Source organism: Haemorhous mexicanus, chromosome Z (assembly GCF_027477595.1).
Source record: "Haemorhous mexicanus isolate bHaeMex1 chromosome Z, bHaeMex1.pri, whole genome shotgun sequence".
Lineage (NCBI taxonomy): Eukaryota > Metazoa > Chordata > Aves > Passeriformes > Fringillidae > Haemorhous > Haemorhous mexicanus.
The window spans coordinates 47465486-47537574 of record NC_082381.1 but is presented as its reverse complement, the minus strand read 5'-3'; the positions used below and the strand labels follow the sequence as shown (position 1 = coordinate 47537574).

The following is a 72089-nucleotide window of genomic DNA, read 5'->3' as shown; positions in this document are numbered from 1 at the left end:
TTATTTAATAAATTCATCATTTACCTAGACAAAGGGATCAAGTACACCCTCAGAAAACTTTTGGATGACACCAAGCTCAGTGGTGCTGTCGACACGCCTGAAGGTCCGAATGCCATCCAGAGGGATGAATCTCATTTAGCCATGGGAACCTTAGGAGATTTAGCAAGGCCAAGTGCAAGGTGCTGCTCTTGGGTCAAGGCAACCCTGGGTATCAGTCCAGGCTGGGGGATGAACAGATGGAGAGCAGCCCTGCCCAGAAGGACTTGGGGCTGCTGGTGGGTGGGAGGCTGGACATGACCCAGCCATGGGCACTCCCAGCCCAGAAAGCCAAACGTGTCCTGGCTGCATCCAGAGCAGCGTGGGCAGCAGGGCCAGGGAGGGGATTCTGCCCCTCTGCTCTGATGAGACTCCACCTGGAGTCCTGCAGACAGCTCTGGCTCTATGTAAATCTTGATTACAACAATGTCTATAGAGAAATGACAAAGAAAGAAAACAGCCTTATGAAAAGGGCAAATCTGAGGAAAGTTTCTTACCTGTCTACGTGAGTCTTAGGGATGTCCTGATTCAGACATTGCATCTTGAAATAGAAAGATTTTTGTATTTAAAATGCTTCAGAGAGTTCTCTTTGGTAAGCATAACCATTTTCCATAACCATTTTCCTTAATCTAGCACCAACTTTTTGAAGTCTACAGCAATAAGTATCAGAGCCTCCTGCACCTCCAAAGCTTGTGAAGAACACTGTGTGAAGAACAATGCTTTTTTTGAGCACATCCTCTCAACTTCAACTGCTGCCGTTATTCACTCTATGCAACTCAATCTTTTATAGATCTCTATGAAAGCTTTCCTGTCAGACTGTTTTCTAGGTTGAAGAGGCTTAGTGATTTTCCCTCTATCTTAGTTACTGTTTTCAAGATAGAACCACTCCCTGTAGTAGCTCTCATTGCGTAAATAGCTGCATTTAAAGTACAAAATCAATAGAGAAGTAAGGACCCAGCACAAAACAGTTTAATGGCAATACAGAAGGTTTTTCTACAATCATATAACACAAGACTATTCATAGCCAAAGTTTTTTTCCCCTTAAGTGATACAGAAATGCATAAACAAAATCATAAGGTCTGTACTTGCCCGTCAACCTGACCTACCTAACCATGAGAGAGAAAATAATGTCATAATAAATTTGCCTCAGAATCTACTTTTCATGTTTCTTTCTACTTTATATTTTGATTTCCTAGCCAGAAAGCCACCTGAACCCCTGCTGTGGAATATAACAAATAGGATTTCTGTTCTAATTTTTGCATGATTCCATCACACCTTGGCAGCTGATTTAGGATGTAATCACACCCACACAAATAGACACATATGCACACTCACCCAAACATACATGCATGCATTGTGGAAGTGCACAGACATTCTAGACAACTTGTACAAAACAACTATTTCTTGTCTGTGAGTCTCTGGTTGGTATATAATTTTCTCAAAAAAAGCCCTTTTGATGTAGAACATGAATTTCCTTTCTGGTATGAACTAACCAAAATTTCAAAAACCATGCTCCGATCTTGTAAATTAAAATCAGAAATGTTATTAAAAAGTAATCATACATAAACATCCATGTGCAAATTTACCCTACATAGTTTTAGTGATATAAATATATGCAGAACCAAGAGTGTAATAATTTTACAGAAAAGCCAAGTAAAAATGATAATTAATCCAAAACAAAAATATAAGACACAGCTTCCTATACCAACAACACAAAATTATATTATAGATACAATGTGGAACATAAATTTTATAACACAATATATAGAAATCATGAAATAAAAATTTTTCTAAAATGGGTGCATAAGGGTCAAGAAAAGCCTTCTTTCCTTTTTCAATGGAAAAAAAGTGTGTCAGTTTTAGTAAAATTGAAACAAAATTATTCCATTTGAAATTTATTTTGAATGTTCAATGTATAGATCAATGTTCAGTATGAAATTGTAGTTCTCCACTGTGGTGTACTATTTAAAGAGACTATCATCCAGGCTTTTGGAAAACCTCATTTTCTCCTCCATGTTAACATTCAGATCAGACTAAATTCTATATCATCTATATAAATAATGGTTGTGAGAGACTTTGCATTTTTAGATGTGTAGCTGAAGAAGAGAAGCCAAAAAACCAAGCAGGAACAAAATTCTAAAGGACTCTGCTGATAACATGAACTGCAGGCTAATGTGAGCGATCTAATTTTTACATATTGTTTATCAGCCTGTCTTACCAAACATGACTTCTGCTGCTGTGTATTCCAGAAGATGGCTAGACTTGTTAGCAGAATAGCGGTGGTCTGGGACAATTTACAGAACCCAAGATAATCTCACTGCACAGTTGTGAGGAGCGAATTTAGTTTTGATTTGTCTCAACACAGGTTGTCAGAGCCGCGTGGAGGAGAGGGGCACATGTGCCATGTGCAGGAAGCAACTAGAAGAAGCCTGGTCTCTGGGAGGCTTTGCCTGGCAGCCGTTTCATGTCCCACATGGCACAGGCAGACAGCAGGAGATCACCAAGAAGGCAAGCACCCTCTTGAAAGACTCTGCAATCAGATGGAAAATTTCCAAGTTTCCACTGCAGTCCATTGGTGGAGACTTGGACTGGGCCAAAGGTCTCCCATCAGCAGGTGGACCTTGGGAGGGGCGAGGGGCCATTAAAGGAGCTTGCACCACAAGCTCTGGGGCATTTTGAGACTGCTTTTTGGCTTTGTGCTTCTTGCTTTTGAGGCTTGGTGATTGGGGCGTTCTGAGAGTTGTCTTTTAGAGACTTGTCTTTTGGCCTGGCCCCAGCCTGGCTTTGGCTCTCCTGCCCTTGCTGGCTCTTCTCGTCACCACCATTCCTTTCCCATTTCCTTCCTTCTTTTCTATTTGGTTTTTTTTTTTTTTGTTTTGTTTTGTTTTTTGTTTTTTGTTTTTTTTTTTTTTTTTTAGCCCACTTTGTTTTGGGCAACTCCTTTCTATTTTTCATTACCCAGAAACGGTTCTCAGATACAATGTTTGTCTTGTTTGACTTAATTTTGTTCCAGAAATTTTAAAAGAACTCTCAGTTCCCCACAGTGGAATGTGACAACGGTGCACCAGGAAGCAGGATTTCAGGAGCATATGAGATGATCCCCGGGCACACTTGCACTTAATCAGGTCAAGCTGAACTTTTTCAGTTTGTATATTATCAGCAGCAGCGTCAAAATCAAGAGGTATGAGAAGAGTATGTCAGAAGTCTTGTAGTTGAGGAAAAAAGGGAGAAATATGAACTTTCAAAGAGCTATTAAGTCCTACAGCACCAGGAAAAATTTGGAGACGGCGAGGGACTTGAAATTTCCTCTATTGAGGCTTGCATACAGTGAAATCGCAGACTACTTACCTCTCATTTAATATTGTATTTATCTAACTCTGAGAGAGGAACTGAGCTCCAACACCACTAAACAGAACATGTTTCAATAGCCCTGTGAGCCTAGCATGTGAGCTATCTCCCAGTGCACCACCTGGCACGGCAGAATGGAGGTAAGGCACTACATAATCTGCTACCTAACACTCATGCCACAACAATGCATTCAAACAGCACATTGCTGAGATCTCTGACAATCCCCCTGAAACACCCGAGGAAAATGCTGTTCCTGCAAGACATCAAATGCAGTAACAGATTCTATAGCCACTCTGGCAATCAAAGGATTTCACATGACTTAAATGATATCAAATAGACATTGGAAACACAGTGAAAAGTCTCTGTGATGCTGCTATGAAAAGTGCAGACACATGGAGCAGGGAAAGGACAGGAGTTCTTGCAATGGACTCCTGTGCCTTTGAAGGTGAATGGGAAGTTCCCTATTGATATCCAGTCTGATATCCTACTCCTGCTAAAGCTTACTAAGGGCTCATCATGCTGAGTTTTGCTCAGCATTGAGACATAATTTCCTAGGAAGCATTTTTTATTTTAAAAGGATTACTTCTGCTTTTCTGGGCATTACAACCTAAATTATCATGCTCTGAATAGAGGTTTTGTTAGCTCTAAATTAATTTACCTTTTGACCAGCCTAGAATGGTAAGCCATGGATTAAATAAATGGACTGTATTTTCAGTGGTCATGCTTTATAGCAATATTGATACATTCTGACTGAATACAGCCATTACAAAATGCTGTAACTGGATAAAAATGCTGCAAGTAATACATTGAGGTTTTTCCACAGAAAGCTCAGTATGATGTCCCCTGCTTGAATAGTAGGTAGCTCACCCCCTACAAGGAATTATACAAAGGGAACAAAAAAATAATTTCAGGCAGATGCTTCTCCACTGAAAGTGAGGAAAGATGAAGACTCCATGACGCCCATTAAGTGGTACTTCATTCATGACAGTATTCTAAAATGCAGGTATGCATGCAACAGTTACAGACACCTGATTATAAAAGTACTTTTTAACCAAGAAGGAAAAAGAAATAATCCTTAGAATTGAGAATTTTTAGTCCTCATTTCAAGCTTTTTCTGGATAGCAGCCATCAACATATCTCCCTGAAGAAATGTTGATAAAAGTCTAATGGACACAGCAGAATACACTTTATGCTCACAGAGGAGATAAACAATTTATGGAATTCAATATGAAGAAGTGGACTAATACAAGAGTTAAATAGCAAAAATTTTATGTCTGTAAAAGCTGTCTTCTAGGTGCCAGGTGGATATTGCATTAATTTCTACAGAGTGTGAAATGCTAGTTAAGATATTGCATCAGAAGCAGTAGTTACCAAGATAAAGAAAATTACCTCGGTCGGTGCTGTGACATGTAACAATAGAAGGATGCACTGAAAAAAAAAAAAACTGGCAGAAGTGAGTATTATAAGAGGATTTGTAAACCAGGAGGTGAAACTGCAACTGAGGTTACACTTGGGAAATGAGAATCTTTACCCAATTCCATTCTATGGATAATATATGCAGGTATTTCTTATTAATTCACTAAGACATTACACTCTCTAACACCGCCTTTGACCTTACACTTTACCTGGAACTTTGATGATCATTTCAAATTATTTTGGCTATCATATTGTGTATGACAATATTCTGAATAAGAATCTTTCCCTGCAAACCAGAAACAGCAATACTCAGTATGGTAGTTTAACCCCACCTGGCAACTATGTCTATGCTCACCTGCTCAGTCACTCCCCCAAAAGAGATGGGGGAAGAGAATCAAAAGGGTAAAAGTGAGAAAACCAGTGAGTTATGATAAAAACAGGTTAATAATGAACATAAAATAATAACGGAAATAATATGATTACTTAAGTTAATACTAATAATATTTTAGTGAAAAGGGAAATAACAAAGAGAGAGAAAGAAAAGCCAAACAAGACAAGTGATACAGATGAAAATAATTATTCAGTACCAACCAACCAAAAGTTGGCCAGCCCCTGAGCAGCAGCCCTCATGGCAACCTCCTCCCTAGCCTGCTGAGCATGGCAATACATGGTGTGGGAAATCCATTTGTTCAATTGATACCAGCTGTCCTGGCTGAGTGATCTTCCTAGTCATCTTCATAAATAAAAATCAAGAGAAAAATAAGTGGAGAGAGAATAAGAGCTTGTCAAGTTAATTCTTGCAGAGTCTTCTGAATCTCTGTTTTTCGTTGACACACCTCCCAGCTCAGACATCCAAGAAAGCAGATGCAGTGTCAAAATAAACTCTGTACACCCATCAGACTTTTCATACAACTACACTGACATTCTTTCTGATTTCAAAAATTGTAGCCCAATTCTTGGGCCACAGAATACTAAGTATTTTATTTTTAGACAACACAAGTCAGCTCAGGCATTGAAGAAATTATGATGTTCCTTTGTTTAAAGCAGTAGTTGCAATCTTTTCTTCACAACTGCTGATATTAAGAAAAATTTGTCATACAATATTTAATACCAATGCTTACTTTATGGATAAATTGATGCCTTAACTTTAAATAAATATTTAAATGTTTGTAGACACTCACAGGAATGTACATAGTTGACAAAACATGCAAACTCATTTAATTATTTTTGAATGGTCCCACACTTCACTAAAAGATATTAATTCAACTCAAGCAAGCTACAGTTTTGTCATCTCAATCAAGTCCCTAGCTAAATACAATTAATTTATTCCCCTTTTTTGGTCTCTTTCATCAACCATTTATATAAAATATGTAAGTAAGTTAGGACATGATTTTAGAAGCCTGTGAATAAGAGAAACCCATGTGTCAAAATGTATGTCAAATAATGTTAGTAGGGTATTCTTCCAACAGTGTGATCTACCTTCCTAAATGCTGTAACTGAGATAGCTGCAGAGGTAAACCTGTAATTAGGCTTCCATTCATCCAGTTGCAATGAAGAAGAAATCACTGCTCACATAATTTCAGCTTTTTAGAAGTTAGACATTGAGCCCAAGTTGTTTCCAGTTTTTAAAGAGAGAAAATTAAGTACACAGAAGATGAGTTTTTCCAGTTAAGTAACTGGTCATCTTTTAGCACAGCATTTCTTCTTTGTTGGATTCTAGATGACTTGTCTTTCCTGGACATGCATACCATTTAGATAATAAAAGATGCCTGGAATTAGATGGGATGACTCTCACCCTTTCTGTGTGCTGTGGATTCATGGTGTCTTCATGCAGAAGAGGAACTGTGTAAATTTGCATCACAATTAGTTACAAATTATTCTGCTCAAGCAGGCTACCTCCAAACATGACACACTCGTTCTGTCTCTCAGAATTTTGTCCCAATAGGTTCATATTTTCACCCAGGTGTGATGATGTTCACAGGGGTCTTAGGACGAGGGAAGAGACAAGAATCTTGACTCCATGTTTCAGAAGGCTTGATTTATTATTTTATGATATATACTATATTAAAAACTATACTAAAAGAATAGAAGAAAGGATTTCGTCAGAAGGCTTCTAAGAATAGAAAAGGAATTAATAACAAAGGCTGGTCTCTGACCAAGACAGTCTGGACAGCTAGACTGTGATTGGCCATTAATTAGAAACAAACAAATGAGACCAATCACAGATCCACCTGTTGCATTCCACAGCAGCAGATAAGAATTGTTTACATTTTGCTCCTGAGGCCTCCCAGCTTCTCAGGAGGAAAAAATCCTAAGGAAAAGATTTTTCATAAAACGTGTTGGTGACACCCAGGCATGAGATTCCAAAAGATGGAGCAGTGCATTATTCCAGTACTATTGCTGGAAGATATGATGATAATAGAAGAAATCTGCAAAAAGTGGTGTTATCAATGTACATGTATAGAGTTCACTGGAACAATTTCCAGTTTATTTTATGCAATTTGTAGCTTCTAGATACCAAATTATCACCTTGAGAGTATTTTTAAGGTTACATCTCTTTAACAAAAAAGGCCAAAAACTTCCTCCATATGCAATCAGGAAGCAACTCAGGATTGTGAACATTTGCCTATGGCTGGGGCTAGGAGTGCTATAAGCTACCTACTGAAAACAAAAAAAGAAATCTATTATGGATCTCTAGTAATCTCAAATTCATTGTAGAACTAAAACTTAATACTAGAAAATGAAACCTGAGGGAAAGAGAGAGAGGTCTTCCATGTCAGGCATCTGTTCCAGAGGAGGACTGGATGAGGTATATGCCAGAGAATTGTTCTATAAACTTTAAGAGACAGTGATTCCATAACCTGCCCATAATATTTACTGCAGTTACTCACTGACCTCCTTATTAAAATGTTTTTCCTTATTTCTATCCTGCACATTTTTTTGGCTCTAGCTTAAGCAAATTATTTCTCATCCTAGCTTGTTTCAGACAGACTGAATACATTATTTCTTTTTCTTTTCCTTTTCCATACTCCCACTGTTACATAAAAGTCATTGTCTTTAGTTCAGTCTTTTGCTCATGCTAATAACCCCACAGGTCATGGCTCCTGGATCTCACAAATTCTGTGGACTGGACTATCTCTAAATCACTTTGCTCTAGATAGTGTCTTTAAACATTTCTGGAAATGTGCTCACAAATGAAAACTGCACGCCAGCCACAGTTGTAGTAATGCTGTTTAGAGTAGAAGTATTCCAGATGCCTTGATGATTGCTCTCCTAAATTCCAGTACAATGTGCTTAGCAGTGTCATGATAGTTTTAACTCACGCTGAGGCTGTTACCAAATATAACACCTTGATCACTTTCAGAGAAACACTTACCTTTAGCTGACTCTTCCTCATTTGTTCCATTGATACTCATTCCTATATGTAGTTTCTTGTATTTCTTTATGTCAAAATTTGAATTAGTTTTCCTAAACACTCCTCCAATCTGTTATCTGTTTTGAAATCTAGCACTGTTTTCCAGCCTTTCCAGCCTTCCAGTTTCACTTCACCCACATTTTTTTCATAAACACACTTCATATTCAGGCATAACTGGATAAAAACTTTGTGCAGAAAAAATGACAATGCCAAGAGCTCTATTCTCATGTGAGCAAAACCTGAAGCTCTGTGTAACTATGTACTCAACCACACCTCTCTGAGTATATGAGATCAGGACTGTTCAAGTTGTCACTGCTGTTAGGGAGGCTCGAACCAACCTATGTCTTTTTGTGTTCTTTTTTGTCCCAACTACTTCTTTATTTCAGCTGCCACATTTTAAAAATAAAAACAGCAGCAGACAGATATTTATTGTGATGTATTGTGCTGCTGTGTCATACAGCTGTCTGCCTCACTCACAATTTCAAGGTGATCCTCGTGTCACACTGGAATGCACAGTGAGAAGGCAGACTGTTGTTATTGTCTCTTTCTGTGACTGGGTAACCTCATGATGAGGTCAAGATGACATTAGGGGAGTCCTCCTCACCACACCAGCTGACCTTTCTTCATCAATATTTGCTTTTTCTAAATTAACGAATATTTGCATAATGAAATATTATATGCAGACATCTCATATTGACTTATGTGTGCATTCCAAAAGTAGTTTTAGACCCCAAGGTCTATTTCATCCACTTTTTTGGCATTCAACGTCCAAGCACCTATTAAGTGATCAAGCACTGCCACGCATTAAGAAAACAAATCAAAAGGAGAGAAAATGTGGGCAGACATAGCAGTAACTGCTAGTACTAGACTGACAGTACGATATAAAGATGCTTAACTGATTCACAGAACAGGCATAATTTCAGTTTATATTCAGCATATTCAGCATATTATATTTGAATATTCAGCATATTCAAAAAATGTGCCTCTGGTAAAACTCAGCTCAACTGCTGTTAATGTCCAGTATATGCAGATCCCTCTAGCCATCATTCTCTATTTTCTTCAAAACTAACAAATGGGGCCTCAGTTAAATACCTTTTGTGAAGGTAATGATTTCTGCAGACACTGTACTTTTTTCAAGTAGACAAAGACTTCTATCTAAACCACCAGTCATCAGCCATTCTTTTCATGTTACTCATATTTCTCTGGTGTATAAATTGCCTCTCTTCAGTTCACACAGGAACTGTGTCTTCCCTCTCCTGGGAAGACACAGTTCAGCTGATCACATGGTTCACAAATTTTCTTGTAGGCCCTTAAATTTACAAGGAGAGCTTTCAAGAACATTTGTGAAACATAAACATATGAAAAAAAGAAATTCATAACAAAGACTTAGGCTTGCAATCTGACAACTTACTTAGTTTGTCCTCCTTCTCACATTCAAGTCCTGAAATTTTCTCTGGATATTTTTACCCATTGGGAGGAAAGAATATGAACGAAGCACAGAAAGAAGCGAATGCTGTAGATGGAGTTGTAGCACTGTATAGCACTGAGGTTCATGACCTTTCCAGAAAGCCCTGATGTCAGTTGTTTATAACTTCATCAGACCATGACCTTTAACAATGATTTTTTGCATGCTTCGTTTTCTGCATAAAATTGTATCTTTCATAATTTCACTTAAACTCTATCAGAAGCAGATTCCCCCCCCCCCCACCCCAGAATGCTAGAATAAAGGGGTGGGTTTTGCTATTCAGCTATTCAGTGATGAATTATAGTATTTTGTACAGTGAAATAAGGATCCAATAAACGTTATGGGATATTTTGTGAGAAATGTAATGGTTTTCTCATATTAGTCTGGCTAAGTTATGCATTACAGTTACAAAGCTAGGATCCCAAAAGATAAGATTCGAGACTAAAGTCACATAAAGTAACCCACTATAAATCCACTAGGTGCATGCTGTATAGTACACGACCCCTAGCTGTATAAATACATTTTTTTTGCAAGACCCCTGCTTCATTCACTTGATGAGGGCATTTGCAGTTCTTCCATAAGCCAATATTTTGGATTTTTAATAATGCTCATCTACAACCAAAATGTGCAGTGCAGTAGGCAATAATCCAGGCTGACAGGACATCAGCTGTCCTCCTAACCCCCTTGTGCAGGCAGTCGCTGACAACCCCCCAGCACAGGGAGGGAGGAGGAGAGGCAGATGGGAGGAAGGGCCTTCCTCTCTGAAAGAGCAGCAAACTAACGCACAGAAAGACACGCAGCTGTAGTGAAGAGCTACCACAGAGAAGGCTCAGTGCAGAATTACTGTCCTTTAAAAGTCTATGTGTATATAATATTTAGCACTTCTTTCACAGGCAAAATCCTCATTCATCAAATAATGCCCAGTCCAGCTAAAAAAAACACATGAATTTCACCAGTAAAATTCAAGTCTATCCAACCTGATTTACCACCAGAGCAAGTCTACCCTATCTATGCTATGAGTCAGGATTCCTGGAAAAGACAACTTATGGGCCATGCAATTTCAGAAGACAGATGCAGGCAAGCAGAATGACTTAAAACACTGCATAGGATCTTCAATTCTCATTTCTTAACTTCAAATAATTTAATTTTGCCACTTCAATGGTCTTTTATTGTATTATTTCTATATGCATGTCAATGCATGCTGTTCCTTAGGCAAAATATCATGCCTTTTTTATTTTTACTTTTTATTTTCATATTGTTCCTCTCTACACACATTAATATTATTATTTGTCATGTTTGTTTTTACATCCACAGGGCTGGAGATTTGCCTTACAAATCCCTGAATTGTCATGTACTTCCATGATGTCATACCAAAAATAATAAATGGAAAAAAGAAATCAGAAACTTACTTTGTGGAGTCCCACTATGAAGTATTGCTGAACTTCTGCATTAGATGTTGTTGGGAAGAAGGGGCTGAAAGCAAAAGAATGGTGAGGAGGATGGTAAATTATCTATAATAACTTTTCAGCTGGGAATGCCTAAGCCTGGAAAATAATAGTGTGGGAAATGCCATATTTTATGCCTACTACTGTTTGTATTTTGTCTGTTTTGAGAAGTAGAATTTCTGTGTAGAGATAACCCTGGTGTTTGGAGAGATTTGGAGGCACCCTCATTGACATCCTTGAGCTGCCTGTCTTGGGAAAGAGAAGATCAAAGCCCAGAGATCATAAAAAAGTACAAGGTAAATAAAAAAGTACAATTCACAGCAGGGTGGTAAACTACAGGTGCATGAGTCCTTTATAAATGGGCACAAACAATGTCATTAGGGTGGGCAGAGCCTGATGGTGCCTCTGGTCCTGCTTGAGTGTCTCCCAGCATGTCCTGGTGCTGCTGCAGGATCCTCCCACTAGCAATGTAATGAAATAAACTTACTCTTTGCATTTCAGCCATGGTTTTGTGCTGCCTGCCTGTGTTGACTCCCACGGATATTTACTGACTTGGTACAATTAAAAATAAATGCTGGGACATAATATTTTCCTGTAATTTATTGTACTCAATACAAAATTATATTGCCTTAGTTGGTCTAATGCAGCACACAGTGCTACTAAGGGGATAGAAATTCAAAGGTAGTAATGCTTGCAGCCTGTATTTATATATGGCCAAATTGTTCAAAACTTGCTGCCCTTTCGCTGACATTTTCTTTACTGAAAAAAAATTGTTCCTCTTACAAGAGCACAAACATGACAAAAGAAGAATATATGTTGTGGAGAGACAGGAAGAGAGAAAGAGAGAGAGAGAAGCGTGCTGGGCACTCCAAACCTACACATGTGCATGAACAGATGTAGGGAATCACAGAGAGTAAATGCTCTCTCCCTGTGGTCATGGATCTACCACTGCCTTATAGCAATATAAATACACACAGCTGAGATCCTAGTAAGCTCAAAACAATGCTCATCACAGATTTCTAAGCATTGAAACACAAATAAGACAAGACATATTAACAGAAACGTAGAAAAAGAAAATTCTAACAATATAAATGTTGTAAAATAAGGCAATAGCAGCTTTAAAAAATATGAACACAAAGTTGTTCATAGTTGAACAACCTCAAAGTTGACAAAAATCTCTCATAAAAAATGCTTATTCTATGTAATCTAAGTCACCTCAGTAGTTCACTGTTTCTCTTAACACATTTAATGAAGAAACCGGGAGGTACCTGCAGGATGCCCTGAATTCCCTGAAATACCCAACTAATGGAATCCATAACCTGTGTGGCTCCTGAGAAACAAAAGCCAACTAGGACCACCTGTCTCAGTTTCTATTGATCCATTTTTCAAGCTATAAAAAGCGTATGAATAAGTTGGGAAAGCAATTACACTTTGGCTGTAACTACTGCAGCCCACAAGGAAAAGCAAAAAATTAATTAAGATACAGTGATATTTTAGAAAAATAAATGGCGGGGGGGGGGGGGGGGTGGGGAGAGAGAGAAGGGAATAACCAGAATGTTCTTCTAGATGGATTTTGGAAGGCCTAAAAGTGAGGTCTGAAAAAGTGTACAGTTCCCAGCAAGAATACAGTACATCTCCCAAATGCAATGGAAATGCCTCTTCAAGGTAGAGTTCAAGGGAAGTTGTTACAGTATAAATATTTCTCTAGTCTTGCAATCATAATCTCCTTCACCCATTAGCATATTTTTGTAAACTTTTTCTTGTATCACCAGTGAGATTGATAAAAAGTGCAACTACTGTGGAGCTGCCTTTAAATTAAATTGCCTTTAAGACTGCAAGGTCTTAATAATAACTAAATACAATCTAGGGAAATGGTATCCATCTGCAGTGTCTTTCTAAAATCTTGGTGAAATTCATTTATTTCTGTTTTCTGTGGTGCGTATCTTCCATCCTTGCAAACACATAATGTAGGGGTCAGACACACAGTTTAGTTTAGCACTCTGGGTTCTACACTGTTGTATGACTTGCAAGAGATGAATCACGCTAGGTAAGGACTAGGACTCTCCAGGTATTTCAGTGAGACTCCAACACTCCAGACCAGATCTGAGTGTTATTTGGGCGTCTGGAGCCATCTGGAGTCTTTTGAACACATCTGCCTCCAAACTTTCCCCATAGAGTACCTGTTTTCAAACACCAAGTCTGATTTTCCCCATTGTATCATGGCAATATGTACAGCATTCACATGTAGACCTTCATGATTTGCACTTGAAAAATGTTGTATACAGAAAAGAGATTTTTTTGCTCAATAAAAAACCCCTGACAAAACCACCCCATCTTGCTCCACAGATGCAGAGAGGCAAAGGAAACCTATGGTTTTAAATAGCTCCAAATATCAAACTGTTTTATTTTAAATATTTATGCCTGCTGCATCATGCATTTAGAAATACATTTTAAAAAAAAAGAAAATAAAGGAAAAAAAAAAGCTTTTGATAAAATAGGCATGTTATAAATAAGGCATGCTATATGCTTCACATATAGTGTGCCTTATTTCTTTACCCCTCACTTGTTGTTAGAGGTGCTGTGATGTGATTCTTGGAAAGATATTATTCATATGTGATTAATGTTGAAAGGCATAGTTTAGTGCCTCTACTTCTACCCCAATGAGGGGTACCTGCAGTACAGTGTCTGACTAAACACCCTAAGTGCTGGTTTTTTAACAATATTTTTTTCTCTTTATCACAAGCACATCTACATTAGAAAAATAATCTAGAAAAATGTTCCTTTTCCATATAAGGTTTGTTTATTCTGTTTCTCTGTGCAGCTTCTTAAGACTTTTGGTTAACTATAAAATATCTGTAAAGAACATATAACATAGACATAAAGGAAACTTTGACAGCATTAATTAAGAAGTCTACCAGACATAGAGAAGTCACTGTTGTATAACATCAATGTAAATAAGATTAAAATCAAGGTAACTTCTGCTTTCTGTTTCAAAACTATGAGATCTCAAATGGTTTCAGTTCACAGGGAGCTACAAATGCTTTTGTGTGTGCACTTGGGTGAACTTTGACGGAAATTTTGGTTGAGATTATTTTTCCCATGTTCTTATTTGGGGTAGATAAAAGAGATCTTTCAGCTTCCCATATTCATGATTTGTTCTAAGAATTTTTTAAGCCTCAGTTTTATTTAAAATGGATATTGCTCCTATCTTGTCCCCTAGAGCTCAGAAGCTTTTGTATGGCCACGTGATGCTTCCATTTTGCACAGACCACCTTACACCTTTTCTGTGGGGTAACAAAAAGAAAAAAGTTATTTACCCTGATTTAATTCCTTCTGATGTATCTGCATAATTCTACAAGCAAGTGTGTTTTTAAAGTAATGTTTAAGGTCAAACTGATTCAGTCCAAGATTGAACAATAAAGACTGTTTAAAGACATTTTAAAATGTGTGTGTGTGTGTGTATTTGTACACCTAAAGGGAAAAACAAGTTATTAGACCTGATCAAGTGCTATTTCTTTCTTATCATCTGGACTAAAGAAAAACTAGAAAACCAGCCTAAAATTTCAGGATTATTAATCCCTGATTGTGAAACCCTTCTGCTTTTTGGCAAAAAAATCTGTCTTCTTGATGACATGCATTATTGTACAGTTAGAAGTATAGTTGCTTTCTGGTAAAATTCTTTTGTATGCACAAAATTAGGTAACAAGTACCAGTATAAATGGCATATTCATTTAAATAGCAAAACTTCTGCTCCTCCTGTACATTGGAAGCAATGTCAGCATTCTTGCAATCCAAGGATTCCCAAATCAATTTGATCATGGATAAGATAGTGGTATTCAAAGCTTTTGGAAGAGTTACTTCTAGATTTTTTTTTTTTTTAACTCACTTTAGTGTAGTTTTTATTCAGACACAGGCTGTGGGAAAGTTACATCACTGCTAAATCAAGTCTCAGAAAACAAAATACAATGGAGGATTGAAAAGTGCCATTTGTGCAACTTCAAGACATTCCTTAGACTACATCATGTCGGATATATTGCTTCAGCATGAAGACCTCAGATACCTTGCAGCAGCAAACAAGTTGAAATTAAATTATTCATGACACTCTGATATCAACAAAATATTTATTACTGTAAAGGCAGGATTTTAGGTCATGTTAACAAATAGTTAATATTTTGGATTATCATTTTATCATATTTTATAGCCTGAATCATTTGACAGTGAATGCTGGATTGGAGGTGCCCATGCTGTTCAGCTGGAAGATATTTATGATTGGGATGCAAGGTCAGCTCAGATCTGGCAGGACTCATTAGTTCAGGGGCAGTGATGTGGAAATGCTTCATAGCTCTTCCAGAGTTGGCACAATCCAGAAAGAGTACATCTGCCTTTTGTGCATCAATCAGATACTGAGACAATTATAAACTGGCTTCACAAAAAGACATATTGTGTGTCTCCACAAAGAGGAGTATTTCTTGCTATTTGGTATTCTCTTTCTGCTTCTTCAGAAAGCAGTGTGGGTCCATCTAGTTCTGAGCACTATGGGTGACAGCTAATTCATTTTCTAGAAGTGTTTAATGGACTAAAGCCTAAATGCACAGATGCAGCCTGTGCCAGCACTGCATTTAAGCAAATACAAGACCCTTGACCACAGCGCAAAGATTGAGTGACTGACTCTGCAGGAAACAGCTGACAAGTGTAACACAGAGAATAAAACTACAGCTGCATCCATGCTGATTCTTGCAGTGTCTCTCTTCCTCATGTCTCCTCACTGTTCCTTGAGATTAGAGAGGGGATCATTGACAAAGGCATGACAGGAGAATTTTGGAGAAATAGTATAGAAAAGTCCCATAAGTGGATTTATACGGAATTGGCTTCTATTTGTAAGTATGCATCTATATAAAAAAACTATTGAAGTAATTGGTACTATTTACAGGTTATACTTAGTCCAACCATGTTTTCAGTTGAGACGAAAAAATCAGGAGTTTTGTGTGCCTCTTGTAGGCTTACAATGGGAATATTTTTTACTATTTTCATTTCTGCATATCTTAAGGACCTGAAAATTTCACCTACTTGTCTCTATTTACTTATGTCCTAGATTCAGTACAAATGTGGCTGCTTTTATTATCCATATGAATCTATAACAGCCTTAGAAAGAAATTGTAGGTGCTGAAATGCCAATGCATATGACCAGGAGGTGTGACAGCTAATAATACTGCACGTCTCGCCCAGTGCAGTCCCCCCTCACAGCATGTTTCCATCCAGTACTGCTCTGCTTTTGCATTTCTAAGATGGCAGCAGAGGAATGCCCACCTAGCTCTTAGTCATCACAGCACACAAGAGGAGGAAAGGAGGATTACCCCGTGTATTAACTGATGCTGCAGCCAGGGGGAATCACAAATGGAACAGCACGAGGAAAATGTGCTCTCCATGCTCTATGTACACAACCAACGAAAAAGAAAAGGCTTCTGTTGATGGTGTAACTACACGTCAATGCAATCATCAGCTGTGACACAAGGACTTCCAACACTCTTCTTTTTGCCACCTGTGACAGTCCAAGGTGGTTGTCAGACGCTATGGACATACCCAGCACTTTACAGACTGACGTGCCCTGGAAATGGTGCTGAAACAGAATCCCCCCATAGTTACTCAGTCTTCTGACAGTTAAAAGGTGATTATGTATCCTCCCTATTTTTTTTTTCACCTTAATTCAAAGGTTTGGTTTTCATTCACAGTAGAGATTGCTAATGCTAATAAATTCTTAGGATTTTGGCTCAAATCTTCTTAAAAATCAGTTTATCATGTCCTTGTTGCCCATAGGTATTTTCTGTGCTTCAATTAGTCAATTCTTTTACAGAAAGATTTACTTAAAAAAAAAAAAACAACTGTTTTTTTGTCCAACTATAATTTTCTATTGTATATGCTTTTCCTTCTTTCAGCCAGTGTTTTCATGCAATGCACCATTCTTTAATATTCACTTGAAAAGACACATCATTTCTATAAAAACAAAAGCTAGAACCAGTAACTACTCATGGGCAAGCAACAGAGGAAGTAATAAAGACGAGACTGGCCTAAACCCTCATTTCCATGTAAGTATGTCTTGTAAAGCCATCTAGGCTCAAAAAACATCTTTTATCAACTAATCTACAATCTTAGCTGGCATTGCCCCACATAAAATTTAAATTTAGACATCATACCTCCTCTTTAATGTGTAAAAAGTACATCCTACAACTACTCTTATTCACTGGTAAGCAAAACTATCAACACTTTAAAGAGTGACACATTTCTTGTTTTGAGGTAAAAATAGAGGGAAAAATTGATAAATGTGGCCATTGCATGCAAAAAAAAAAATATAGTATTAAAATAGTCATATAGATATAAAATAACACAGATATAATTACAATTACTATGAACTGACAAATTACTATGAACTGATAGCCCTGAATTTTCTTATTACTCTTGATTTCATATAGCAAAGAGTATTGCTACTGACATTTCTGGTCAAAGCAGTAAATTAGTATGTAACCAAAACAGTAATAATTTATAGATTCTTACAATGAGCAGGCAATTCACTTAATTTGTTGGACATCTACTCCAGTTTACTTCTGCTTAAATATACTGAGTTTCCTCTAGGGATTGCCTATAGTGTTTTCCACTTAAATTGACCTGTAAAGAAGCGAAAACTTTATGGAACACATATATTTAAAATCTATGTATTTAAATCTATGAAATATTTCAGGCCTGGTTCTTACATAAAATAGGGATCTTTGCAACTCCTTGGATAACAGAAGGAGGCCAAAATATTTGAGAGTATGGTGAAGCTTCTGATCAAGTTCAGTTTTTCTGACTCTAATACAGGACATCTGTAGTAAAAGGTGGCTCTGCCTGTGGCAGAGGGTTGAAATGATCTTTAAGGTCATTTCCAACCCAAACCATTCTGTGATTCTATGACATTTGCTTTTGTGTCACAACACTGCTTTCAGGCTATTGACTCTTGATTTTCTCTAAATGTTGTTCACTGCTATTGTGCTAACATGCAATCACTGCTTCCATCAAAATTAAAATGAAGTAGATAATAAATAACTCCCAAATAGCACATTTTTTTGCTCAATGACTCAATTCGATGATCTGTGCAAAATTTTATATGCCTTAAGCAAAATGTGTCACTTCTGCATTCTTTTTGTAGAGATGTGCAGTGCCATCTTACTAAGTTCTTCTATCATAGAGACCCTTTACATTTAGCTGTAGGTATGGTCACCCGTTGAGAATCTGAACCTCCAAAAAAACTGCCTTGTCAGTGGCATTGTATCTCTTGTTGCTAGGCATTTTAGGGAATTTCACACTTAATCAGAAAACAAAACATCAGTTTAACTTCAGCGCTCCCGACCATAGAAATGGAGATGGCACGGCAGAAAACGCCCACCTTCAGCCTGCAATTACCTAAAGGATAAGTCACAGTACTACCCCTCGTCCTCGAGCAGAATTCTAGCAGGGCAAACAGTGTCTGCAAAGGTTGCCTACACTAGCAGGACAGAAACAACAGCTTCGCTGAAGAAAGTCATATTTCAACATACCTACCTGTATTTTCTCCAAACCACTCAGTCCCTGTAACAATGAAGACAGAAGGTAGGAAACAGAAGTAGTAGGAAGGCAACAGAATAGACACTATTCAAAATGCAAATTTTGGAGAGGGTCAATTTTAACCTTATAAATTTTATAAATTTAAATTTTATCTGACAAATTTTTCTGATCCTAGAGTCAAGAGTCAGTATTGTAAAGAAATAAGGTTTGAGAATATTCTAATAAATCATTTAAGCAAACAATCATGACTACTGAAAGCAGAGGTCTTTCAAAATATATTGCCATAGTGAAAGCATTGAAACTCTCTCAGATACTCCCAAAAAGTATGGAGTATTACAAAGTTAAATGTTACATTTATTATACTGCATGACTATTTGGACACAAAAAATTATTAATTTTTTACTGTATATATTCATGTTGGGTAGGAAAATCCACAAATTTACTGAATCCTTCCAGAAAATCCAGATTTACACTTATTAAACATTTCCAGAATAAAAGGAGGAAATATTTTACTTTATTCGTTGCTGGCCTTAAGTGGATCTGGCCACACATCACAGGAAAGCTTCAGAATTATAATATATATGTTAGGATATGCTAATACACAACATTACATGTAACAAATTAAATAAGATACCCCACTGTTGTGAGCACCTTACCAAAAATCAGTATGACAGAACACAGATATTTATAAAGTAGCTGGTATGAACTGAAAGAAAAAGTAAACTGCAGGCAGCCTGAAAATTCTTTGCTTCACTTACTGGATTTCCCCTCCACCGGTCAGCTATAAGCTGACCTGAGCCAGCAGCCAAGCACCCACACAGCCAAATGCTCAGTTCCCCCTGCCCAGCGGGACTGACGACAGAGAAGGGAGATCAAAAAAAGCCATGTGTCAAAATAAACATAATTTAATAGGTGAAGGGAAAAACAACAAGATCACAACCACACCAAATGATGCAGAGCTGGTCACCCACCACCTCCCACGAGCACAGTGACAAGCAGCAAATATCAGATTAGTGGCTGCCTTGGAAGAAGCCCACATCCTTCCACCCTCCTTCATCTATACCCAGTTTTGAGTGCTAATTGTGGTAAGAGCTATCCCTTTGTTCACTTGCAGGCAATTGTCCCAAGCCCTGTCCCTTCCCAACTTCTTGTACACCTCTAGCTTACACACTGGGGACAGGGGTAAAATGAAAAGTGGAGAAAGCCTTGACATGGTGCAAGTAGAGTACAGGAACAGACAAACTACTAGTGTGGTATCAATACTCTTTTAGCCAGAATCAAAGATACAGCACCATATTGTAATGAAAGCTAATTCCTTCCCAGCAAGGTTTTTTGCTTATACAATTGCTTATGCAGTAGTGGTGATTTTTTTCACCAATTTAAGGTAAGACTTCCCCTTAAAAAACAGTTCACAGTCCAATAATGACTTTCCAAAAGCTTTTCCTGCAGATCTGCTCAGGCTTGGATGTTGACAGGAAAAGAACAATACTGTGAAAACAGGTCTAAGAATTAGGTTTTCTAAGTTATTCTCTTTTTTCTAACATGCAGACAGTGCCAATAAGAAATGCCCTGCCATTACAGCAATTGCTAAAAGTCTCACTGAAACAAACCAAAGCCAGAGAGCTTTTTAAATGGTATGAAATATGAGAGATTTGTACTTTGGCAGCTCTGTTGAATATCAGGTGTACAGTCCATTTTGCAATAAGGAAAGAGAGATGGTGTTTTGACTGAAAATAATGCCTGTATCCCACAACAGTGCTAACACCAATTTATTATGGGGAAGAAGGAAGTGGATTTTTCCTGTTGCAAGGACTGCACATCACGGGACACCACACTGTGTCATGCAGCACAGTCACCGCTGAAGGAGTCCTACCCACTCTGGCTGCACCCAAGGCCCTTCGTGCCACCCAGTCCTGTATGACCGGCATCAGGAGTGCTTTGTCCCCGGGCAGTCATGGGGGCCAAGGATAGCAGCACTTTTTGGCTGGGTGGTCTCATCTTCCACAGGAATTAATTCCGTCACTCAGGGGGCTAAGGACGCCTTGGGACTTTCCTTCAAGATAAGTGCCTGGGACACTGGAGTGTCCTTCACACCTGGAGTTGCTACAAATGTTTGATCAAAATATGGTAGAAATTTTTGTGTGAGATACAGCAGGAAGGGTGATACTGTGCTATGGCAGGCCCCTTTGCTGCTCTAAAAGGAAACCCTCTAGGGGGTTCTTTTCTCAGCGAAGTACACACAAAGCACCAAAGAACTTCAATATTCCAGAATTCACCAATTTGCAATTAGCATGTGCACCAATATGCACACACTCGTTTTCTTCCTTTCCAGAAGCCGCAATTGACACACTTCGATCCTCTGTCCCCAGCGTGGTGCTGAGCAACGACACGTCCATCTTCCACAGCCGGATACCCGCGAGGCGACACCAGCGCTGCAAGGAGCGCAGGCCGGGGTCGCAAGGAGAGCCGGCACCGCGGGGTCCCGGGGACAGCCCCGTCAGGCGGCACCGAGGGACCCACGTCACGGGTCCCCGGCAGCCCGTGCCGCGGGGTCCGGAGGAGACGGACGGTCCCTCGCCCGTGGGAGAAGCGACGCCGGCGGCTCGGGGGTCTGCAGCGGTGCCCGGCCCTCTCTCCAGGACCTCCGCCCGAAAGAAGGGTCCTTGGGGACGGCGGCCGCGCCCGCTGGAGAGGAGGGAGTGCTTGCCCACACCGCGCTGAGGAAGTGGCCGCGGCTGCGAGCGAAAACGAGGAAGCGGCGGATCCGGCGGCTATGAGAGAGGGTCCTGCCCCGCTCCGGCCTTAGCCCGCACGGTTCGGCCCACCAGAGCCGACCGCCCGAGGGCTGCCTGCCGGAAGGAGGCGGCGGCGCGGAGCCGAGGGACCCCGAGGCAGCGGTGAGCAGCGGCCCCCGGCCGCCAGCACAGGGAACCGGAGCGCGACCGGCCCGGCGCCACCGCCCCTTCCCTGCCGGGGCCGCGGCAGGGAATGGGAACGGGGCCGGGGCCTGGGATGCGGCCGGGGCCGCGGACGCGGACGGAGCCACAGGAGCGGGCGGCGCTGCTGCCCCCGGTGCGGGGTTGGGGGTGTCGCGGACACCGGCAGAAAGGAGAGCCAGAGCCCTCAGCAGCGGGTGGGAGGGAGACTGAGGCACCTGGGACACAGGAGAGTCCTAAGGAGCGGCGGCTGAGAGGAGCGCTCCTGTCAGGGTGGGAGCGGGCGGCTGGAAACGCACCACCAGCCTAAAATCTTGCTGTACGGCGGTGCTTCCAAAATAAATACCACTAGCCCCGCGTCTCAGGAATTTAAATCTAAAACTTAGGTGCAAAAGAAAATTGATTTTGCTTTGCTGCGAGACGTTACTGTGGTGGCAGGTTTTAAACAGAGCCAAGTGTGCACAAAATAGGGCTGCTGTTTGAATGGTGCATAGCCTGTGAAGGATTTATGACTGAAAAAAAAAAATCTTTAAAAAAGCGGGTTCTCTTACCAAACTTCCCTGTTTTGTTTCCAAGAAAACAACTGCGGTTATTGTATCACAAGTAGTCGATTCTACAAGCCTGGTGCCAGAGAAATTTCTCTTAGTTTTGTGTTCTGCCAGCATTATTCAGTTATCTATGTTAGGACTGCATTTGCATACACTTAATGTTGTAGTTGTCTAGATTAGTTTGAAGTGATGATATGTGATGTTTTCTTGGACAAAGTAAAACAAGACTTTTGTTAGATGAAGAAATCCTTTAGAAGACTGGCAAGTAGAGTGCTAGTCTCACCAAGTTACATGATATATTGTAGAACATTAATTTAAGGTAAATTTAAAACGAAATTATTATTCTTCAGGGCATTAACAGTTTATAGGATTTTTTAATGTTCTTTTCCATTAGGTTTCTTTCCTGCTCTTTTTATCCACAGAAGCTTAGATCTCCTGAGTCCTTGGGTTCAATCCATTGAGTAATCCATGGACACAGCCATGGAGTACATTCAGCATGTAAAGCTTTATATTTTTACAGGCTTGGAGGCCATACAGTGTAGCAGTGTAGATTGAGGCAGTCCGGTTAGAGGAACTGTGACTTCTTTTTTTTTTTTTTCCTTCATCCCTCTGTTGAGCATTGAGAGATAAATAAGGAAGTTTGAATGTTCTTTATGTTGTGACAATTATCTTGTGAGAGAGAATGATTATAGTCTTAGATGTGTATATTTTAACTAAAGAGTTTGAAATCAGATGTGATTCTTTTAAAAGTGGCTGAGATAGATAAAAGTATATAATTATTTTGGTTTTCACAATCACTTAAAATCACTACAAAATACCATGATAAATACTGTTGACATGTTCAGGTTTTTTTTCAGTTTAAAAATATTAGCACTCTGTTAAAGTAAGGGTGAGCTGTGCAGCTTTCCCTTTTGCACATTGTTGCAATTTCATAGAAGAGCAGAATTAGATCCAAAGCCACAGGAAGACAAAAAACATATTTATTTTTAGAATTAGCTAGTGGTTTATGTTGAGCACAAAATAACAGTTTAGAAGACTGATGGTGAAATTATAAGCTTGTCTTAAGCACCTTTGAAGATACCAAAAAAAAAAAGAAAAAGAAAAAAATGTACAGTAATTTCCTTAGTCTCCCATCTTTTCTTCTGTATCTGTGAGGCCAGAAGTATTTCAAGTGAGAGAAATCACTTCCGAAATATATGTTATGTTCAGAAGTCATGGTCTCTCAAGGATAATTTTCTCCTTTTTTGCAAATTCCACTTCTTTTTTTCTTCCTAATCCTTTCTCAAGATGCAATATTTAGCAGAAAACAATTAGTCCAATGCCATTGCTGATTTTAATACTATATGTGTAAGAAATCTGTTTGCATCTGAATATACTGAAAATATTAGGCAGTGTTAACCTTTTTCCAGCTTGAAAGCCTTTTGGGTCAGTACCCCAAGGTCTGTTGTGTACACATTACACAGACTGTGCCAGAATCTGCCTTCAGTTACATGTGTTTAGCTCCAGAATAGCACAGCTGAAAAGGGGAACTTGTCAGGGTTTAAATCATAATTACAAGGAATACAAGAGTTATCTATGAATGTGAATAATAGTCACAGAAAAATCATTCCAAATGAGTATTCTTTGTTATACTGTGCTTGAAATAATCTTGTAGCTGCTTCTAAAAACTACCTCTTTTTTTGCTTGAATATAAACATGTGCTTTAGTGAGTTGCTCCACTGGGGCAAGAGTGCTTGTACCATTCAAGATATTTGTTACGAGGCTGAAGATGGACTTGTAGGTGTTTGTGGGTTTCAGTAGTAAGGTTCAGTCATGAGAATGAAAACTTCTCATCTTGCAAGGCTTTACAGTTTCATCTTCTTAATTTCTAATTTAAGAAAAAGTAAAATACCAACTCATTGTAGGGAAACAATTTTGTAGTGCAGTTTGACAGTAGTTTTCCTTGCATTTGACAAAAGAAGAGAATCTTGGTGGAGGAGGAGAGGGCGGCTCACTAGATGTCTCATCTGGCATTTCTAGAAATGCTTTTACAAAAAAGTGTTCTTAATATCTGTACTACTTTTACACAAAAACATTATTAATTTCTGCAGTTGGATTTTAGTCTTTCAACCACTCTCATGAGAAAAACAAACCTTGGGCTTTGCAGTATTCTTCCCTAATCTTTTGTATGGTGTAGGATAGTACAAGACACAATTATTAATATTTATTTGAGGCATGGTAAAATCATTTGATCACAGAGCTCTTGCTTAGTATTTGCATTGTATTTTAAGGTTCCAGCAGCAAGGGTACATAGCTGATACTGTTTATCTTTTAATTTAATGACACAGGGTAATGTGAAGGCATACTGTTAAGCAGAAGTTAAGCATAAGAAAACATTTCCTGCTGACTTTTTCATTGCATGTTGAGGTCATTGGAAAACATCAGCATTGCAAATGCAAGAAGTATGAAGGAGCCTGTATGCCCCTGAACAAAAAAGAAAAAATGCCAGGATTTGCTGTTGCAAATGATAATTAGTATATAAATATTGTGTTTGACACAGAAATATTGCCTGCATCAAAGAAACGAAGCCCAATTTTGTAGTTTGTGTATGCATTCCAAATTTGAAATTAGATTATAACTTCCTGCGCATTTGCATACAATGATTAATGATACTTCCTAGGAGTGGCTCTTCTAAAACTGAAAGAAAAGGTAAAAATACTTTTGAGACTCACAGGGCTCCTAATGTTATAAAGTGACTTTAGTTTGGAAGCAGTGTTATTTAGTATCTTCAGTGATGACAGACAAAGGGATCAAGTGCATGCTCAATCAAGTTTTAGATAACACCTAGCTGAGAGGTGCAGTTGAAAGATGGGATACTATTCAGAGGAACAGGATAAGCTCAAGAAATGAGGCCATGGGAACCTGAGAAGATTTAACAAGACCAGGTTCAAGGTGCTGCACCTGGGTTGAGGCAAACCGCAGTACCAGCCCAGGCTGGGGATGAACAGGTGGAGAGCAGCCCTGCCCAGAAGGACTTGGGGCTGCTGGTGGGTGAGAGGCTGGACATGACCCAGCCATGGGCACTCCCAGCCCAGAAAGCCAAACGTGTCCTGGGCTGCATCAAGAGCAGCGTGGGCAGCAGGGCCAGGGAGGGGATTCTGCCCCTCTGCTCTGCTCTGGTCAGAGCCCACCTGGAACCCTGAATCCAGCTCTGGGGTCCCAGCACGGGGAGGACATGGAACTGCTAGAGCGAGTCCAGAGGAGGCCACCAAGGTGATTGGAGGGATGGAGCACCTTCCCTATGAGGAAAGCTGAGAGAGTTGGAAATGCTTAGCCTGGAAAAGAGAAACATTCCAGTTTACCTGATTGCAGCCTTGCAGTACCTGAAGGAAACCCACAAGATAGAGAGACATTTTGTAAGAGCGTGTAGTGACAGGACAAGGTAGAATGGCTTAAAACTGAGTTGGGTTAGATTACATATGATGAAGAAATTCTTTACTCTGAGGGTGGTGAGGCACTGGAACAGTTTGCCCAGGGAAGTTGTGGGTGTACCATCCCTGTAAGTGTTCAAGGCCAGGCTGGGGCTGCCCCCCCAGGATGGGGCTCTGAGAAAACCTGGTACAGGGATAGGGGGATTGAATAGAGATGATCTTAAGGTCCCTCAAACCCAAGCTACCCTGTGATTCTATGATATGCAAAATGCTGCAAGCCTTCCCTTTGTACCAGGTACCAGAGCAAATAATTTAAAATTTGCACGTATTAGAACCTAAATAACCAGCATACAGGAGTATGATTACAGATAGTTTGTCCAGTTTCGCTATCACTCAGTGTGTAGTACACTGATGTTAAGAGTGTGTTGGTTGACCAGCTAGGACTACTCAATCATTTCTCCAGTTTTGCCCTTATTTGCCTTGAGATGGCATTCCTCCAAACACGTATGGATTTCCAGATGCTTGAGTGGAAAAAATGTCCAATAAAAATTCCAACTTTGCCTTCTTTAAAAATGAAAAGAGGCAGCAGAAGGAATTTTTCAGTACTGACACTGAGCAGAAGTAAGATATAAGGTGCTAAAAGCTTTGGTAAAGAAGCAGGACCTTGGCATGGTAGTATGTAAATCCAGCCATGTAAATCCCTGAGACAGTATCTAGGCTAGGGGTGGAGTTAAAATTGATAGGAAACACAATCGTGATTGGAAGCAACTAGAGAAAACACATTCAGGAAGTGTTAGAGTAGGATATATACCAAGGAATAGTCAATGGCTCAAATATTTTAATGTCATAAGTCCTTATTTTAAACAGCAGATTCAGTAAAATGAGTGAGGTGTCACCATTTCATGCATCAGCTTTCTTTCACAGCCCATTCCTACCCTCTGGGAGAGACATTCTCGTATTTCCTCCCCTGTTTCTATAAAATAACTGAGTAAATGAGTAGGGGGAAAAAGAGGAAGAAGCCATAAAACTTCTAAGATCATAGAAGAAATATAATCCAGAGCATATAGAGACAGTATGTGTCTTAGCTAAAGCCTGTGTGACTGAGAATGTGTGGTATGCTAGATCTAAATGCTAAAATGTGTGTTGCTGCTGACCACTGAGTGTGTAGTTCTGCTTTTCAAGGTTCTAGTATAAATTTCAAAATCGGCTCAATTTAAAACAATGTCTAAGTGTGTTTTACAAAATTGATTTCTTGAGTTTTTGATAGGGTTACCTGAAAAGTTGATTTTCTTCATCTAGATTCAAAACCTGAGGTTAGAAATATGCTATAAAGACAATCCTTCCCCCCCTAAAATTCTTGTAAAGTGCTAAAATTTTTGTAAAGTGCATTAAAGAAAAGCTTCAACTGAAAAAAAATCTTTCATTTATTTTGTTTGGAGAGAACACAGAAAAGGAAGCGGGTATGTGTGTAATAAGCGGTTGCTTATGGGTAAGTTCCTACTCTGGGAAAGAGACCAAATTTGATAACTTGAATTAAAATGAACAATCTATGCAAAAAAACACAAACCCTAAAATTTTGTCAAGTTGGTAATCTTTGATATCATAGAATCACAGAAGGGTTTGGATTAGAAGGTACCGTAAAAATAATTTATCTCCAACTGCACTACTATGGGCAGGGACATTTTTTGTTAAACCCAGTTGCTCAGAATCTGAAATATGTGGAATGTTGAGTGAAGGAAGCTGCACTAGTATTGTCAACTTTGGCATAAAGTTATAAATGTCACTGCTGCATTTTTTAGAATTCATGTGAATTCCACTGTTTTGCTCAAGATTTAGTAAAGCAAGCAGGATGCTTAAGAAAAGATTATTTTTCCAAGTCGGGTAACTGGATTAGCTATCTTTTGAATCAGTGAGCATCTTACTGTTGTGAAGTGAAAATGATCACTTCCTTAAGATAAGTATCAAGTTGGAGAGCACTGCTCTGAACAGTTCTGACACCCCAGAACTGAGGAGGTCATTAAAGGAGACTTTGAGTAACTTTTCTGTCCTCACTTATCAGGTGCAGTTGGCAAGAAATCTCCCTGCCCCAGGTGTGGGGAATAACTATGTGACAGTCATCATCCAATAAATGCCTCAAAGATCTGCTCTGCAGTACTGGTACTTCTGTACACAAAAGTGCAGGGGAAACCCCCCCAGTATGGGCTGAGTAAACTCAAATCTACTGGAATGGGCTTTTTGAAAAGGACGCAGAGCTGTGTTCACTTGGAAGCAGCAGTGTGTTGAGGCCATGATGTTGCTAGTGTGAAATCCAGTTGCCTCCAACTCTCAAGAGACAAATTTCATCAAATGGAGGTGGCTTTTTGTTGTCCTGACACAGCAACTATCCATAGTGACAATTACCAGTGGACCATTTAGAGATGTAGCTGTTGATGCTGTGTGGAGAACAACACACCATGAAAAAAGAGGCCTGACTACAAGCTGTTTTTTCCAGCCTGGCAGTTTGTCATGCAAGAGATAGGGAAATACTGCCTATTGGCCCAGAACACACTGAGGCCAGGTGCATCCTCTTTCTGCCCAGAGTGATAAATTGGCCTTGTCAAGAGTATTTAGTTGGTCCAGGGGTTGTTAATGGGCTTACTTTGCAAGATGGGAAGAGAGGGTTCATATCTCTCTTTCTCTCTCTGTGTAGTGTTTCTGGAATGCTCTGTATTTTATGTGAGAGGAGAGGTTAGGTTTCAGTTTGTTTGGTGGCTAAAATAAGTTTCTACCTGTTAAGACACTGTTCTGTCTTTGTACAAATCAGAAGTGAGTTTTATCTGTGCTGCTTGTTCTGACGATAAAGGTTGATATGGGGAGAGATACATAATCTTTCTTGGATGGCTGATGCACTGATGGTTATGAGGAGCCTCTTTCACAAAGCCATCTGCCGTTTACGATGTCTGTGTCCTCCTCATAAAACATAGTCAGGAAGAGCTGGCACAATTGTTGGCTGATAGTATTTTTTAAGAGAAGTATTCCTTTCCTAGCAAAAATGCTGTTAAATTAAAAATGCCTTACTGGGGAGTGTTGAGGCACTTTAACAGGTTGCTCAGAGAACTTGTAAATGCCCCATCCCTGGCAGTGTTCAAGGCCATACTGGGTAGGGTTCTGAGCCACTTGGTCTCGTGAAAGGTGCTTCTGCCCATAACAGGGCGTTTGCAAGTAAGTGATCTTTAAGGTGCCTTCTAACCTCAACAATGCTGTGCTTCTATATTTCTAATTATTAGATAGGTTTTAGGAAAGAGATCCTTAATGTTGTCAGCCTGGCTGTGTGAGCTAGTGTCACATCTTCCTTTCAAAAAAACAGAAATGCTTGGCCTTTTTTCCCATACCTCTGTGGCTGTCTATTCTTTGTGAGTGTAATTTCCACTAAGAGATGGTGCTTACAGTGTGTCTATAGCAGAACATTTACTTGGTCTGTGCTCCTAGCAGAAGATTTTCAAAAAATAAGGTAACACGGCATGGTTTTTATTGACTCTAGAAAGTGGCGCTGAGAAGACTTGGCCAGTTTTATAGAAGCTTGCCTGTTCTAGGAGTATGAAAGGCAAGTTGTTTTTGTTCCTGCAATAATTTCTGTGCTTTATATATAAAGCAGGAGACTGCAGACTGTTTCAGATGACAAAATAACCTTGGTCTGAAAGAGGAACCTGCCTAATTTTGCCACTTTTGACTCATGGGGCCAGTCCATTGAGGCATCTGTTCAGCAAAGGTTTTAGCAATTCTAAAGATAGACCAGTACATTTCAGATAAGGAATGAAGTATAATGGGGTCCAAGTGTTCTTGCTTAACAGTAAGTGAAGGCTAATATTTATGGCTGATAAACTGAGATCATTTATACATCTGTAGCCTCTAGACTTGGAACTAGGTAGAGACAGACCTGCACAAAGAAGGGGAGTTCGTACCTGCATAATAGCTTTGGACATGCCAGCTTGGTTTTAAAAAAGTTAAATGAAGACACTTACTGAAATGGTTTTTAAAAAGTTGAATGTAGACACTTACTGGAATGTAAAATAAACCCATCTTGTGGGTCTGCCAACTAGTAAGACCACTGTGGTCTTTATCTGAAACTTTGAATGAATTGTGGCATTTTGTCTTAGTCCTCTAAGGCTACAAAACTTTGAGACTGCTGTAATAATGTTGAATTTCTCCTGGGTTGTTTATTTTAATGGATGAAGCTTTCCATTCGCTTTCTGTTTGATTGTAGGAAGTTCCTCCTAGAATTCGTGATGCTTTCAGTTCTGAGATGTCTTGCTTTCCAGCAAATTTGCTAAAAATGTCACAAGGAAGGAAAAACAAAGTTATGGCTTGTGGATCCATCCACACTTGGACCCTGATCTTTCTGGATGAAGCCAGCCTGTCTCAGTTCTTATGATAATGAAAATTTAAAGTATCATCAGCTGTCTGCCCAAGGCATTTTTTGTGTGTGTTTGGAAATTGGACAGATATTCCAGGTTTCTACTTCCTGGAAAAAGGGGAATGTTTTGAATCAATGTTTCTTGTCTAACACACTGAAAGATCTTTGTCTGGCAACTTTTTGCTGAGTTGTGACAAACAATAGACTGCAGTGAACCTTGAAAGAAGATTTTGGTGTAATTTGGGGGTGGGGGGAAATTTAGTGGTAGTTAGAAGTGTCTTTGTTTTACTGGGCTATCACTATCTTGTCCATAACAGTTTTGTTATTGCTGTCTCTGTAAAAACTCTTTGGTAAAAATGAAAATATATTCCACTTGGCAATCCGCTATACTGTCATATTTAATGTCACTGTAACTTTGAACCTGAAAACATGCAGGCCATTGGCTAAGCAGTTCAATCTCTTTTTAGTGATTTCAGTGATTTCTTGCAAGAAAGATGATAATTTTTTTGTTTTGCTCTTCACATATTTTCACTGCCTCTCTAGGTTCATTACACAGCTCCTTCTGTACAGTCATGGTGGGATCTATGGTATGCAAAGGAGTTTTACTTTTTACTGTAGTTCTGAGAAGTAAGTACATGTTTGAAACAAAACCATAAAGAAGCAATATGTACATTTGTATATATGTCTGTGTACATGCATATACATTTATATATGTCTCAGTAGTTGCTGAAGGGAGGTAGTTGGGGCTCTCTGAGTAAGACTTTTGTGACTGCACCCTAACACAGGCTTTTTTTCTTCCCCCCTTCCTGCCCCGCATTTGGAAGATGCAATTATACCTGTATTATCCTGCAGTAACTACAGAGTCACGGCTGGTCTTAGTGAAGATCTGTCTGTGCCTAGAGGTGTGTATTCCCATCTTGTCACAGCAGGAAAGCAGGAGATTAGATGGGTCTGCCCACAGTATCTGAAATGCAGCTGTACCTGATCCCAGTGGTTCCGTTATTTACAGGGTGGTTTAATAGGGAGCAATCACAGTTGAGTACTTTGTCCAAAAGGGAGCAGGTTTCCCCATAGCAATGGTGCCACCCATTTTAAGTCTGAAATTCTTGATTTGACAAGAGATGTGTTTAGCAAAGGGCAGTGTTTGCATTTGTGACAGTATAAGAGTGGAAAAGGAGGTAAGGGAATGACTGATAGAGCATGGTAAAGATGTAGAAGAAAATGTTCACGTTTTTGTGTATGGGATCTTGTTTTTTCTTTTTCTAAAAGGAGACAAAAATTGTTTGGGTTTTGGGTTTTTTGGTTGTTTGTTTCTATTTTTAATGTGTGTAGAAGTCATAGGATATTTTACTTCCAGGGAAAGAATTCTTGTTATCCAGAAACATCTGGCTTTTTTTTTTTTTTTTCTTCCACAGTAGCATTCTGACCTTTTTAGAAAATCAAAGCAGAAAAACCTTATTAGCGGAAAACGATTGCATGTGAGTAGATTACCAAATACATGAGAATCCCAAAAGAAAGGTGTTGTATAAGAGAGACAATAGATTTCTAGCATCAGTGAAGAATGCTTTTCCAGTGATGAATGCTCCTCCATGAGCTCAGTGCAGAAGCTTTTATGGAAAAGCCCTGAATAGAACATGAATGCTGTGGTACTTTTTCTGAGCATCTGTTTGCCTTGTAATAGGGCAGTAATTGTGTTGACAGGTCAAGTAGTTTTTCCTCAGGAAATACTTCAATAGCTAGAGTGCCTGGTTTAGTCTGATGATATTGGAATGTCAGATGTAATTTAGGGTAAATGAGGGCATTTCTTGAATGTTTCAATGGAGGAAAAAAGCAATCTGTCTGTCCTCAGTATTAAGATGATTCCAGAAAGTAAATCTATAAGAAAATATTTTTGAAGCTAATGAGGATTTTAGGTGTGTTTGTGATAGTCCTTTTCAGTTCATTTTATGAATGACTCCTTGATACAGGAGGGGAGATAAATGGTGTTCACCCTAAACCTAGTAGATGAAATACCAATGCCACCTGTTTAGTAGGCAATTATTTGTTCGGATATGGCCAAAATGCTGAGGATTTACAAGAATGAGGGCAAAAGCTGTTTCTTCTTAAGCTCAGAAAGAGGCTAGCTAGGCCACTAACTTTCATAGTAACAATGAAAAAAATGAACCTGTTACAGTTTGGGCTATCCCAAAGCTCACTGATTATATTGTAAGATTCAGCTTTTGAATTCCCCATTAGAAATGTCTTCTGGGCCAAAGCTACCACATTCCCTACTTTCCCCATACAGATTTTAATTAAGCTATGTTTCTGGTGAGGAATACATCTCAGTGTTTAAAAACCTTAGCAGAAACACCACTGTCACCCTGAAAGCATCACAATTAAGCAAAAATTTCTGAAATTAAAGAAAATGCTCCTGAAACTGAACTGTTGGAATATGGAACTTGACACCCAAGACAAGTATTTTTACTAAATAGAAGTGCTAAGGAAAGAGCCCTGTCTTAAATAATAAAAAATTGACAATATGAGCTTCCCTGCATTATTGTCAATATGAATTGACAATATGAACATATTACAGTATGAAACTTGCTAAAAACTAACGCATGCTTTGTGTATCTGTCAGCACTAGCCAGGAGCATGTGTGGAATAACAGGAAAGTCTTTGCAGATGAAGGCATTTTTAAAGTCTGAAGAATAAGGCAAAAAACAGAGTAGCATAGCTTAGATTGTCAGTAAAAGATTGCAGAATTCAGAGAGGAGCATTTGATTGTGTGAAGAAAACTTTTCTTGGAGAAGCTGGAGAAAATGCATGGAGAAGGAGGCCCAGGCATGAGTGATGGAAATGTTGCTGTAGGCTGTAAGCTGATTAGAGACACGGTTGGTGCAGACTGAGACACAGGGCCCTAAGCATCAGTACTCAGCAAGGGCACTTCCCTGAGGAAGGTCAGACACTCCAAGAAATATAAGTGTCACTTTTCTCTCTTAGACAGTACTACTGTACATCCCCTTCAGTGTGATGAGTGGGACATTGTTTGAAGATGTCTACAAAAGTTGCAAAATCTCCAGTATTACCAGTTGAATTACACAGGATCGCAAATGTTTTTCAGTAGGTCAGTAAGTTCATTCTAGTGTCCTGATCAAACCCTAGTTTTTTTTAATTACTTGATAAAATTATATACTGCTGCATTTCCTGCCTGGATTACTTCCTTTTAGACACTTGCTGTGTTCTTCCTTTGTTTCTGCATAATTTGCTCATAAAAACTCCTAAGGTGTGGATAGAAATTAAATCTTCATGTTTATACAAAAAGGTAAAGGAGGCATTTAGAGGTAATCTGATGATCAAATTAAGACCACTGTTCAGCTGCCTACACACATTGGAAGGTGATTTTAAAGGTGCAAAAATGAGGATAGAACAGTAATTCAAATAGATTTTCTTTGTTAAACTTCTTCAAATTTAGTTTGTCTAAAAGTGAGGTAGTGGCAATGAATTTATAATACTTAAATGCTAATTATTTCAAATTGTACATCAGTTTGGAGTATACCTTTAAGGTTCTCCTTAAACCCTGAAACTACCAAAATATTTAATATAGTATATCAAGTCACCATCAAAAGTATTTATAATTCTATGCATACTGAATTTCTTTCAGCTTTCAGGTGTGCTACATAGGTTGAAAATGTGGAGAAGAATCTTAAAAATACCTGCTCTGCTTTTCTCAAAGGCGCACATCTTGATTCCAAGAATCCTAATTAATTAAGAGCTTCAAAAAATACGCATTCATATTATTCTTTTATTATTAATGTTTTCCTGTGTATAATTAGGGAACTGCTAAAGTTCCGTGGGTGCTTAAAATATCTCCCTGTTCTAGAAGGAATTGTTTCAGTAAGCATATTTTCATCATTGAGCACTGTCTAGTGTGCCTTGTAGGTATGTGTGCATGTGAGATATTTGCTTTAAACCTTACTTCTTTATTTTCATTCCCTGATCACAGAATACTACCTTGAGAAACAAGAAAAGGTGAAAAAATAACTGCTCAAATAAGGAACATTTTTTTGTAACACAATTTCACCGCTACATGGCTTTTGGTCTTCTGTCACATTTCAGTCATCTTACCCATGAAGGAGTAAACTAATCAATTAGAAATCCCCGAGTCTCCCACCACACTACTGTTTGGTCTTTTTAGAAAAAATCATATTCCAATTTGTATTTTTTTAATGTTAGAATGGAGATCAGTACTTTGGTAATATTATACTCTTTACTAGGCAAACTTTTCAATATAGCAATTATTCTCCCTTTATCCTTGTCTAAATATGAGATGAAATAGAATTAAGCTAAGTGTTGCAGTGTGGTTAGCACAGATTTTTACTAACACCTTCCAGGTGAGTTTTCCTTAGTTTTACTCGTCTATTCTGAGAGAATGTTTTGCCTCCTAGTTTGCATGAAATGTGTGAGGTACTAAACTCTTGTGCTATGTCAGGAGTACCCTGCAAAGTTGTTGAGGAAGCTGCCTGGGGGGAAGTGGGTACCTAATTTTCTTATGTGTTTGTGCAATATTTTTTCTTTCACGTAGGATAAGCCTGATATTTGCATGCATTTGTAGCTTCCTTAAAAGTCACATTTAACCACTAAGGGGAGAGTTGCACTTAAGACTCTCTTTTTCTGATGCTCAACCGCTTCTCTTGGGTAGCCAGCCACACTTCCTTCAGCACTCGTAAGGCTAAAGCCTGACATTCAGCCTTAGGGAACCTAATCTCCATTTTACAGCTTCATGTTTGCGGCTGCACTGGCTTGAAAAACACTGCACTGTTTGTGCACCTGGAAAAACGTAGAGGAGGAGGAAATTCTGAATTCAAGCATTTTCTTCTATTCCATTGCTGATGCTAGAAGGGTATTACACTCCTAAAAGGAAGGCAAGATTTTGAAACTCCAAACAAAGAGAACAGCCATACCAAATTCAGACATTCTTCCAAATTTGTTAAGTAGTTTTAATCATAATCTAAATTTTTTTTGTGATTATTTGCCTCTGTGCATGCCCAGGAGATGCTGTATCAGTCCAAACATTTCCTACCATTGCTAAGCATTAAATATTCTTCACATAATAGAAAGTGGGGTAGAGAAACCTGGCCTGAAATCTATCAACAGTAACCTATTTTGTGAAAGTAAATCAGGCCATTGTTTTCTAAAACAGATATAAATAAATAATTTGTGAAATATTAGAGATCATAAGAATCCTGCTGCTGTTCTTCTCATAACTGAGAAATATTCTTCATATTTTAGAAACTTGTTATATAGCAGGCCTTCTCATTCTGAACATTTAAGAGAAAGTCCCTCACCAGTGCCATCACTGACATTTCATCTAAATTATAACCAGTGGATTTCCCCCAGGCCCCCTCCACCTTTTAAGAATTTTTTTGTTCCAGTCAAGTCATCCTGAAGATTGTGTAGAAAATACTGAGATTAATATGAGACAAAACAGTACTCTGGAGAGTAGCCTGATCTGAAACCATCCTAGTCAAAGTGAATTTAAATTCCAGTAGCCATAAAAATTTTTGTAGCCAGTGTTGATGTGTTTATTCTCTCTAACCTTGTTCCTCACCTCACTTTTATTTTATTAAATGTTATTTTCATTCTAAAGTTCTTTATATTTTTTAAGTCTGAAACTAGAAGTATGGCAGAAATTAACTTTAATGAAATGCATTCATTAAAATAAATTCCTAGAGATGAAGAGTATGGTGATATTTTTCTGTTTGATATTTGTTCAGTATGTATTTCTGAGGTGTTTTGAGCAGGCACTGCAGTGCAGTACTATTCTTGGCATGAGGCACATTATGGGATTATTTCTTCCTTTTCTCCAAGTTGTATACTGCTGGTGAAGGGCCAGTGTTGATCAGTCATGCATCCAAATTCTTTCCTTACTAAAAACCTAATAGTAAATCTGTTTTCTTCCATCTTTCCTGAAAGTGGTATTGAAGACTTGGAACCTGCCTTTTGGGACTATTTTGCTAGAAGTTGGATGATGTACATTCATCTTCTAACCACCAGAATGTGCGGCACATAGTGGAGTAAAAAAAAAAAAAAAATTATGTGGGGGTGTGTGAAGGAAACAAGAACTAGAACATTCAAAACATCCATATTTGTAATGACTTTCAGAATAATAGAATCAAAGAGTCATAGGAATGTTTAGGTTGGAAAAGGTCCTTAAGATTATCAAGTCCAGCTGTAAACCTATCACTACCCAATCCACTACAAAACCATGTCCCTAACCACCATTCTGTAGGTCTTTAAATCCCTTCAGGGATTTAAAGGGATGGTGGTTTAAATGGTTCCCTGGGCAGCCTGTTCCAATACTTGATAACTTCCTCAGTGAAGAAATATTTGCTGGTATCCAATTTAAACCTCCTCAGTCCTGCAGGAGGTCTTTTCCTCTCATCATCTCACGCATAGGAAGAGACTGACTCCAGGCCTGCCTGGTGTGTCTGCCCCATGCCGCAGTCCCTTGCAGCACAGTTGTTCTCTGCTGTGCCTTCCTAGGTGCCCGATGCCATGTCCTGACAAGAGAGACGTACAAAGTGGTGGGGCTTGCTTTGTGCTAGGAGTAGAAAAGTCAGGGGGGCATCAGAAGGCTATGGGAGAGGGGAGATGATGAAAGAGCCTCCTGCTGGCTCTCCTTGAAGGATTGAAAGCAGCAGCTGAGCCCTGGGACGGGGCAGTGAGATGTAGGGCTTGGCAGGTCTGTGGCCCTATCTCTGCACCCCACTGGCGGGCAGGGAGAGATTGCTGGGATGGAGAGTAGGAGGAAAGCCTTGATCTCCTCCACATCTCCCAAGTGCTCAGGCTTAGGTGTATATTGCATGTGACAGGCTCTGGCAAGATATCAGGAGGGCTTGGGAGAAGAGCTTGTATATTCACAACCCTAAGCACCCATACCCTCCCCCAGTCACCACCAGCTTAGCACAGAGTACCTGGGGGAGGTGGTTAGGGAAGAAAGAGGAATTTTCTGAGAGTTTTCCTTTCTACTAATGCACTGTCCCAGGACGGGTTCCTGTGAAACCCGCAGGACTGTGCAGCTGGGCAGGGGAAGGGAAGCACTGCAGTGCCCAGGCCTGCTGCTGTCCCCTGTGCCAAAGCTGGCAGAGCAATCCAAGAGTTCTGATGTTGTCTGCATGCCTTGTGTGTGCACCTGCAGGGGCCCTGGACAAACTGTGGGCAAAAAGACCCTGCTGGAAAATATCCTGGTCACTGACCTTCCTTCCGTGGTAACATCACAAGGGTGTGAGACACTGCATAGCCAGGAAGGCAGATGCTTCAGAAGGGGCAAAGTCTCTCCGGATGCTTCCCTTAGTTGAGCTTCATTCTATTGCTGTCATTCGAATTCCTTAGCCTTTCCAGGTACCTTTGAATTGTATGACAGCCCTGTGATGTTTAGCCACTGTGCCGTTTTGTATTATTTGTGAATTTGCTGGGGCTGTGCTCTCCCCGCTGTCCGCCACCTAAATGAAATAACATTGACCCCACTCCTGACCCTGGGTTACAATACTATTAGCTGACCTCCAAATGGACATTGTATTATTGACTGCAATCCTCTGGCCCTGCATTAAGTTACTGAATGAATCTATTCCATGTGAAGAAAGCTTTGTCTGGTACAGTCAGAATGGTCATTTTGCATACAGAATAAATGTTTGGTGGTGACTGACTAAGGGCTGCCTTCTGTGTCTTCAGTTATAACTTTTCTTTGTTGCAATTAGCAAGCAAAAGTTATGTTACTAGATTGGTATGGGAACTTAAACCAGCAACTTTTAGTTGCAGGTCACAAGATTAATAAATAATATGCTGCACAAAGCTCTGTTTTGTAGGCGCAATATCTTTGCAACTTTGAGATCTCCCTTATTTGGGATGGTGGGAGAAGACCGGAAGATCTGCACAGCATGTGGTTTGACATGTCTGTGCCCTGTCTAGTTTTCTATACTGTATTAGCCTTGTTGATTTGACTTTGTGTTCCTCTCCCTCTTTCCTTTCCCACATCAACCCTTTACTAATTCACAGTATAGCGCAGGTATTTCTCTATTGCTTTTTGATATGAGCACAAGGGACAGCACTGATGGATCAAATATGAATTAAGCAATAGCACAAACAGCTTTGCCTGCTTCAGGACTGCCAGGGAAGATGTCAGTCTAAAGTGCTGTGTGCTAAAAGGCCCTACATTAAGACACCCTCAGTTACACCTTTGCCTTATGGACCCTCCCTTTTTACATAGTTATCCATAAAGTCTTCTGCACTTTTCTTCATGCAACTCAGTTGCACACTTTGGCCAACCAGAAGACTAATGTCGTATTAACCCTGTTCCCATATAGCCTGAACTGTTTTATCCTGATTCCACTGATTGCTGCATGGCTTCCCTGAAATGATGCTTCATTTTATTGTGAAGGGCTCATATTTTAACTCCTATGTACTTCGCAACTATAGAAGCAGAAACTGCACTTCTGATCACTTTGTCCACTTCTAGCCAAGGTGCTGGGAAACAGGAAAAGAGAGCTCATGGGATTTAGACAATCAGCTTCTGAAAAGATAAAAATAAAAATGGGATCTTCACTTTAAAAATTTTTTTTTAATTGTCAACATATGTATCACCAACAAATGCATTACTAAAATTACCTCAAGCTATGCCCTCTGGACATTTTCAGGTTGGACATCAGGTGAATTTCTTCATAGAAAGTGTTGTTAAACATCAGAATGCTGTCTCAGGGAGGTGATGGAGTCTCCATCCCTGGAGATGTTCAAGAAGCAAGTGGACAGAGCACTCAGTGCCATGGTCTTGCTGACAAGGTGGTGATTGGTTCAAGTTTGGACTCAATGATTTTAGAGGTCTATTCCAGCTTAAGTCATTCTGTGATTCTGCAAACATAGTACAGGTGAACTGCCGTCTTGTTGGTTTATCCTCTTTTTTCTACTGACATGCATGTCTCTGTCTTTGTATTTTCAGATACAGTATTCTAGGTTTGCTACTTGGAAAAGAAAAAACCATGGCTTCCAACACATCAAACCCTGCTAACCATTTGCCATACTTCTTTGGTAATATCACACGTGAAGATGCTGAGGAGTATCTGATGCAGGGAGGAGCAAGTGATGGACTATACTTGCTCCGCCAAAGCCGGAATTACCTGGGGGGCTTTGCCCTATCCTTGGCCCATGGAAGGAAGGTTCACCACTATACAATTGAGAGGGAGCTGAGTGGCTCCTATGCTATTGCAGGAGGCAAGTCACATGCCAGTCCTGCTGAACTCATTAACTATCACTCAGGGGAAGCGGATGGCCTTATCTGTCTACTGAGAAAACCTTTCAACCGGCCACCGGGCGTTGAACCCAAAACAGGACCCTTCGAAGATTTGAAAGAGAACCTCATCAGAGAGTATGTCAAGCAGACTTGGAATTTGCAGGTAAAACCAGACTGGTCTTGCCATAAAGTAATCTTTGAGCTAGGAGAAAAAGAAATTGCAGTGTTTGTTTCCAGCTGATGCTGCTGCTACTAGGTAGTATTTTTTCACAATGAAATCACGGCTGTTTGAAATTTAACAGAGAAGGGTTTTTCTGCCCAGTAGATGCATTAACTTGGTGATAAGTGTAGTCTTCCTGAAATTTAAGCCCTTAGAATTTCTACAATGTCCTGGTCTAGCATGATCTTATCTACCTCTGCAGTAACATATGCCATCAGATTTGGACCAAAAATTAATACATGTAATGAACAAGATACAGAAATGGTTTGTCTCATTGCTTTTAATTCTGATTTTTTATGGATGGATATGCATGAAGACATGATGACTTGTTTTACGTCTTACTCTCTTAGTTGGCCCTGTTTCTGTGATGGTAATTTAAGTTATGTCCAAAACAGAAATTGCTCCTGAAAGAGAAGAGTTTCTACACTGCAGAGCGCTGCCTATACATCTTCAGTGCTGCAGGGGTCAAACAGGAATTTTCCATGTTGAGGACAAGATGTTGGATTTTTTCCTGGGAATGACAATGAAGAAGCCATTCTTAACATGGAAACAGTGGTGTCAGAGGCTGCAAAGAGAGTATTATTGCACCTTGAGATGTCTTGAGTTACCTTTATGAACCCATGAAGATACTCAAGGTTCCTAATCTCTTTTGCTGCTAGCAAGTAACCCTGTGAATTCTGCTCTGTAAAATACACGGAGCAACCCCCAAACTGGGAAAACCTGAAACTTATACAACATTTTCTATGACTGCTGAGGTTCACAGTGTCTTTTCTGATGAGCCTGAGCTCAATCTAGAGGGAAGTTGATGAGCTCTGGTTAAACGCTGGTGAAACTAGTGGGGGTTGCCCTCAGTTTCTGAGCCCAATTTAGAAGTGGTAGGTTGTAGACAAGGTTAGAAATGTCTAAGTTAATATTACTCTGAATAATTCACTCTAAAATGGGGACTGTTCTGTCTGGGAAAATTTGCATTGATGTCTTTGACATAGACATGCTGCAACAGTGCAAAGCACATTTGGGTTATTTTAGTACACTGCCATAGGATATGTAATTTGGAGGTACGTTTGAAAGCTCAGACTGACACTAACTTCATTTAGCCATGTCTCATTAGCATAACAATATGAATTTATTTTAAGCTTAAATACTGATATATCAGTGGTTTTATTTACTGGTTAATTTTCCTTCTTTTTCTCAGAGGTAGAGGGAGAACCGTAGTTTTGTGATATGTTAGTTTCTATTCTAAAATCTTTATAGCAACCAGGCCTTCACACACAACAAATATGTGCAGATTTTGGATGTCCCAGAAGCAGTCCCAAAAGACTGAGAGTCTAGCTGTCATCTTTTTACTGCAGAAGATAGTTTGACTGTTTTACCGTGTTTTTACTGTTCTCTAGGGGCAGGCTCTTGAACAAGCTATCATTAGTCAGAAGCCTCAGCTGGAGAAACTGATTGCCACTACAGCCCATGAGAAGATGCCGTGGTTCCATGGGCGGATCTCTCGGGAGGAGTCAGAACACCGTATCCTCATTGGCTCAAGAAACAATGGAAAATTTCTGTGAGTTTATTTTTCTGTGGTATTGCTGTTTGCCTCCAGTGTTACTGTACTGCTCTTTTGAATAAATCTTAAATGAGACTGTGCCCTAAAACATGGTTCATCCACAGTGAGGGCACCCAGTTCTGCATCATTTACGTGACATGATGATTCCTGCCCTCAAGTTCCTCACTTAACTAAAGATGGAAAACTATAACAAAAGCCTGGAACATCTGCAGGGGTGTCCACTAGAGCCTGCTGGCACCAGTTGTGACCAGCCCAGGGCCCCCCCGGCGTTTGCAGCCCTACTGTCAAAGCCTGAGTGCCTGCACCCAGTACACAGGCCTATTAAACTGGTACCATTAGAGACAAACTCCCTATGTTAGCAGCTGTTGGGATCTGTATGTGTCAAGTCTCCCAGGGACAGTGGTAGTGTTTTGTTCTGTAGTGAAGCAATAAAATGATTACTTCTACCTTGACAGCACTATTTTGTGTCTGGTGCTTACCCTCTGCATTTACCGAGCCTAATGATCTTTTGTTTTCTGAGCACAAATGTGGCAGTAGGATAGTGAGTGACAGCCATCAGGGACTAGAGCCAGGGATTTGTTTGCAGAATCCTCATTTGAAAAATACCAGTGTTTTAATAGACCTGTCTTTTGTCACTCCCACCCCCACCCAGAAAGTATTTCTATCATGATAAAAAATTTGAAAAATCAGGCTTAAAAGTCAAGGCCAAGTAAGGATCACTTAGAACTGTATAATTTCTGGAGGAAATTTCATTACCTATCTATGTAGTTTTCTTAAGCACTCAGCCTTCTTTGGCTTTTTTTAGAGGTAGTCCAAAGTGAAAGCCCACAAGTGAGCGCGGGAAGGATATGGTTCTTCAGTGCCAATTCTTTCACTTTACTGATTTTCTGTAATTTTGCCTTACTAATTGCTAATGTGGGTGCAACCCTTGCATATTTCCATGTTTCAGTCTTAGTTGGCAGGAACCAGTAACTCCTTTAAATCCTGTTCCCAGTAGAGTGAATTCCTATGAGGTCTTATCCACAAACACTTTCACTGTAGTGACATCTCATTTCTTGAACTCTCTTTTCTTCCCTCAGTACTTCAATTTTTTGTATTTCATAGCCAGTCTCACCCAAGTATTCATGCATTCCTCTTTTCAGCCTCATATTCTCTGTTGGTGGGCACCACGTCCAGAGGGACACTTACCCAGTTGCTTTGGCTGCAGTGTGTAACAAAACATTGTAATAAGCTTGTCACAGATTTTGTCATACTTGTAGTAAAAAAAATTTGTTACAAAAGTTACAAAAATTTGTGGAGCCGGATATATATCTTTCTGCTGCATATGAGTTCAGAGGATTTGATGAACATAGTTGCTGTTAACAATTACATGCCCAACATCACCACACAACTTCTCCTTTTTCTTGCCCTGTGATTTTGCTAGTTTCTTCGCCTACTTTTTAGACAGAAGGTCCAGTAATTGAAACAAAGAGCAATCCTTTCTTTTAAGGACAGCTTTATACCTGAAAATATATTGCTTTTTTGCTTTCTGTTTTAACATCTTACCAAACCAACTTTGTATCAGCTGAGTCATGATGTTGATCTTGTATTAAAACTGGCAGCTTTTCCAATTTGCCTCAGGCACACATTGGTTCCTCTGTGGCCGGAGTACCTCTCTTTGGGGCAAGGGAAGGAGGCGGGGCGCAGGGGAAAGGAATCTAGTTTTTCTTCAAACAAAAGGTTCCACTAGCTAGCATTTCTTAACAGCAGGGATAGGTTTTGGAGTATGGGAGTAAAATTTTCTAAGAGATTTGACATTTTCAGCCTCTATTATAAACACTAGTCTCTTTTTAATCTTCTATAAGCAGTCCTACTGCTTTGACTGGAAATATTTTCCCAGCATTTTCCCGTGTTCCTTAAAGACGGCCCAGGAGGCATTTCTGATGCTCTTTGTTGCTCAGTGAGTTGTGGGGGAGCATTCAGACCTGCTCCCATGGGACTGGATATGTCAATGGATCCATTTTTACGTAGTTTTGATGGAACTCGGGTGCTACTTTCATATCAGGAGGAGAAGCTCATAGAGGAGAAAATGCTAATTTTAATGCTCTGTTTAAACTGCCATTGGAGCTTCAATAATATGAACTGCTAGTGTGTTGATCTTGGGTACCTGGTATTAAGGACAAGACTGTTTACTTGTACATCTGTAGAATGCTTTCTGATGTATTAATTGTTCTTGCACAGATTTCCTATCTGGCCATTTTAGAATGTAGTAGCCACTCAGCTGCCATTTGCTCCTATGCTATCAAGGAAGACACAGGGAGAGAACTTAATCTGCCCCACAGTTCAGTAGCCAGTGCAGCGAGAGAAATAGTGTGTTGTTCATTTGTGTTGAAATCAGTTATTCTACATTCCTGAGCTGTTCTAGCTCTCAGACCCAAACACTTAGAGGCTCATCACAAATAACAAAAGAACTGCCTAATTCAGAGAGGTTTATTGCTTTCTGCATTGGGTTGCCTAACAGGGGCTTGCTCAGCAGGTATTGAGAAATAAACCACTCATTTCTGGCTAACTGAAGCAGAAGCAGCAAAACTGTTGACTGTGAGTGTGGTGCATTGTTTTACATATCAGGCACAGACATCACATAGTTTTATTTACCCAGCAGCAGTGCTTGCCAGAGTATTCTGTACATCTGTGGATTGAGGGTTTGAAGTTGTGGCTGTGAATTAGTGTTTTTCTAACACTGGGCAAGATAATCAAGCCCAGTAGCTGACTGAAAAGTAAAACTTTCAGACATGTAAGTCTAAGAGATGTTTGCTTGTTGAGGTAGGAATTGGAACCTGGGAAAAAAGAGAGGAGCTAGATTTTTTAAGAGATAAGGTACTCCTAAAGTTATTTAACAAGTCCACAATGAATAACAAGTATTTAACAAGTCCACAAGTATGTGACAAAAATAATATTGTTTATTATGGAGAAAATAATAAATATTAGAAGTATATAGTATTTCTGTATATTTTTGACAAGACTTTCCACAACTTCATTACACCAGAAATTTGCTATCCATCTGACCTACCTACCTTAGAGCAAAATCTAATACAGCAGTCTGTGTAATAATACAACTAACATGTAGATTGCTTTAGCATTGCTGTGCAGCAATACAAGATTATCAAATCTAGAATTATTTTTAATGGTTTAAATATGGAAATAGTGGAAAAGATTCCTCACTGCAGTTCAAAATATCAATAATAGCGCCATAAAAATAACACTACTATGCATCCAAGGAAAAATTCTGGGCTAAATGTGGATGTTTTACTGGGGAATTTTCAAAGATATTTTAAAAGTTTTTTTCATGGCTTAAAAGTCAGTAAAGTATGTATGTGGATGCTAGAGAGTTTGTTTTCAAAACCAAACACAGAAACTATGACATGAAATGGGAAGTTTTTTCTATCTCTTCTGTGAAGAATATTTATCTAAGATTTCCACTCTAGGTATGAACTTTGGGGGGAAAAATAGCAGTGGAAGAGAAGTAAAATATTTCTAAAATTATCTGAAAAGAAACTGAAAATAGAGAACTTGTTGTCTGAAGCTCCACTTAGCTACACTAAAACTTTTACATTCTATATTGGGGGATGGTTCTTGACCAAGATTCTGGGGTTTATTACATTGTGTCTGGTAGGGAACACTGATCATAGATCAAACTGTTAATATTGGTAATACTTTTATTAATATTGTAATAGTATTTTTATTAGTAATGCATAATTAAATATTTATAATATTGTTGATATCTGTGTGAGTTCACGCATGCATATGTGGAAGAGTTGAAAAATAAATTATAACTTTACTAAAAGCAAACAGCAGAAGAGTTAGTTTCCTCTGTAGTTTCACATTAGAAACGTCTCTCCTGTGTGGTAAGGGTTGGCATATCTTGCCTTCAGTAATGACCACTTAAGTTATACAAGCATATGATTTTGCTTATGCATTAAAAACCAGGAGTTCTGAAGTTGGAGGAGGATAAAGAATATTCAGAAATACTGTTAAACTTAAAAATTCAGTATTAGGGAAATTGTGAGTGAAGGCATTGCAAATTAGCAGTTCAGTCTATATAAACTTTTAACATGTGTTCATAGCTGTATGTAGTTCACATAAAATATGAACAGTTGTGTAAAAGAAAAGTAGAAAACTATTTTGGTGTCATATGAGTGTCTTCAATACGTAATGAGAATATTAAAGAAGACAAATCTAGTTTAGACTATTATAATGAACCACAGTAATATGCCACATCATGGCATTCCACGACAACTAGAAACTAAACTGTCTCTTATATGTCACAATACTTAGTACTAGTAACATTATTTCAAAATAATGAGCTTTGAAGTGCAGTTTCCGTAAGAGTTTTATTGTCTTTTGTCTGACCAAAAATTTCTGTTTCTGGTATATGTAGCAGTATATATTTACACTAATATTGCTGCCTTCTTCTGGTAGTTAGCTGCTACCAGACTGCATACTGAGCTAGGTCATTTTTCTGACCATGCAGAGAATTCTTTAGATAATTCTATCAGTATTAAGCTTCTATCCATAAAAGGGACTGGACATTGTTGACATCATAGAAGATAAAAACAATCCTACTTGTTTTCATCCTAATTCAGGGATATTAATTAATGATGAAGTTTCTCTTGAGCGTGCCAAGGAGTTACTAGGCTTAGACAAGCCATAAAAGACCATAAAAGCTTTTCAAGGTAAATGATAACACACAGACAATGAACTGTGTTTCTGGAGGTGCTGTCTTCCTCTCCACAGCACCCTGGATGATGCCCATGACTCTTTGGGAGAGCTCTTTACTGATCTTCAGTTAGGTACATGGGTGCCACTTGCAGACCAGTGCAGCAGAGCTGTGGCCTCTCAAAATGGGTTCTGCACTGGGTGCTTCAGCAGCAGAGTGGGTCTGAGGTGCGAAGAAAAGCTGTGACCTAACTGAGATAGCGGTACTAAGATCTATTTCAGGTGCAGCTTTACTGCAGAGCTCTTTGTTAGGGGTTTGGTGGAGCATGGTGTATTTAGCTGCCAGGGTGAAGTCAGCTAAACAGATGAATTTGATGCAATCCTTCTCACAAAAGTATTTGTAACTCTGCAGCAGGCTCACCAGGAGATGAATTTTTAGGTTGCATTGTAGATAGCAATAGTGTGAAGCTGAGATATCTCCTAAATTCTGTAGTGTTCTGACATTTCTGAAACAGCTTTGAATGTGTCAGCGAACAGGGGAGAAGAAGTGATGCAAATGAAGACAGCAGTCAATCCACTTTGCCCTTGGTATAATTCTTTCACAGATGGCGCCAAGTTCATTTCTTATTACCCGCAGACTTGGAACATATGCAATGTGCAGCAGATCTTTGAAGTGATAATGAGTAGCCATGTTGTTAATAGCATTACCAGAGAGATGGTCATGAGGAGAGAGGGCAAGACAAGCAGGGAATGGCTGGAGTTCCGTCAGCAGTGGGGAATGTCAGTATCTCTGGCATCAACAAAGCTGTAATTGCTGAGAAGGCAAAGCAATGCCAAGAATAAAATTTATCATGCCTTTGGATTCAGGATCAGGAATAATTTCACGCCATTCTTAAAGCAAGCATTTTGCTTGTTTATTTTCTTCATAATTCTCCACTGCAGAATGCTGTGAATTCTGTTTTTTTCTACACAGTCAATGAGGCATATTGTAGTAGCAATTTATTTCTTTGACCCTCAGGGATATTTTTCTTTAGAAAGAGACAGATAATTTGGGCTTTCAGATGGAAAGAGAAAAAATTGGTACATTGTTCTTTTTGCTTCCAAATCAAAATACCAAAGGAAGGAATGGATAGCTATTTACACTGTCTGTAATAATGCTCCAAATTGTTATTTGTTGCTGTCTAGGTTGCCCTGCCAAAACCACAAAAAATACTCAAACACACATTGCATGAAATATAAAATCAATGCCTAAATATTCTCTGCATTGTGTCAGGTAACAATTTTAATTTCTACATTCCTTATTCTGCTGATTTAAAAATGTATGTCACAAAAAAATACAGATACCTTGGCACTTCTCTAATACAGCTATGTAGCTATGTACTCAAATCTGTTCTCAATGAGGTTGTCCATATTTATGATGAATTCACTGCATGAAACAATGGTGTTGTTTATTTACAGGTGTTTATTATCTTTCTGTTTTTCTTCTGAACATTTGTGATTCTCTTCTCTGAAATGGAAGAACAGGTGATACCTCACTGCTGGCTTCTTTCCTTGCCAAAATTATTCAATGAAGACCTTTTTATTTAACAGTTTTTATTGAAGAACAGTAAATATTTTGTTTAATTTCAGAGCGCTTTAAAGCAGAGAGTGCATTTGGAATTTTGGGGTTTTTTTCTCAACATCCTGAAAATTGTTATTTTCTGTACAAGGAAAGTTCCATAATATATGAAGAGAGCTCTCAGATCTGATGTGAGGGCTCTGGGTAATACAGGCAACACCATCAAAATGTGAAACTTCTCTGTCCATTCAAAGTGGTTTCAGGTTACAGCCTTTTAGTTTGAATAGTATTTGCCTTTTATTCTATTTTTTACAGCAACTGTTGACATAGAACGGGATACTGTTACCCAGCTGCAGTTCTGGAGGCTTAGCCTAAGGTAGACGGCTATTACCGCAGTCTGCAAAACCAAAGTGAAATTGTGAAACGTGGCTTGGTGCAATCCATGTCACACAGTAAGAGTTCAGTTTGCCAAAACTAAGACTTAAGCTGTCAATTCAATGCACTTGATACTTCTGCCTTTCAGACATATTTGGAAAGATGGTAGTATCTTCTGGTTTCATGTTTTGTGGGCATCCAGGTTGTGTATCCCCTGATTTCGTCTTTTGTAGGGATCTAGGTGGTGCTGGAGTTGACTACAGCTTAAAACCCACCTGCTCCATAACCCTAAGGCAGAAAGGGTCCCGCTGGGCCATGATTGATCGTGTGTTAGAATTGAGATGTTTTCAGGATGTGCAGTGATAGAGCTGTCTGACAGAAGTTAACATGGCTGTGAGCTGCAGATGGCTCCAGAGTTGTGTAGCTGTTTGGTTAGGGGAAGGAAAAGCTCTGAAATGTGATTACAACCCTATAAACCTGAACTCCACTTAAATCCTGCACTGAAGTGATCTGGGTGATAGACCTGTTTGGGTCTGTGCCATAGTCTTCAGAAATCAGGACTCTCCCCTCCCATGGGTGCCTGTGCTTTCAAGAAATGTTTGCAATGCCTCTCATGAGCGTAACAACTCTTGCAAATGAGAACCAGTTTCAGTAGAACTGAATTGTATTGGAGCCTCCATTTCTTCCTGTGAAACATGAAGGATATTTGTTACTAAGAAACAATCCATTGCATTTTTATAATATTATTTGTGCTATTCTGAACAGAAGCCTGATTGTAATGAAATGCCATTTGTTTGCATTTTAGAAACAATGCCTTACATTCTGAAAATATTTTTCTAAGGTTTATTTGCTTTGAGCAGGTCAGAAGAAGACAAAGTAAAAGTCACTCTTCACTGGTCAGTCAGCACAGGAAATCAGCATGCTGAGAAAATACCTATATGCCATGAAGAAACCACAATGTGTTTCAATTTGCTTTAGAGACTCACACAAGTTACTTTAGTTTCAGTAAACAAAAAACTGACCCTAGTTCCCTTTTCTTTTAGCCAGTGTTCTGTTCACATCTTAGGCAACAAGAATCATGCTGTTTGAAAGAAAAAGGTGCATAAGTAATTCAGACAAAGTACAGTTTTACTTCAGCCTTGAGAGAGTCAGCTGAGGAGAATACTTTAATGCTTGCCTCTGCAGTCTCTTGAGATATAAGAGCAAGTACCAGTGTTGCACCAGCAAAGCTTCTTAACACCTTAGTGAGAATTTACTGCTATATTTCTTTTCAAGGCTGTTCAAAAATTCAAGGGAGAGTAAGTAGATTTCTATGCACACCAGAAGAAGAAATGTTTTAGTGCTCCAGAATATAAGCTTTTCATTCAAAAAAGAAAAAAAGCCAGTCAATTTTATTTTGACTCTATTGCTGTTATACTGTCAGCTGTCAGTGAACATGGGAACCTGTCTGAAAGAAAAAGCCTTCTTTCTAAACTCAGAAATGTTGCACCAACTATGATGGAGCTAGTAACAAACTCCCATCTATTCTGGGTCCAGTAATCTGAATATGCTGGTCTCAGTGTCAGCTAGCCCTAAGTAAACATATAACAACTCTGTCATGCTTTTTAGGCATCTCAGAGGGCACTCACAGGTCTCCTGGAAGGAGGAGATCATCCTACCGATGAATTTTGGACAAAGTTTTTATATTGCATTTGGCTGTCTCTCCCTGGTGAAGTTTAGATGAGATACGTACACTTCAATACCACGTTAAGTTTCATATGATTTTTTTGTGAAATCTGCTACAAAGCACTAACACCTTTCCTGAAATTATAAGAATTAATGATTACAGAAATATAATATTTTCTTTAAATTCCAAGCCACACAGCAAGCTATTTCAAAAATTTTGCCTTTTCACATTACATTCTTTTAGTATTTTATCTTCTGTTCTTACTGTCATCTCTTTATTTCAAAATAAAAGATACTAGAGAGGCAAGACTTTAAAATGCATATTTGCCCAAAGAGTGCTGTATGCAGCGTACAGTGTTCTGTAGCTGCCTTACAGTACCTTACATAATTGATTTTTTTGTTTTCATCTGTTGCCTTTTTGGAAAAAAAAACCAGAAATTTTAGTCAATTTACCTGAAATTTAATTACACTAAGAAATAAATGAAAGGCTTCACAAAATTATTTCAGAAGTTGCAGTGCTGGTTTTGTTTTGGTTCTAATTCAAAAGCTTTGAGGAAAGAGTAATTCAAAAAGAATGTTCATTCCTGCTAAATCCTGAAAGTCTTTCTTATTTCTACAGTATTCGAGAAAGGGACAGCAATGGTTCCTATGCCCTGTGCCTATTGAATGATGGAAAAGTACTGCACTATCGTATTGACAGAGATAAGACAGGAAAACTCTCCATACCAGACGGAAAAAGATTTGACACCCTGTGGCAGGTCTGTTAAATTTATGTCACATGAATCTGTCATGACATTTCCATATTACTGACCAACTGACCAACGTTGTTTTATTTTTCCTTGTGACAGTATTATTTGGCTAAAACCAACATGTTTTGGCAGATTATTTGTCATACGTTTTCAACATTGTGTGGTTTCTGTACATGAAGAAAACATATGTTAATGTACGAAGCTATGTGAGTGTAGAGAGTTTAATAATTTTTAAATGTGATGTTGCAGCCTGGCTAGTTCAAAACTGTGATTATTATTAGTTATTATATTATGAGCTGAACATTCTTGCAATGAAAGTCTGTTTGTATTTGCAAGTAACCATTCTCAATAATGGGTATGCTTGGTTTAGTCTTTTGCTAATGTCATTTATGACAGCAACCAACAGAATTCTAACAAGCAAAAAGAGGATGGCTTAAGCTGTTGTGCACAAAATGCAGTCTTTAGCTTTGAAATTCTCTACCTTCAAGTCTGCTGAAAGCATGGCTTGCTAAGGCTTACCACCCAAATGTGTCTGAACCCTGGTAAAGATTAAGCAAAGAAGAAATCCATAGCTGACTATGCTATAGTTGATACTAAAACTGAATACTGGTGAAATGACTGTGTAAATTGAAAATACTAATGGAATTGAAATCCCTGCAGAAATCTCTTATGTCCTCTTGCTTAAAAATCTATTAAAATGAGTTAAGTGAGTCACAGATCTAAAATACGAATCTTTGCTTGCATATATTAATTCTTAGATTTTTGTTTTTCTTTCCTGATGTCACTAGAAATTTAAAAGCATCTCTGCTATCTTACAATTTTTGTGAACTGTAAACATGCCTGCAACTCTTACACTCACAGACCTTCTCCTTTATACCCAAATGGAAAATAGCAGTAACAAACCTGTAAAAGATGATGTGGAGAGGACAATCCAGGTGCACAAATGGCCACAACTGCTGGTGCTACATTTATTAACTGTGCACATCCCATTGCAATTCTGAGGTCCAAAGAAAGCATTGCATATTAGGGCAATTCTGGCACTGTAATTATCCCCAAAAATTAGAAAAAAGAAAAAGAAAAGAAAAGGGAGAGAGAGAATGGGAACTCAGAGGCATAAGAGGCATAAAAATAAGTTATTTGCTCAGAGTTACAAAGCTGTTTAGTAGAAGAGCTGGAGGGAATACTGACCCTTATAAATCCAATTGCTGGATCACATTGCACATTTATCCACGAAGTTACTTCAGAAACATGCACCCCTGCTAAATAGAAATAAAGCAAATAACGTGCAGTAAAGATGTGCTGTATTCCAAGGTCATTTGTTGTAATATATATCAAGTATTGTACATACGTGCACATTTCTAAAGAGACAATATATTTAATGATACCACCTTCATATTTTCTTATCTTTTTCTCTCATTATTTCTTTTTTTTTCCCCTCCCCTCTCATTCTGCTAGTTAGTTGAGCATTATTCATACAAACCAGATGGATTATTAAGGGTTCTTACCATTCCTTGTCCTCAACATGGCTCAGAAAATGGTGAGTTATTAATATTATTTTAATATGTGTTAAAAGACATGATAATTATGATAAATACGTGTGAATTTTTTTTTCACTTCCCATATAGGTGGGTGCAGATTTTCCATGTTTTCGAATGAGGTAATATCTGCCAGACTGGGCATGATGGAGGCAGATCCTGTAGCTTAGGGGTACCAAATCAAATTACTGCTGGATCTAAATTATTGTTCGATCAGAAATGTGCTTTGCTGCTCAGAGTGGCAGTGTGTGTTACTTGGACCACAAACACAAAGTGGTCTTCCCAGCACTGCTCCAGTGTCCTTACTCCAAGCTGCAGCAGGCACAGCAGCAGTGCTGCTGCAGGAATTCATCATGGGTGCAGTGAGTCATGCACCCAGCAGGTGAGTTCCTGTGTTGGGGGGAGCAGGGCAGAACAAGGCACTGGCTGCACCCAACACTGAAATTGGGGGCAGAGAGGCATTCCTTGATAACTTGTGGGAAAGGAGGAGAAAAGGTGGGGGAAAGTGTCAGTGTGCTTTTTATCCTGTTTCTTCTTGAATGTCGTGTCACACTGAAGAGACATTGTCCTCCTTCTTGCCCTGACTGAAAAGGGAAAAAGACGCATCTGACTGTGTCCAACTTGTGCTCTTCCAGAACTGGTTTTCTCTCTCTAAAGCCACCTTCTGTCATTCTAACTGGATGCCAGTGCCATGGTGAGAGCATAGAGAATAATAAAATATAATCATAGAACCATTTAGGTTAGAAAAGATCATCAAGTCCAACCCTGAAGTTTTTACTTTTTCCATTCATTTGAATCATTGCATGCTTTTTTTCCACCATTATTTTCATTCTCCTTTGAATCATTTAGGCCCTGCACTAATTTTTGTCTCTGTGGCCGGAAGTACCAGAGTCTGTTGCATATGAGACAAAAGCAAAGAAAATAATCCAAGAGAGAGACTGTAATGTGATCTAAAAACTGCACAGTTGGTCCCCTCTGTGAAATTCTGTTTTCTTACACAAATTCCTCACCTTGCTCAGTATCATTTTACATTTGATTCTGTTGCAGATAATCTTGGTTTTAATACTCATCCTTCTTCTGGAACACTTCCTAAGGTAAGAGAAGGTGGAGGTATAGCAATAGCGTTCATTTGAGGAGGATTATGGTCACATACTGTTCTGGGAATACTAATTCTTAGGTATTATTTAATCTGGGAGTTTATTTTTCTTGAGTTAAACAGTGATTTGAAAAGAAACTTAACATATTCTGTCATGGTATTGCTTTCATCAGTGTTTTGGATGTGCTAATCATAACTTAATTTTGTGAACTTCTTTTACATATATAATGTATGGGATAAAACAGTGTTTTACAAAGGCAAGATGCCTCATAGATGGTCCTGTTCTGTAATGTTGTATCAACACTAAGAGGAGAGATACCACATTGCTTATGCTGTTCACTTTGAGAATTTGCTGATTGAAGCAGAAATGGAAGTTCCATTTATTTTCTGGAAGTTCCATTCTATTTTCATATATTTGGTCTGTGCCGATAACATCAGACTTTGCACAAGAGTTTCATTTCTTATGCACTGCTTTAGGGGTGATTTTTTCATCCACTCCATGAAGAGTGAGCAATTCCACCTGGTACTATAACTACCCAAATTCTCAAAGTCCATTGACTACAGAAGCCATATGAGGTGTGATACGTCCACAGAATCACATAATATTGTCTTGTTCAAGGCAGTTGATTTCATCTGAAATAGGGAGTTAATTTCAGTCATTTCCCTGCATAACTTAATAATTTAGATCATTATCTTGATGCAGTCCCATATTATAGGAAAAAAAAATATTCAAATAAGCAATTACCTCTATTTCAATACAATTGACTCCTTGCAAGCCTGTGAATAACCACTCTCATATCTTTACTTCTGAAAATCAGGCACCTTTATAAAGAACTGGAAATTAAGCAACCAAAATCAATCCCTTTTTAATTAGAAATATTTTAAAATTTATTACTTCTTTATTATAATTGTATTTTTAATTAGAAAATTAAACATAAAAATACTGCCTTGAGGTTTGGATCTGTACCATTTACAAGGATGTCCATGAAGTTTAAGCACACAAGACCACATGTGTATCATCTGGTATACATGCACTTGTAGAGATAGGGCAAGCACATTCAGTGTGGTAATATTGTGTCCATTTCATAATATCCACAGGAAAATTCACAATATAAGTGTAAATTTAACTGCTGCTGCTTAAGACTTGTCATGATAGCTAAAAAGAAATGCACCAAAGCTAAGTGAAAGTGCATATTTTGCAAAGACTGTACTAAAACATTGTTTTAATCTTCAATATATTTGATATTTTGAATTTCTTAAAATTGAAATCTGAATTTTGTGTTTTCTTTGTGACTTTTTAAAAATGAGCCTGCTAAATTACTTTCTTGTTATATAAATATAGAAAATGGAAAATTTTAAATAACTAATACTGCTAATGGAGCTCAAAAATTACACTTAATATTTTGAGGTTCTCACGCATTAATACTTGTGTGCAAAAGCAGTAACTCATGAAGATTTTTAATATATCTGAAATAGAATTATTCAGATTACACAAAACCAAAAATTAAGCCAGCTTGAAGAGAAGGAATACAATCACCAACACACATAATACAAACAGAATCTCATATGGAAGATGTGCAATCTATCTTCATATTATTTACACCATGATAATTAACATTTAGGAGTTTCTGACATTTCTAGTATACTGCATGGGGTTTTTTATCTATGAAAGCATTGCCAAAATATGTAAATTGGAATAGTGAATTTTTGAATTGAGTATCAAAATAATTGTGATGAATTAGGTGAATGTCCTGGAAGGAAAAAAAGGGTGAGGCTCAGTAGAAACTAGTGCAAGCTACTGCACTTTTTATAGTCAGATATAAATCACAGAATAGCAAACAGACATAGCTTTTCAGAGAATGTTATGCCTGCGATGAATCACGATAGGAACAAGAATGAGCAACCACCATGCTGGTAGAGGAAAGGGAAACATCAATGTGTTTCCAGGTTGTTCAACTCTGGCAAGGTATCAGCTGATAGACTTCCACCTGTTTTTGACACTGCACAGTCCAGCAGGAGACAATCCACAGCATGACAGCAGGGATGATCATTATGAGAAAGGACTGATTATAATAAAAAAGCAAAAGAGAGAAAGCAGAGGAACAATACATAATGGCCAGTTCTAAGCAACAGTCTAATACTGGTGCTCCCATCCAGACCAATTTTTCAATATGTTTTTCATTTATGTATATATTGCAGCCTAAAATACAGTGGTGCTACTCCAAAGTCTTAGTGGAATAGAATGCCCAAATCTGAAGCTGTTTTGAATTTAAGAAGGTACATGAATTGTAGGAACAACTGCTGGATGATATGCAAGGCATACTGTCCAAATGATTTATCTATAAACTGTTGGTTATAAGAGCTTGGAGTAAAATTTAAATCAGGGATGTAAATCTACATCAAATTTGTCTAATGTTTGCTATTGTTCCATGGACAAATTTGGAGTAACAAAATGCTGAAGTTTAATGTAATATGGAAATCTCCTTTCTAGTGATACTAACATGCTTCCTCTGCAAAATAAAGGACTTTATGCTAAATATCTGTATTGAAGGTAATTTTCCATGCAGAATATGGAGAGTTGCTTGTTCTTGCTTCTCCCAGAACATGCATGCACTGGGATGTTTCTTGCCTTTCACATCAGGCTCCATGGCTAGGTTTAAGGTGATTTTTACCCCTTCCATTTTGTAAATTACTTTTTTCTCCCTGCAATCAATTTCATCCCAATATATATTTAAACCAGCAGAGGAGCTTTTGAGATGAGTCTTTAGTTCAGTTCTCCAGCTGATGACATTATAGAAAACCTGCAAATTCTGGCCATTTCTCAAATTCTCCTCTTAACCTTTCTCAGTATTTTGTTTAGTCACAGTCTTTTAGGTGGTGATAACAGACCTAAACTTTGTGAGTACAGCCTAATTGTAACTATTTGCTGTGCCTGATGAGGTACTCATCTCAACATGCATTTGTAGGTTTAATACAAATATGTGAGTTAAGCAGTATTACCATAACTACAGGCGGTTGCTTTTCCAAGTGCTGGTTGATACTCTTGTTTAAAAAGTATAATGAGAACCATGCTCAGCTTGTGAAACAGAGTGCTTGACCTCTTAGAGAATTTATCTATTTTAAAACTGTAACTAAGTAGTACTTCAGGTTTCATTTATTCCCAATATGGAACGAAAATTTCATGAAGTAAAAGAAAATAGCTGACTCAGTAACCTTTTTCAATATGCAGTATACTGAATTTTTATGTATCACAGCTATGAAGAATGTCAAGCATCAAAAAGGTTCTTCCAGCTGTTCTTCTGCTGTTCTTCCAGCAGCATCAGGGGACCACATGGCTGTCCTTGGTGTCTTGAAACAAAAGACACCTTTTTAATGTGAAATCAGACATTTTCTTTTAAAAGAAAACTAGGGAATATATCAACCCTATCAATTAAAAAGGTTACCTTTTCAGAAAATAAGAAATCCAAATGGGCTGTTAAAAAGTGCAGAACATCTAAGTTCAAAGGCTGTTTAAATTGACTGAAAATGTCGATCAGATTGTTGTCTTAGCCTCAGCATCAGACTAAATGTTTGAACAGTAAGTGCTCCATCTCAGTTTTTAATATTCATGTATGATCTCTCAATGACCCCTAAAAATGCGAATTTGTCACATTTAATTAAGTTAATGTGTTCTTGTAAAATATATTTGCACATCTTTTAAAGGTATCTTTATACAGAACATAAGTGTGTGTGTAAAATGTAAATCCTGTTCCTTTTTGTTTGGAATAAATATTACCTAGCATGGTTTCTGCTTCAAAAACCACACTGTTTGTTGTATGACCAAGGTGTGCTTCAGATTTTGCTTGATACATTAGTCATACTCTAGACACGAAAGTTATCTACTCGTTTCTAAATACGTTTGGGAATTGGGGGACTAAAGTTCAGTGGCAGAGGCAGGAGAAACATACTCCATAAATAAAGATCTGGACAAAGGACAGTGCATTTGAATTTAAAAACTGCCTTAAGGTATGTCTACAGGTTCAGGATGGCTTGACAGTAATATAGATGAAATAAAATTTAATACTAAGACTTCCGGTACTACGTTTTTCTGATGCATCATCTGTGTGTACTTGAAGGCACAAGCAACAGAAAGTTTGGGAGTTTTTGTTCTTTTAGAGTGTTTTTGTTTTGTGAAATATCTTTAGCTATTTTCATGACACATTTACTGTTCCTCTTTGACATTGTGGTTTCTAGAGTTGGGCAGGAGGTGGAATTATCTCAAGACTCAAATCGTACACCTTCCCAAAGGCTGGCAGCAAAAAGGTGCCTCATATACTTTTTTTAGGTTTTTTACTGAGTTAAAAATACTTAAATGACTAATTTCACTCTCTTCTCCTCCTCTTTTCACTTACTGTCTTGACTACTAACAATTAGATTGTTAAGATTTTGTAAGCTTTCTGCATCTATCCTAATAATCTGCATAATTATGGGCTTGATTTTATAGCTGAAGCAATGGGTTTGAAAGAGTTTTAAAAATAGAGGGACTCTTTTTTATTTTTATCACATTTCATTTGCAGAAATATTGAGATCTGCATACTAAAAAAATGCAGATCTCAATATATCTGCAAATGAAATGTGATAAAATATTTTTCAAAACCGCTCAGTTATAATAGAACAAAATTATATTTCTACTTTCCTTTCTAATCAGAAAATTGTCTTGCTTACACAATTATGTTATTACTGAATACATTTAGGGAACAATAAAAACAACAGAATACATACTTACATAACCTATGTGCACAAGTCTTCTTATGCATTCACTCACATTTAGGCAAGCATAAGATGTCACAAGACCAAGCCAAATGGGAAAATTGGCAATATTCCAGGGAGCCAAGGGAAGCCCTGCCCTGTCCTAGTGAAAATGCTTTCGCATGGCCAGAAAATGGTGCTGTCCAGTAATTGATGTAGTTCTGAAGCATGTAGCTATGAGTTTGTTTGCATACTGAGAATAGTATGTATGCCTCTATTTGATCCATGAGTCTATATGTTTATTGATTTACTTCCAGCTGCTGTTCAACAAAAATAAGCAGGCATGAAAAGCCCTAGAGATATGCTACTGTTCAGAGTGAAAAGCTGTGTTTGATATATACTGTGTTTGATAATCCTGATAAATAACACAGATTATTTTCCTGCAGCTTCAGTTCACTTTTATGCTGAAGTGCCAAAAGCTGTTGTCAGCTGTGTATCCCTACAGGACCCATACCTCTTTTTCAATATGTGTTTGTCATACACGAATACAGACACAGTCTCACGATCTGCTCTCAACCATCTGAAATACAATGCCAAACTGTCACACATTTTGGGTTGATTCAGAAAATGGGTGTCGGTTCTGATCTCTGCAGACATATTTTTGGTCACACTGCTGTCTGTTAACCTGGTAAAACCTGGTGTCTTGCTCTGGTCACTTTCTGCTGTCAAAAACTTTTTCTGTCTTCTGGACAACATACACAGAGTAGAGACTGAAGCATATTGGCAGAGTAAAACCAGTCATTTAGGAAAATAATTTCAGAAACCCGATTTGATTGCCCTTTACATGTACTTTACCTGGAATACTCAGACCCACATCATACTGCCAGATTTCAGACTCTAATAGACTAAAGTTGTGTTCTGAAATATTCCAAGATTTTAACTATTCATTAACCCCAATAAGCGCAGTTTACTTTAGACCTGGTTAATTACACAGTTACTTCTACCGTGTCAAAAGCGAATTTCAGACAGTAAAGCAGAAAAAAAAATATTTATTTAATTTGTTATGTTATATTTATTCACTTTTGAGATTTTTTTTTAAATTTTACAAATGCACTATTTGTATTACATTTTCAGATCCAGATCAAAAATTTTCAGTCTGTTTTACTAGTGTAAAATTGTCAATTTGGACAATTTAAGTGAAATCCTGCCACCTAGTGGCACTGAGATGCTGTAACCAAAGCTCCTCTCCTCTCATGGCTAAAGAGGTGTTTGTCATGCAGTATTTAGCTATTGGATTTTAATAAAATAAGCTGACTTCATGCATTTTTTCAAATCAGAGTTATTAACCTGAAAGAATATTGCACATGCTGTACAACTTGTCTTCATGAGAATTGTACTATGCTATTAACTATAAAACTATAATCATCACTGTAAAAGTCAGATTTAGAGTAGTTGGAGCCATTTCATTCATATGTCACAATTTTAAAAGGCTCCTCTAGAGGACTCTTTTCTTGTACTCCTTTTTATTGGTTGAATAATTCCTTGGTCATCTTGCCCATTCTCTGTTTCTTGTAAGAATACAAGAAGTAATCAGTTATCCTATACCTCAGATGTATTAAGACAAAGATCCTTTTGTCCAAAAAAGATCTGCAGAATTATACTTGCTGTTTTAAAGTGTATGGCAGAAAGGACTCTGCATTTAAATGATAGTTAAATAAAAAGGAAAGTAGGAATGTTAACATAAACAACATTACTAAGTTATTTAATCAATATGCAACAATTTGAAATAATTCTGTATGTATTAACCAAGATCAATAATGATAAATAAGACAGTGTGATTCTTCTTAAACATAAGCAGCTCTCTGAGAAAGAGAACCCACTTTGTTTTATCTGGTGTGACTGTGATTTTCAGTTCACAACTGCAGAGCTTTATTTGCAAGCATGGAAGTGACGTACTTTTTTTTTTTTTATGCAGAGCAAGAGCATACAATCCTTTTGGATTTTTTGTTGTTGTGTTCTTGAGTTGTGAAGAGCAATTCTAATTGCACATGTCTAATGTGAGGACTCAGCTATGTCTTAGCCAGAGCTATGTTTTTACTAGCTGTTCTGCAATGGTGAATGGATTCTTGAGGTGTGCAAAATTTGGTGTACATTAATTACATTTGGCCAGTTCAAAGTATGCCAGTTGACTTCCAGTCTTAATGAGGGTTTGGGGTTAGTGAATTGCCTGTGTGAAATAGAGTGACACGGGTCTTGGAAAGCTGCCAGAGTGAATCAGTCTAGAAAAACAAAACTAGAGCTAAGGATCTTGGTTTATGCCTTCATTTGCCTTGAGAATGGTAGATCAGTCAGTTTGTTCCTTGACATATCCCAGAACTGTCTTGGGGTTTTGTGGCTTGCCTTGACAGCAAATGGCCTTTTAGCACTGTTCCAAGTCAGAAATACTACTGTGCCTGATGTCAATGTGCTCATCCTACTAGGCCAGAATATTGCTGAAAATTGGCTTCCTACACATGGCTTGCAGTAAAATCTGTGTAGTGAAATCTTTTCTATTTCATCCATCTGGACAGATAACTTAATTATGATTTCAACATCTGTAGTTCCCAGGTCAGGTGTTTCCCCCACTAAATGCAGTTTCCAAATGAGAAAATTTCTACTGCATCCAGTAGTTCACTGTAGGAAACTTCACAGAATCATAGAATGGTTTGTGTTAGAAAGGGCCTTAAAGATTATTTCCTTACAATCCCTTTGCCATGGTCAGGGACAGCTTCCACTAGAGCTTTGTTTCTCTTCACTTGAGAAGAAACTAACCTGCAGAAATAGATTCTGTAATTCCATGTTCCCAACAGCTCACACACAGAAGTGACCAGATCAGTAGTTTCTATCGTCTATACTTTATTGTGCCAGGCAAGGAGCTCCAGAAGACACAGTGGGTGAGACGGTTTGTGTACACCGTATTATTATTTCTCTGTCCAGAATAGAGGCAGAGGAATTGTATTTGAGCCCAATGCTTAATTAAGTAATCTTTTCCCTCCTCAGAGCAGACAAACAGGCCTAGTATCTGGTCCATGGTGTTTGTCCCTGAAGCCTGTGAAAGTAGTAAATTTTACTACAGTTGATTCCATTTCATTAAAATCTGTAATATCCACAAGAGAAACAGAAAATTGTTTTTTGTTTTCATTTGTGCTAGTAATTTCTCTATGGCCTAGATAAGGGGAGAGATAGCTTGAAGAAAGAGGAAGGACAGATTAAAGAGAAATCCTTCTGACTACTTGTGTTACATGGCAAATTTGAAAAGAGCATGTAAAATCTGCAGAATAAGATTTGTGCATGGCCCACTACAGTTAATTCTCTCTTATCTAATGTTCTGAAATATTTGTAATATCTTTCTCTGCTCTAACAATAACCTTCAGAATGAAATAACCTCTTTTGGATCCCTTTCTTTCTTCTTCTCACCTATGTGTCTTGTAAACATTATGCCAAAATTCTTGTGGGAGGAAAAAATAGTGCTTTTAACTTACCAATTCATTGCTAAACAGAATAACTTTATTTGTGTGCTACAGCTTCAGTCAACTATCGGCCACCCACCAGAAGAAGCACCTTTCAATCCATATGTGCTGCAAAGGAGCAGAGGCCTTACAGGAGCAGAAAGAGGTTCGTAGAGTAATATATGCCATTAATGCAATTTCCTTCCTTATGGCAGAGCTCTTTCTCAGTCATTATTTATTTTTTCTTGCATATATTTCACATTCTGTTATGTACTGGTATAGTCACTATCATAACTGAAGTCAGGTAGCTGAAGATACCAGCTGTCACCATCTATAACAAAAATCATTTAGCAGAAACCTCTTTTTCCATTTTGAAGTGGAGTATTATTTCCTGGACTCTAGAAACTATATCCTCTCATGTCACAGAAAGAATTGTGCCCTGTTGCATCCACAGTGCCAAGCATAATGCAGTTAAAGGTGGGTGCCTAAGAATGAAGGACATATAAGGCAGCATTCTGAGTGAAGAATTGTGTGAGGTAGTTAATGGGAAGTGCCAAGGAGAAGGGTCAACCTTTAACCCTCCTTTTGTCAAGGAACCTCCTGGTTTTGCCCTGTAGTTACAGCTTGTCACCAGGGGGATGTCTCTGTCTTTTGGTCTGCTCTAAAATGCATATAGATGGACAGCATGGGGTTTCTTCATAATGCCCTTGCAACACACTGATGTTCTTGAACATAGGAAAGATGAATATATTAGCTGTGGCAGCAAAAATTTCTGAAATCGTGTCTAATTTTTTCATTGTTTCAACTGCAGGTGATCAGAGAGAGGCCTTACCCATGGATACTGAGGTCTATGAAAGTCCATATGCCGATCCAGATGAAATTAAACCAAAAAATGTCACTCTTGACAGGAAATTGTTGACTTTGGAGGAAGGTGAACTTGGCTCTGGCAACTTTGGTACTGTAAAGAAAGGTTTCTATAAGATGAAAAAGTGAGTGTTGCCTTTTATTTTCATGGAATCCAATATGTAAAAGTTCTAGCCTTTACTTTTTGGGGTAGCAGTAATCTTTGTGTGTCATTTGGGGTGACAGACTGTAACTAATTTGAGTTAATATTCACCAGTTTCTCTGTTTGTATGTACACTTACGCACTTATTTTTGTCGTAAAGTGGGAAAGTACTGTTTATGACTGTTTTCTTTCCTGCTGGGGATAGTAGATAGGAATCCCACTGCCTTGCTCCATAGTTTGCAGAAGTACTAATGCTACACAGTATTTCCCATCTGCACAACATCTCTGTCAGAAAATGTGGAGAGTGCCATGGATAGTTTACCTATAGCAAAGAGAGTTTTGCCTGAAGTGTGATAAATACTAGTTTCCTGAAGCTGGAATGTTGATTTTCAGTAAGACAGAACATGTTGTAGCATTTTCCATCACATCATGTCAGCAGGAACAGACCCTGTTTGTACTTGACTCTTCATGCATTTTCATAGTAAAATGTTATCAGTATGCTGTTTATGTGCATTGGCTAATTAAGTACACATTCTTGTCTCTTGAAATTGGAGGCATTTCTTTAACCAAGGTTTTCAGAGGCAGAAAGCATTTCTATTTTTCTAATATATGATGTAGGAATTTGAAGGGCTCTGAGGTCAGCTTGTGTATATTTTAACCATGTTTCACACCTGAGCTGTGTTGATCTCATCAGTCACTCTGTCAGTTTGCTGTATGAATGGAAGGTTGCAGAAGTAGGCTTAGATTCTCAGGGTTTCAGAACCCTTCCTTGGCACCTGGCAGTGATGTATGTTCCAGTCTCACCCCCAAAACACCCAAGTGCTTAGAAAGCTCTTCGTAGCTTTTTTTGCCAGAAAAGCTTTATGCCATCCTTGATAGAGTGGACAAGAAAATTTTGTCCAGTGGCTTTTTCAGGCTTTTTTAGGCATTTTTATGACAATCTCAGGTTGTAATTTTCTCAGGTTCTTTTCATTCTCACTCTTTTGCTTAGCTGTCTTCTGAGCATTTGATAGAAAGATGTTCCTGTTGTGGCTGGTTTTTTCTCCTCTGAGCGTCAATTCTGTCTTTTGTCACAATTTGTACCACATGAATGGAAGTACCTAATGAAGATTGTGTGCATTGGTGCACTGATTTTTCAGCAACTAGTCCCAGAACTGGATTCTCTTTTGCAGGGGTGCCAAGCCTGTTGCTGTAAAGATTCTGAAGAACGAGAGTAATGATCCAGCCATAAAGGATGAGTTACTGAGAGAAGCAAATGTAATGCAGCAACTGGATAACCCATATATTGTCCGAATGATAGGTATATGTGAAGCTGAGGCCTGGATGTTAGTAATGGAAATGGCTGAACTTGGGCCATTGAACAAATTTTTGCAAAAAAATAGGTATGTACACTTTGATTCTATTCCATAGGAATGGAAAAGTTCCTGTCTTTTATTTTTTATTTTTCTTTAAGTAAAATTAAAATTGAAATGTTGTTAATATAATAATTAATGATTGTAGCTATTCTTCACTGGAACATGTCTACAAACTGTCAAATATTTCTGCCAAAATAGTGCTTTGAATAAATGAAAGACTTTTTATATATCCTTCAACTTCTCCTTTATTAATGTGATCACACATATCTTGCCCAGGTCAAAGCTTAGATTGCCTTTTCAAATTAAAGCTTAGCTAAGTGTAAGTGAATCAGGTTCCCAGTGTAATGTGGACAAGTTCAGAGTAAAGATTTGTAGCTGGACTCCATGAAAAGTCATGAAAATGATCTACTGACCTCTTGAAAATTCAATTGTGATTTTCAGACATGTCACAGAGAAGAATATAACAGAGCTGGTGCATCAGGTTTCCATGGGGATGAAATACCTGGAGGAGAATAATTTTGTTCATAGGGATCTGGCTGCAAGAAATGTGCTCTTAGTCACCCAACATTATGCCAAAATTAGTGACTTTGGACTTTCTAAAGCTCTAAGTGCTGATGAAAGTTATTACAAGGTAAGGTCTGAGCACAACATGAAAACTGTGTAGTATCATAGCTAATAAGGATATTTTCAGTTGAAATGCAGTGGAAAATGAGAAATATTATGTATCAGTCGTTATTATATAACCTGATATTAGATTTTCAAATTCAAAATATGTGATCAACATTCAGACATGTAGGGAAGAAAAAGCTTGTGTCTCCTTTTACTTGTCTATTTTCATTTCTTTTTGATGAACTTGTCATTAGAAGATTGAAAGTTATTATGGAAATGGGATACTATCTTATATAAATGGGTGAAAATGTGTTTGTTGCAAAACAGTTCTCATTATGTCCAAGTAAAATGTAGACTAGCACTAATACACTGTCTTATAGAACAGAATTAAGGGAGGTTTTTGAAAGAATACCATTGTTAAATAATAAATTAACCTAAGCAAAATTTGTTTATCTTGATTTTAAATTCTTTGTACACCTCAAAATAATTAAAATAATTGCAACATTTAATAAGGTAAGAGGTGGGAGACAAAGGCTGTTACCATGTCTATATTTGATTTCCTGATACATCACCCCTGCAGTTCAAATTGCTTCTTCCTTCTGCTTATTCCCTTTTATCAGTTCTTTGAAACTAATAATTCAACCCCAGAAACACTGCAGAGGAGAAGCAAGCCCATGCTCCCTTGTGAAAACCTGTGTAGGAACAGTAGTCACTGCTGCCAGAAAAGGCACCTTAAATCACTGCCACTAGCCTAGCCTAGCTTGTCAATCTCAGTCTCAGGGCCTTGAGAATTAGTATCAAAGTCCATTTTCTTTACAACTCCACAGGATGCAGTAGGCCCCTGTCACTAGATCTAGCACTGTGCTGGTATAGCTTGACACTTGAATGGCCATAAAGCAGTATTACGGGATAATTTTGGTAAACTGCAGTTTGCCACAAGAAAGTCACTGTGCTTTGAAATAGAGCATCCCTCTTCAACCATCTGGACACGTCTCTTAGCCTTTGTGAGATCCAAATGGAAAAAAATTATTCTAAAGAGCAACTTTAAATTAAATGCCACTAAAAACGTGACTCAAAGTCATTTAGCTATGTTTTTTTTTACCATGGATTCCATTTCAATGCATTATTTTGAAAGTGGAAGATTAGAACAATTTTGTAACACTCTTGAAGAAGTTGTTACCCATTTTCTCTAATGCTAACTGCATCAGAAATGTTATGGTACTTAGTACAAATGTGTGTAGATCTAAGTTAATGTTAATTATGTGCATTCAGATGTTGTTTACTACTTACCACTTTATCTAGTCTGCTTTTTTTCCTTTCTGATATGACATATTTTAGGCACAAAGTCATGGAAAATGGCCAGTCAAATGGTATGCTCCAGAATGCATGAATTTCTACAAATTTTCTAGCAAAAGTGATGTCTGGAGCTTTGGGGTTTTAATGTGGGAAGCTTTCTCTTATGGACAAAAACCATATAAGGTGAGTGGTTTTATTTGGCCATGTTTTTTCTTTAAAAATTCAGAGCAAATTTGAACCATTATCTTTTCCTAACTAAAGGGACTTGCTGCAATAAGATAGCCCAAAATCAGTTCCAGACCTGTGTTTGATTTATACTGTCATGTGTGCTGTAATCATTTGCAACTTGGATGACTGTTCTGGTCACCTTGTTCCAGGGAATGAAAGGTGGTGAAGTTGCACAGATGATTGAAAGAGGAGAACGAATGGAACGTCCTGAAGTCTGCCCAACAGAAGTCTATAGTCTAATGAAATTGTGTTGGACATACAAGTGAGTGTGATGGGATGCTCTTTTGATAGAAGTACATTTTAATCTACATGATTAATAGCCAGAAAGGCAGTGAGAAGGGGTTACTTCAAAATGCATCTTTTCAGCTGGAGTTTGGCTTACAACCGTACTCTAAGCTCAGAAGTCAATTGCATTTTCAGGTGAAAATTATCTGAGTTACAGAGTGTACTACAAAAGGCCAATTTTGTAGAACAGAGTTATATACAAAATACATGGTATCATAAAAAATAAGTACACAAAAATAGCAGTCTAATGCATTTTGAAAAGAATGTTTGAAGGTAAGCAAATATTATTGTTTCTTTTTGAATTGTGGCTTGTTTAATTTTAACTTCCAAGGCTTTAGCTTTACTGAAATTTCAAAGTCATGTTGCCAAAATGTTTGTTCTATTTCTTAATTTTTTTTCTTGACTGTTTATCTCTTCTCTAATAACAGAGTATATTCAAGTTGGATCCCACACTGACTTCTTATCAGTGAGAGGCAAACCATCTTTTCTGATATGCCAGAAACATTTTTTTCTGTTTCATAACCATTTAGAAAGTAGAATTATGAAATACAGAAAAAAATAAAGCCTAGCTATTTTTTAAAATTAGTATATTGCAAAAATATATTAAAACTCTTTCACGATTTATTGTTTTAAACTATTTTGCTGAAGTTACTTTTAACTGTAAGAAAGTCTCCAGAAAGCACCCAAAGTTACTCTAATATCACTTATTCTTCCAGTTCACCATCAGGCAAATAGGTTTGTCTGAAAGTTCCACATTAGGGAGCTCTGGTACTTCATTTTTGGGTACCTTTCTTCTTTGTTAGCTTTATTAAAGCTTTATTAAACCTAGTTAACCTATGTTAGCTTTATTAAACCTAGTACTCTAGAAAGAACGTGCAACCAAAAAGTAATTCCTGCTTTTTGGTTTGACTCAAGGAATGCTGTAGCAGTTCTACAGTGAAAGGGATCAGGTTTTGTTTTTAGTAACAAACATATCATAAAGCATGCTGATTTTGTTTTTGTAGTAAAATATCTTTATTATTAGAAAGAAAATAAATTTTAAAAAGAAGGTTCAGGCCAGGCAGAGTAACTATCTCAATGTGTAATGTAAAATTGTAAGGGCTTGTTGTCAGTTCAATTGTGTTCTCCAAATAAAGAAACAATTTCAGATATAAAAGAAAGATGGTAGAGTCATATGGTGTGTGGTAGGCTCTTCTCAGTGCTTCTAACACCTCTGTATGATGGTACTACCCATATTTTTATAAGGTAGATATTGCATGGCAAATATTCCTTTCTCCAGATTATTACTAAAGTAAATGAAGTAGAAAATTAAATTGAGCTGATTTACCATTTCTTTCTTCTAGTGCCTTCATCAACCACAAACAGGCATGATAGTAAATCCACTGACTGGATGCTCTGTAGTAGTATTTGTCACTTGGTATTAATTTTGTAGTGTCATTTTTGTAGCCTTAAAATACTGTGAGCATCTTTAAGTGAGCTGTCACTGAGGTAGAGTCCCGAGGGCTGTAAGGCCCATGAACCTTGACAGCTGTGTCCTTCCTGCACAGTGACACTTGTCATCTTCCCACAGCGTTGACGACCGGCCAGGATTTGTTGCAGTGGAGATGAGATTACGCAACTACTATTATGACATTTCTCACTAACAGCGTGGGGAGCAGCAGCTTCCTCGTCTCCAGCCAGCACCCTCTAAGAAGCAGCACATTTTCCAAAACCAAGCAACCTCGATTTTTGTGCTTCTGTTTTCAACCTGAAAAGCTCAGAGCTGAGCCTTGTGTCTGTAAGGTTGTCTTTTCTTACCCCAGAAAGAGTTCTGGAGGAGAAACAGTCTCAAAGTGCGCAGCAAGGATGTTGGACAAGATGCTTATACTTTTGCTACATTCAATTTAATTTTATTTACAGCTTTATTTGCATTATATTTTGCAGTCCTGTAAAATCTATTTAATGACTTTTAGCCCTCTTCCTCTCCTATATTGGAATGCAGATTGGAATTTAAATTCTTCTCATCAACATTATGAGCCTTTAAATATATTTAGTTGTTCTGGCCTTCCCTTTCCTCAAGGAAGAATAGCATAAACATTTCTCACTATGAATCAAATTCACTGTGCAAGTGTGTCATATGCTTTGACTGACAGTGTGTTTGATTTTATCACCAAGCCCCTTTAAACCAAATCACATTATTCCTAGTAGTAAAGTAAGCAGAGGGGAAGTGAGAGTTCTGACTTTCTAACATCATCCCATCCTTTAAATGTGACCATTTTCTTTTGTTCCTCAGCCCAGCTGTTCCTCAGGGAGTTTTTTTTACCTAGTGAAAACTGGGAACTCAGAGGCTTGATCTCATCTTGGAAGAAAACATAAGAGCACCCAAGATGGTTCTGTATTTTAACATAAACTCCAACACTGCTTTCCTGAAAATACACCTGTGATGGAGCAGCTCTTACCTTTCTCTGTGCTCTTCCATCCTTCTCCAGACATATTTTTTCTATGTATCTGTCTGGGTATACTATAGCTCCTGTGTTGTATTTTGGCAGCAAGCATTTCTGTCTTTTCTTCAAACCTTTCTTTAAAAAGCATATGAGAATTTCACCACACCTTACCCCCTCTAAATTTAAATTTCACATCTAGTTCAAATATTTTATAATGAGCATGTGGACAACAAGATTACTAGCTCCAAAATCTTAGTATTTGTCCCGTGAAACAAATCTCAGTGGGCATCTCAGGAAAAGGCATTCTTCTTATCACTTTTCTGTGACGTAGTGTGCATCTCCATTAAATTGGAAGTATAGTAGAGTAATTACAAATCATGGAATCAATTTCTGATTCTGTTTTAACCCTTACGCTTTGCTTGCTCAACCTCATTTTAAATATTATCAATAGAGACATTTCTATCACTTATTACTTACAAGCAGCTATTTTATTGTAATTTGCATGTATCTCAGGAATCTGCTTACATTTTGTCTGCTAGATATAGAGATCTTAGAAGAATATAAAGAATAAGATTTAGAGTTAGATATATTTATTGCATATGGCTGGTTAGTGTATACATGTTTAATTTTTGTGTTAACAGAGTATGCTTAGAGATGCAGTGGTTGGTATTTTTTTTTCCTCTAGTAATTAAATTGTGTGAGCAATTAAACTGAGAAAGGGTGAAATAATTTTCATAAAAGGCAGGACTATAAAAAAATATAGAAGCTACTGGTTTTTTGGGGTTTTTTTTGCTTTTTATGGTCTATTTGTTAAATAATATCCGGTGCCTTTTAGTAGTTTAGTCTTGGCTGTCCAGTGCAAGGCACCAGAAGCTACTGGAAGATACTGAGTGTAATAGACTGTGTTTCAAATGTGACCAAACGTGATTTGCCTTGAAGATGATTTACTTTTGTTTTGTTTTTAAGAAACATTTTTCTACAAGACCAGCTTCTGTAGAAGTTAGCCATGGTTATACATAGGTGTTTAGTCACTTTAGTTATGTTGCAGAGATTTTGTTATCTCTACAGGTGCAATTAGTACAGTTATGGGGATATTAGCTATAAACAAATTGCACAAATCTCTATGAACCAGTGAGTGACAGTACTCAGTTTTCCAGAATGAGAGATATATTCATCTCTGACTCTCACTCTCTTTAAAAGTGATGTCTGACATAACAAACCTAGAGAATGATTTCTTCTCTTCTGAGTGAATGTCAACATCACTTTCTGGAGTTACTTGATTATTTTTAACTTCACTATTACATAATAAAAGTTTACAATGAGAATATAAAGTATCCTGAAATAAATGGATTCGGTTTTAACATTTTAATTAAAGATACTTTTACAAAATATGCTGTCTTAACAAGAATCATTTCATAATTACATGCTTTGTAAAAAATCCTGATGCTATGCAGTGTGTATATGTACTGAGTTACCGTGATTGTTATGGAAGACTGAGATTTACCTACTGACAGTGAAAGCTACCTACCAGGACAGATAAGGCCACTGAAGCCTAGCAGGAAATTCACAAAATATGCACATTGTTGCTGCACCTAAGTCTTTTCAAAGTGTTTTACCGCAATACTGAGCTGAATCTGGAAGGTTAGAGATGCAAGGAGTCAGTGCACTATATCAGCTAGCCAAGAATTTCTGCCTTACAGATGTCAGCTATGCAAGATTTAAGTCACATTATATGACATGGGGCCTCCCTCAGATTCAGACAGCTGTTCTAGGTATTCTAAAATAATAACAGCAACATCCTAGTCTTTCATTTAGCTGTTTCTGCATGCTCAGGTTCTCAGGAAAGCTAAGGCTAGATGAGTGTGAATGTGAATTTGAATAGTAAACAAGAAAGGCAGAAAGGTAGACAACTCTTCAAGCAGCTACTTACCTTTGGGGGGGATCAGTCAGTGACTGAGAGACTCTGCTCTTCTGTGGATGTTTTCCTGCATAGCAAATCTGGCCTAATTGCTGCACCTTCCCACTTGTAGGGCTGCACCATCAACTGGCATGATGAGACTTTCTCTTTTGGCTGTCTGGATCTGGTTGTCTATTTTTAGACTGACTTGTCTCAGAAATGCCACTTGGTGGTGTAGGCCTACAGATGATTGTCATGACAGAGTTAAGGGGTAGAAAACTGCAGCATGTAGTTAGGGAGGCTGGTGGAAAAGAAGGACTAGGTGATAACATGCTAAGAGGGCTTTTCACTGGAGGAAAACTCTGTATTTACAGCTTTGGTTAGGGCTCAAATTTACAAAATCATGGAGTATGATTTTGAAGTATGGGAAGCATGTGGCTTTTTCCATAAAGACACACCCAAACATCATAAAAGCCCTGGTCCAGCCTATCCTTGCTTCTAACACTGTGCAAAAAGTGGGCTTTTAATCAGACAGTGAGAAATACCCATAATTTTCACCCCTTAAATCAGCACAGTCAGCCCTGCCAGTTTGCCAAAGAACAATCTGCAAGCAGCCTGGCCTGCACAGCCAGGTCATGCACCAAGGCAGCAGGGTGTCCTCACCCCAGCCCTGCCAGGAGGTGGCAATGCCTGAACGCGGTTGGAGTGAAGCACTTGCCTGGCCATTTCTGGCACTCTCTGCTGTTACAGACACACACTCTTTGCTCCTTGCTGTGAAGCAATGTTGCATGTGAGGACGAATCATCATTTATTTATATGGTGAATAGTCAGCTGTGGATGATTAACCAAGACTTCTGAGACTTAGTATCCCCTTGTCTTTTAAATGATCACAGCAATGAGGGATTGCACGCAGAAAGATACAGACTACGCCCACACGTGCCTAGAAGGGAGTGAGGGTGACATATGGATTGAATAATATAGGGAAACATTAGGCAAGCGGTTGTAATTACCAGCCCTAAGTTTAGTGAGGACAGACTCAAGAAGACTTGAAGACTGCAAGGCATGCAGAAAAAGAAGAAAAAAATAGATTCATGTTAAAAAACAGTCAGATGTAAGGCAAATCCTGAGGGCAGTCCTCCAATCACTCAGAGTTCCCTGAAGCTAAGCTAAAGCTGTGCATCTATGTCCAAGTAGGTATTTTATTCTTTTCTGTCACATATGTGATAATTGAGACAAAGACCCACTGGGTTCCTTGACATATAATTAACTCTGCGTGGAGCATAACGACCGCTTTCCTGAGGCAGTGGAGGTGTCCACACTTCTTGATAACCAGAGAAGAGTGGAAACAAGAGGCAGCTGGGGAAAGCATTACACTACTGTGCATAAAAATTCATTACTTCAAATGTAAATACTCCCTGGATGACCAGTCCAGTGTAAATGTGCAGAGATCATTATTTGCCCTTGTCTTTCACCACTGCAAATGCCTTAAAATGTCACGTCAAGAAACTGTTAGGTTTTGCTTAACTGTATAAAAGTGCTTGTGGGGGAATGCCACTGCCCTGCACCTGCAGCTACACTGCCCATGTGGCACACCCCACGTGTCAGAGGTTCAGTCAGCTGTGTGCCCGGCTCCCTGTGCCTCTGCCATGTTAGAAATGCAACACATTTCTGCAACGACAGCAGAAGATGGAAAAAAATTTGCAAAGAACCATTCAATGACACTGTCCTGTTCCATTGCCACCTGCCAGTGGCTGCATTAACATCAACATCTGTTCTTCCTACTTCCTGCTTTAATAAAGAGAAATTGTGCCAGTTTCAGCAACAGCAAGACTATAATTGCATGACTGAGCAGCAGAACATGTAGCAGAGAACTTTAATAGCTGTCTCTTGAACAGCTTGAAGACTTTCCTTTAAAAATATTACACATTTATGCATGTATGCAAATATTTCTTGTCATTATTTCATACTTGAATTCAATAATTATTTGTTCCTCAGTTGTTACTGCGTGACCATTCTAGCTGCGTCTTCATGTCTTGTTATAATTTATGTGCAGATTTCACCAGTGTTACCAAAAGAT

At 38.4% G+C, this 72089-nt stretch overlaps 1 protein-coding gene and 1 long non-coding RNA gene across 4 annotated transcripts; one reads left to right on the top strand and one right to left on the bottom strand.

Annotated features, from left to right (window-relative positions):
- The first annotated feature begins 21026 nt into the window (after positions 1-21026).
- Positions 21027-69504, top strand: SYK (spleen associated tyrosine kinase). Of its 3 annotated transcripts, none has more exons than XM_059873983.1 (14): positions 21027-21597; positions 38959-39412; positions 40861-41021; positions 49937-50075; positions 51522-51603; positions 52649-52695; positions 56931-56999; positions 60989-61079; positions 61725-61902; positions 63092-63301; positions 63716-63905; positions 65222-65362; positions 65557-65669; positions 67263-69504. In XM_059873983.1, the coding sequence occupies exons 2-14, from the start codon at positions 38999-39001 to the stop codon at positions 67333-67335; spliced, it is 1908 nt and encodes a 635-aa protein (XP_059729966.1). In that variant the 5' UTR covers positions 21027-21597; positions 38959-38998; the 3' UTR covers positions 67336-69504. The 3 variants fall into 3 exon arrangements, with proteins under 3 accessions (XP_059729966.1, XP_059729967.1, XP_059729964.1); XM_059873981.1 differs by lacking the exon at positions 21027-21597 and adding an exon at positions 32959-33090; XM_059873984.1 differs by lacking the exons at positions 21027-21597; positions 56931-56999 and adding an exon at positions 32958-33090.
- Positions 47296-51526, bottom strand: LOC132341868 (uncharacterized). The gene is made up of 2 exons (XR_009490340.1): positions 50970-51526; positions 47296-48338 (listed from the first exon to the last, which is right to left on the bottom strand). It is a non-coding gene; the product is annotated as an uncharacterized LOC132341868 (long non-coding RNA).
- Positions 69505-72089: the final 2585 nt, after the last annotated feature.

Coding starts and splice junctions, on each gene's coding strand:
- SYK (XM_059873981.1), top strand. Junction 57,000..60,988: donor CAAAGGCTGGCAGCAAAAAG/GTGCCTCATATA, acceptor TGTGTGCTACAG/CTTCAGTCAACTATCGGCCA. Junction 61,903..63,091: donor GGTTTCTATAAGATGAAAAA/GTGAGTGTTGCC, acceptor TCTCTTTTGCAG/GGGTGCCAAGCCTGTTGCTG.